The sequence below is a fragment of the Humulus lupulus genome, chromosome 6 (assembly GCF_963169125.1).
Source record: "Humulus lupulus chromosome 6, drHumLupu1.1, whole genome shotgun sequence".
Taxonomy (NCBI): Eukaryota; Viridiplantae; Streptophyta; class Magnoliopsida; order Rosales; family Cannabaceae; genus Humulus; species Humulus lupulus.
Genome location: NC_084798.1, coordinates 51,688,450 through 51,760,538, shown reverse-complemented (window position 1 = coordinate 51,760,538; position 72,089 = coordinate 51,688,450). Strand labels below are relative to the sequence as shown.

The 72,089-nt window shown below is 36.0% G+C and overlaps 4 protein-coding genes and 2 non-coding genes across 6 annotated transcripts; 2 read left to right on the top strand and 4 right to left on the bottom strand.

Moving 5' to 3' along the window:
- Positions 1–16,548: 16,548 nt before the first annotated feature.
- On the bottom strand, positions 16,549–17,154 carry LOC133785084 (uncharacterized). The gene has a single exon (XM_062224344.1). The coding sequence runs from the start codon at positions 17,152–17,154 to the stop codon at positions 16,549–16,551; it is 606 nt and encodes a 201-aa protein (XP_062080328.1).
- Positions 17,155–34,505: 17,351 nt separating this feature from the next.
- On the bottom strand, positions 34,506–40,629 carry LOC133785083 (uncharacterized). Its single transcript, XM_062224343.1, has 2 exons — positions 40,208–40,629; positions 34,506–34,581 (listed from the first exon to the last, which is right to left on the bottom strand). Exons 1-2 carry the CDS (start codon positions 40,627–40,629, stop codon positions 34,506–34,508), a joined length of 498 nt encoding a protein of 165 aa, XP_062080327.1.
- A 6,825-nt stretch (positions 40,630–47,454) lies between these two features.
- On the bottom strand, positions 47,455–47,832 carry LOC133785082 (uncharacterized). The gene has a single exon (XM_062224342.1). It carries the CDS (start codon positions 47,830–47,832, stop codon positions 47,455–47,457), a length of 378 nt encoding a protein of 125 aa, XP_062080326.1.
- Positions 47,833–50,097: 2,265 nt separating this feature from the next.
- Positions 50,098–51,927, bottom strand: LOC133785081 (uncharacterized). The gene is made up of 2 exons (XM_062224340.1): positions 50,913–51,927; positions 50,098–50,828 (listed from the first exon to the last, which is right to left on the bottom strand). The coding sequence occupies exons 1-2, from the start codon at positions 51,925–51,927 to the stop codon at positions 50,098–50,100; spliced, it is 1,746 nt and encodes a 581-aa protein (XP_062080324.1).
- Positions 51,928–52,213: 286 nt separating this feature from the next.
- LOC133787233 (small nucleolar RNA R71) lies at positions 52,214–52,320 on the top strand. Its single transcript, XR_009872265.1, has one exon. It is a non-coding gene; the product is annotated as a small nucleolar RNA R71 (small nucleolar RNA).
- A 4,685-nt stretch (positions 52,321–57,005) lies between these two features.
- LOC133787644 (small nucleolar RNA R71) lies at positions 57,006–57,112 on the top strand. The gene has a single exon (XR_009872651.1). It is a non-coding gene; the product is annotated as a small nucleolar RNA R71 (small nucleolar RNA).
- Positions 57,113–72,089: the final 14,977 nt, after the last annotated feature.

Genomic DNA, 72,089 nt, shown 5'->3' with positions numbered 1-72,089 from the left:
ATAAGCCGCGTACATAGTCCTGAAATTTTTCCCATATAGCATAGTCTTAGGCCATCAGGAGTTTCGAACGTTACTTGCTTACGTCTGCTATCGATGGTTGCGCCATGCCTTGCTAGCCCGTCCATGCCTAATATCATGTCGAAGTCTTTGATCTCTATTTCTATCAGGTCTCCTTCTAGTTCTACATCCTCAATTTTGATCGGTACGCCTCGTACTGTTCGTGATGATAGAACTACTTCACCCAAAGGAAACTATGTCACAAACCTAGTTTACAAGGTTTGTCTAATTTCTCTATCATTCCTAACGAGATATAATAGTATGTTGTTCTCGAATCAAACGATACTAGAACATATACTATCGAGGATAGGAATCTGACCTGTAATTGCTTTGTTACTAGCGTCAGCTTCTCCTTGGGTTAAGGCAAATACCCTGGTAGGAACCATCGTATTGTCCATTTTCTCTTCTTGCTTGAGCTAGGGACACTGCCTCCTTCGGTGATCTTCCTGACCACAGTTGAAGCATCCCTTGATGTTTGCATGACATTCCCCGAGATGTTTCTTTGGGCACTTAGAGCATTGTGGGTATTCTACATAACCCGACTTATTACTTCCATTGTCCATCCATACCCTTTTATCGCCATTGGCCTGCTTATCATCTGGATGCCTTCTCTTTTGACCATTACTATTGTTGTTGCTAGACTGATGGCTGTTGTGGTTGTTGTTCCGACCATTCCGAGGTTGACTCTGTTGTTTAGGCTGAGGTTTACTAGCTTCCTCTTTACTAACATTCGCCTGAAGTCTTTTCTACTTCTATAATTGTTTCTAAAGCATCAGCGTAAGTAGTGGTTCTAGGGTTTGCTAGCTTAACCCCTAACTCAATCTTTGGTCGAAGTCCTCTAATGAACTTGGTCACCCTCAGAAAGTTAGTTGGAACCAACTCTGGTGCAAACCTGGCTAATCTGTCGAACTGTCAAGCATACTTTGCTACCGTCAAGTTGCCCTACTTCAGACTAGAGAACTCCTCGACCCTTGTGGCGATGACTGCCGAGTTGTAGTACTTTTTATGGAACAACTCCACAAATCTAGTCCATGTCATGGTGGCAACGTCGTGAGTCTGCTGAACTAAGTCCCACCATATTCTAGTATCTTCTTAAGTAGAGAGGAAACGCAGGATATGCGGTCCGCGTTGCTGAGATTCATATGCGCTAGGATTGGCTCTACATTTCTGAGCCATTCTTTTGCCTTGAAGGGGTCTGTTGTCCCTTCAAAGTTTGGAGCGCGTTCCTTACGAAATCGCTCATAGATTGGATCCATGTGCTGAGCTGGGTATGGTGCATGGTTCATCATTGGCCATCCCCCATAAGGACTCACTTGATGGGGTACTTGAGCCATTTGTTGAGGCTGTGGTTGCGGCGGAGGCGGAGGCTAGTCTGTTGTCATTGTTGTTGTAGTAATTCCTCTACTTGTTGTCGTAGTCTTGCAATTTCCGCAGTGTTTTCAACCGGTGGCGACGACGACGGCGGCGCACTTCGGTTGGAAGTAGCACGTACTCCCCTTCTGTAAACTGGAGGGGCTTCATTGCTCTTAGGAGCAGCGTTGGAGGCATTGACATTCGTGCGTGTAGACCTTCTGAGCAACGCCTTCAGTAAAAGCTCTAACAGTCGAGAACATGTTAGAACTTACCCTAATAGGCTCTAAGGCAAAACTTAATCTAAGCAAACATAACTCGAACCTATTAATTTATGACTTCTCATGAAAAAAATATATGTGAGCCTTCTTTATAATTATGGTGTGTTTCCAAACTTAAAAAAAAAAAAGCCATCTTTATTATTTTCTAAGTGTGTTTCTAATTATCCTATATGACTTAATTCTCAGGCTCAAAACTCATCGTTGTTCCAAAGTTAACCATACTGAGGGAGGGCTGGGATCAGTAATATCGTTCCCACTACTATGGCCCCTTATCTCTCAATATAGAACCCGGTCCATTGATTTGTATCCACCCTCACCGAACTTGGTCATTATTTATTAAATTTATTATTTATTATGATTAAAAAAAATCAAACTCATACATGTCATTCAAAAATAACAATGATATTTATTTGGAAAAAAAATTTCACTAAATACAATCATAAATGCAAAATAAAATAATAAACAAATAAATAACAATAAACTAACATAAAAAATATCAAGCTATTAAAATAAGCGTAAACATAATAAACATGATAACTATAACATAAACACTTACACTGGCGATTAGATTCAGAGCTTGTGCATGTGTATCAAGGAGAACTTCATGGATATGAACCGTTTGCTCTGATACCAACTGTAATGACTCAACTATTTCTAAGATCTTGGACCATTAAAACTACTAGACATAACTACTACTTTGAAGAAACATTCATAAGAAATAATCATATCTTTATTAAATCTCAAAATATTGTATCAAATACATAACAATAGATAAATAACTTCATCCTCGATCGACACGCAGTCCACACATACCATCCATCCTCAACACACAAGCCAAGCAACCAAGAATCCTTCTGCCTTCCATATTCATTTTCCTGCATCACACTAAAAATAAAGGAATAAGCCTAATGCCCAGTAAGAAAAAACTACTAACACCATAAACATACACATAAAATCATATCATAAACATATGCTATAAGCATACCATAAACATATGTCATATACTACTACAATGGCCATTATACTACTTGGGGCTTGTAAACTAAACAAGTCATATGCCCAATAGATTGGTGGGGCTTGCTAGTCAAGCAAGTCATATGCCCATAAATTATTGGGGCTTGCTAGCTAGACAAGTCATATGCCCAAGGTCTAATATCACACTATACATAATATTAACATATCATAACACAACATAAGATAACATAACATATAACATAAGCATAACATATCATATCATATCATATAAGCATACAAAATTCTATCCTATTTTCCTTACCAAAGCCGGGATATGAGAACAAATGCGGGACGTAGAACACTCCTAAAACCAACAATAGTGTAGTGAGTATTTCTAAAGGAAAGAGATGAAAAGAATAGAACTAAACCATCAAGAGAAAACTTACCGAAAACACACCTTAAGTTCAAAGAACTTAAAAACCTAACCACAAAACTATAACAAAAGTTAGAACTTGAATGAAAACTAAAGAAACTAAGGAATCAAAAGAATTAAACTTAAGAATAAGGGTACCTTTGTTGATCTTAAGGATTGGCCTAACTCCAATACCGAAATACTCTAATCCTTACTTCCCAAGTGTTTGATAAAGCCTAAGAATGATAAAGCTTTTTATTTCCCAACCCAAGTGTATCACTCTTATGTTCTCACTAGCACCTTGGAGTATGATCACAGCTGAAGAGTAAGTGAAAGGGCTGGGTACTAGGTCCTATTTATAGAGTTTGAGGAGTGAAATTATCCTATTAAAAAAATACTTAAATCCTCAAATAAACATGATTATGACAAGTGTCATGCTCTTAGTGGTTCTGGAAGGTTCTAGAGTTTCTAGATCTTTCTTTTATTTTAAAAAAAAAATACTAAATTTCATTCTAACTACAATCCAAATTTAAATTTAAATAAAATAGAATCCTAACTTCTAACTTTCTAAATCTCGTAACTCTAAACTCACCTGTAGTAAAATCAACATGACTGGAGCTGTAGGACTCCGATTTAGACCATCTTTATACCGTTAGAAAGCTAATTCAATTATCTACAACTTTTAGAGATATTATTTTTCGAAATTAATAACATAACTAGGTCAAAAATAGGTCGGAAGTTACAGTACCATAAAGTTATGAAAAATCTATTTAATTATCTAAATAACAATCTAATCCACAAATAAACAAGATTGTGACAAATGTCATGCTCCTAATGGTCTGGGAAGATTCTAGAGCTTTCTTGAACTTTCTTTTATTTAAACTATAATTAAATCCTTAAATAAACATGCACACCACAAGTGTCATGATCTTATTAATTCTATCTAAACCTTAAGTTATAATAATATCATATTAATAACCAACAATATTAATCAAATCTTATGTTATTATTAATATTCTTAAACTATATGTTAAACTTATAAAATCCATAACTGTCGCTAGGAGTTTCCAACTAAGTCCCGGTTTGAACCAAAATCCACGAAATCTAACATACTACAAACTAATACTAGATATTGCTACTACTACTACTACTACTACTACTACTACTACTACTACTACTACTACTACTACTACTACTACTACTACTACTACTACTATCTAACTAGCTAAGTAAAATTCTGAGACTCTTCGAAAATGCAAAAAAGTTGTTTAAGTAATTTTGAGATTATTTAGATAACTAAAAGTAAAAACTGGTGACTATTTTCTTGAGAAATTTTCACATGGTTTGTTCACATAATTCATATTTGTAAAATATATAAAAGAAGGCAACCAAGTGAATGTTACTTTCAAAGAAATGTGTTTTACTTTAGCAAGTAAATAAATCAAATAAACTAACATTGATGTTTGTTTATCTTGATCTATTGAGAGTTTATCATGTGGCTTAAAGGACCCATGATGAACTTTGGGAACTATAAGTCTATATTTATCTTAGACATAATACAAATAAAGAGATTTCTATTTAAAAACAAAATTTTCACTCTATGTGCGAAATGTGGGGGTGATTCTCCAAAGTTTAATCAATTTAGTTTGTTGATAATAATTTATTAATTTGGTCATCCTATCAAATTGGTCATTTGGAGTTCCACATTCCAAATAGATATCTAAAGTTGTTGTTTGTAAAATATTTGATCCCATAAAGAATAATTTTAGAAACAATGAGGTTTCTACAATTAATATTCAATAAAAATGTTTATCTTGAATATAGAAGTATAAAATAGTGGGTATGTTGACTATGGTCAAACACACTATATTAATGGTGTAACTATTTTAATCAAACTATTGGAAGCTGAAATTGCAATGTGCTCGCAACCACTGATTATCATTGGTTGCGGCCTAGGGGACAGAGGCAATTGGTCGCGGCCACTGATACTCCTGGTCGCGTCCTGGGGTGTTGACAACCTATTCCAATTTAATTTTTTCTCCAATTTGAACGCTTTTAACATCCCAAGTAACTTCCAAATCTTCATTTTGATTCCATAAACTTCAAATTAAACATTGCTAACAACCATGGGGGTTGGTGGAATTTGAAATTCAAAGGGTGTCTCAAAACTCTATAAATAGGAGCCTATTGCTCACTTATAAGACACATAATTGTTTTCCACAAAGCACTTGGCTAGAAATTACACCATAGAGACTTGATAATTCTAGAGACTTCTTTCCTTTTGAGATCCCTTAGTGCTTAGAGAATAGAGAAAATAATCTTTTGGACAAAGGTTTTGAACCTTGTTCAATTTAGTGATCCCCACTACTCTACATTTTGGTTGTGTGAGAGTTTGTGTTCATTCTTTTGTTCTTATTTACTTGTATTATTATTGTTTTGAGTTTTTGACCTTCCTCTTCTACATCTTTCTATTTACTTGTATTTTGAGCTATTGAGTTGTAATGTTACTTGTTGACCGCGTTTTTGGCCAACGACGTGTGAACGTCAAAAATGATAAAACCTCCAAGAGAAAATAAATGACACAGATGGTTTTATAGTGGTTCAGCCCTAATGTGATGGTAATAACCTAATCCACTTATAGTTGTGATTATAGACTGCACTCAAGATCAAATGAACCTGAGTCAACTGAGTTTCTTTAGTGCAGATTCCAAGAATACAAGAATTCTCTCAAATACAAGTACTCTCTCTCTCTAGAAAATTCAGATCAAAAGTTCAAAAATCCAAAAGTCCTCTTTATGATGCCATAAGCTTTGTATTTATAGGCTTAGGATCGTACAGATGATATCCCCCATCATCGGGATATTTTATTATTCACATTTTATTTAAATTACAACAATATTCAAAATGTAACAGTACACTATATTCGTGGGATAAATGAGAGATTCTCGTGTATGCCAAGACCGATTCTTGTTGAAGCCGTTTATGGGAATCTTGACGTAGTCCTGCTCCATCCAGTTGATCCATATCTCATTCAAGCTGGTCGACCACACCTTCACTGGGCAAACACACTCTTGACTGGGCAGTCGTGCACTTGACTAGGCAGACATGCACTTAGCTGGGCAGACATGCACTTGACTGGGTAGACATGCACTTGACTGGTCGGACATGGTCATGACCGATCGCCCAAGGTCATGCCTGGTCGGACAAGGCCATACCTGGGCAGACAAGGTCATTCCTGGGCAGACAAGGTCATGCCTGGGCAGACAAACACGTGACTGGTCGGACAAGGTCATACCTGGTCGGCAATGACACTTCTCTGGCCAGTCGAAATTCTTCATCGGTCTACTGGGTTACTCCTAAGCCAGGTCACCCAACCATTCCTTGCCATTTGTCATTTCCATTGCCACGTCATCATTTTCAAATTTTGGGGATAACATTACTATTATCAAATACCTTGTCTATTGTATTGTTGCTTAGAGTTGTATTTTGTTTTTCTATTTTTCCATTAAATATAATATATTCGCTAACACATATTATTTTTAAAAACTCCAATCTCCGTCTATTTTTGCCCATTATCTATAAACATGGATACAAGTGTCCATTTGTTGTACATCCACGTCATAATTTTTTTTTTTTAAATTAAAAAATGGGTAAAGAATATTTAAATCAATTAAAAGTAAAAATAAATAATTATTTTAAGTTAAAACCTATTTAATTTATTTTTAATATTTAATTTTATTTTTAATTAAGTTAATCACAAAATACATATTCTTCTTGTTTATCTTCTTCAAATCTTCATGTTTTTCAATAAACCTAGATTTAACTCAATAAACAAAAGAAATCCAACACAAATTAATTTTATTTAAATCCAAATCACACAAACAAATCCAGGTTTATCTCACAAAAAATACAATACAATTTCACAACAAAACACAAATAAATCTATTTAATGAATAACACAAGAGAACACATATATTTTAGAATCAAAAATTAGATTTTGAAACATCATTCCCATACCCATGAACACAACTCCCTGGAGTTCAATTTTGAATCAACACCATGTTTTGAAAACATCATTCCAAACCTAAGACCACAAACTCAAGCGTCAACAACATAGCAGATCTTCTCCGACACTTGACCGCCCCTATTCCTCACCCAACGGTGGCCACCACAACACCATCCACCTTGTGAAGAAGAAGATGAGAAGAAAGAAGAGGGAGATTGTTTTATTTCTATTATTATTTTAAATAAAATAGAATATGTTTGATTTATTTTTTTTAAAAAAATAAAATGATTTTATCCTATATTTTATTAATTAATGTACATTTTTTAATTATTTTTTATTTTAAAATCAATTAAAATATTCCTTTTATTGATGACCTAGATCACAAATTATGACATAGATGAAGAACATATGGCCACGTGCGTCTATACTGGCAAATAATGAGCAAATTCAGATGGTGGTTAGAATTTGTTAACAAAATGTGGATTTCAGGTAACTCCCACCAAAAAAAAAAAAAATTAGGGTCAAGTGCCTTAAAAATAAAATAGTACAAAGTTTTGTTGCCAATTTCTCTTTTTTATTACTGTATTTTAATTACAAATCCCATTAATTGAGATAATTTAAAACTATTCTTTATTTAAATTGTAGTGCAATGTATTAATTTGAAGTCATCAATGAATTTAGATTTGGACCAATGATGAGGGAGATGGTGGAGTGAAAGTTTGACTACACTCCATTGCCACTAGGTTCGAAGACAATCCTAAGGAGGTGAAATGTACGAAGAAGATTGTTTGGATCACGAGGGTTTAAGCTAAAAATTGTCGATTTAGGACCATCGAAAGGTATGCACACATTTGTGCCTTTCATTTAAACTTTAATGGTGTGAAATTTGTGTGAGTTTTTGACAGTGTGAACATATTTTATATTGCATGTTATTTTTTAATTTGTTTTTCCTTGATAAATTTTGTTGTTTTTTTTTTTTTTTGTATGTTGTGATGATTTTTTTATTATTGTTTAAAATGATTTTATAAATTTTTATTTATGAGTCATCTGACCAATTGCCTCCCAGACTATGATTTGTACTAGTGAGAGAGAAAGGTGGATTTGTACGTTATTATATTTCAAAGTGTAGAAGCATTGGTAGAACCTATTTAGGTTTAAAGGAAATATTAGAATTGTATTACTAAGTAACTCAAGTTAGTTACTAATCTTACTCAGGTTGTTATTTAACTGTAGGAGTTGTTTACAGCTCATTCCAGCTATATAAGCTGACTTTACTGATGTATTCATTTAACATAATAATAATAATACAAAAGCATCTTTTCAAATATGGTATATGAGCAATTTTAAGTTTTTGAATCCTTAAAATATAAAAATCTCAAGTAATTTTTGATTGGTAGGTTATTTTAAAAAATAAATCCAAAATAAGTTTTAAAAAATGAGTATGATTTTACACATAAAAATTGAAAATGATATTTTGTAATTTCCTATTATTTTCTTACATTTCAGAAGGGTCCACATCATTTTTATAACCAATCAAAATTTTGAAAAATGAAAATATTATTTTCAAAATAAATATTTTTAAATCAATTTAACTATCCAAATACATTATTTTTGAACACTGAACCAATCAAGCAATCTTCCAAGAATCGTCTTCTTCCTTTATTTTTCTTCATGGCTCAACCACGCACAAGGAGCACAACTCCAATACACTCTGTTCTCCCAATCCACCTCTGATCATCGATGCAACATTACAGCCACCACCAGTCGGAACTGATGAAACTCGCCCACGTCCAACAGCAACAGAAACTCATCCACCACCGTCTTCCGCCAGCCATGGCAATATTTCGGCATTGACTCAACCTTCAACAATGTTTTCTACAGATCGACCTACCCAAGATGATAACAATCCTTATTTATTACGCACTACAGATCACCCAGGGCTTGTTCTTGCTTCTCCTCCACTCACATACAAAATTTTTGAATAGTGGAGGTGTGGCTTCAAGATTTCGATTGGAGCAAAGAACAAACTTGTTTTCTTGACTGGTTCTCTCCCTCCACCAGCACCAACAAATCCTCTCTTTCACTCTTGGCACCGCTGTAATCAGACGGTAATGTCTTGGGTCGTACATTCAGTTTCTCCTGATATCACAAGTAGCATTATGTTTGTTGAAACTACTTTTGCTATGTGGTCTAAACTCAATAATCGATTTGATTAAGGGAATGGTCCAAAGAATTTTGAACTCAGAGAAACCCTCATTGCTCTTCATCAAGGAGATGACTCAATCACCTATTACTTTGCAAACCTCAAATCCATATGGGATGAAATCAACGAACTCAGGCCACGCACTCCTTGCACTTGTGCCGTTGCACTCAACAATCTTGATTTTCATAATCAAGAACATGTTCTTCAATTTCTTACAGGCCTCAATGACTCTTTTCATTCAGTTCGTGCACAAATCTTGCTTATTGACCCTTTTCCATCTCTGTCCAAAGTATTTTCCATGATCATACAAGAGGAGCGCCAACGAAAACTTGGTTCCCCCCATAACCCCACTCTTATTGCAACATCAACTTCAACAAACTATTTCCCATCCAGAAACAAGAAGCTGTGACCCACCTGTTCTCACTGCCAAAAACTAGGTCATTTGAAGGACAAATGCTTCTTCTTACACGGCTTTCCACCGGGGTATGGTATTCGTCACACCAACAATGACACTCACAACAACAAAGATTGGAGAGAACCAATTGATTCTTTAAAATCCCCTCCTCCTCAATCGTTGCAAGTCTCTGGCTTCTAAAATGACACTAGAATTTCTAATCAAGCAACACTCAATCAACAACTGATTTCTCTTCTAAGTCAGCAACTTCAACAAGCAGCTCCCTCCATGGACTCTTCACACCCAACTGCTTCTAATTTCTCTGGCAACAAAGCCCCACTATTATCCAGTCTTTGGATTCTTGATAGTGGCGCAACTCATCACATATGCTTTGATAAAAATTGCTTTCAATCTTTTGATGAGAAACCTTTTGCTAAACATGTTTTGCTCCCTAATGGCACCACTGTCACAGTTGAGAATATAGGCACTGTCCAAATTAACACATATATCACCTTATACAATGTCTTATTTGTTTGTCAATTCAAGTTTAATTTGCTTTTAGTTTCATCTCTTATAACACGCACTTCAATCACCGTAACATTCCAATCTGATTACTGCACAATACAAGAGCAGAATTTAAAGATTGGGACTGCTAAGAAGTTTGGGAATTTACTATATTCATTAAGACAATGTTCATTTTCCAGGTTCATCAAACTTTGTTTCTTCTAATTCTGTAATTGAGCAGACTTTGTTCATCAAACTTGTGCCATATTTGTCATTTAGCTAAACAAAAGAAACTCCCTTATATATCACATCATAATTTCTCTACTCATGTTTTTGATTTACTTCATCTAGACATTTGGGGATCATTTTACCAACTAAGCATTGAGGGATACAAATTTTTTCTCACTATTGTTGATGATTGCACGAGATTTACTTGGATTTTTTTTACTCAAATCCAAATCTAATGTTAATTCTGTTATTCCTAATTTTTTTACTTTTATCAATACTAAATATTGAAATAATATCAAAGCAATTCATTTTGATAATGCCAAGGAATTGAATCTCACTTCTTTTTATGCTACTAAAGGAATTATACACTATCAATCTTGTTGTAACTGATATATTATTTTAAATAATATAATGTTAGATTAAATAATGTGACATAATGTGATTTATCACACCTTGTAACATATTATTGAGAATCACAAAATTGGACCCATGTATGTGCCCAAATGTGACATATTTTGGAGTTACAAACTTGTAACTCCCAAATATTACTTAATGATGTCTAGATTTGATATTATACATTTTGATTTGAATTTCTTAAAGTCATATGTGAAATATGGCTGTTAGAGATGTGATTTTAACTCTCATAATGTGAATGGAAGTTACAAAATCAAGTGGGAATGAATTTGGAACGTTTTGGCAAATTTGGAAAATTGATTGCTGAAAAAACGACTTGGGCCGCTGCCTATGTTTTTCAGGCCGCGACCCAAGAGGCAAAAATAGGCAAAAAATACACCGTGGGCCGTGGCTTGTGTTTTTCAGGTCATGGCCTGAGCGGCTGACAGCATTTTCCAACTTCGGTTTTATCCAATTTTGAACGTTTCCAACAGCCAAGTAACTCCCAAATCTCTATTTTAATTTCATAAACATCCAATTAATCATTGGTAACAGCCATGGGGTTGGTGGAATTTGAAATTCAAAGGGTGTCTCAAAACTCTACAAATAGGAGCCTAATGCTCACTTGTAAGAAACATCATTTTCCATCCACAAAAGCACTTGGCTGGAAAATACACCATAGAGGCTTGATAATTCCAGAGAGTTATTTCCTATAGAGATCTCTTAGTGCTTAGACAATAGGGGGAAATAAACTTTTGGACAAAGGTTTTGAACCTTGTTTAAGTTGGTGATCCCTACTACTCTACACTTTGGTTGTGTGAGAGTTTGTTTTTTTTTCATTGATCTTTTCTTCTATTATTTACTTGTATTATTATTGTTTTGAGTTTGTAATCTTCTTCTTCTACCTCTTTATATTTACTTGTATTTTGAGCAATTGAGTTGTAATGTTTATTTAATCAATTACCTTGTATATTATATTTTTTTGCATAGAGTTATATTTTGGTTTTTCCATGTTTCCATTGAGTATAAATATATATTCTCTAACAATCAAAAGCTTAGGTTCCTTTTCAATAGAAGGAGAAACCATAGAGATCTTGTGAGGATCCAACCTTGAAAAGATGGTAAGACAAGGTAATGTTCTTCTTTTGTTTTCTTAGAAGATCTAATAGTTTTCATATAGTGATAGAAATGAGAAGAAGAAAAATTTATAAATAAGGTTCATTGTTTTCTAATCTTCTTTGTTTTTTAGTGGTTAGATTAGAAGATAATATAATATCTTGAGTTTTTGTTATATGTGCTTAATGTGTAAACAATCTAGTAGACTATTGGGTAATATGCTAGCATGTTATAGAATTGTCTTATTATGAGATAATGATAAATTATTAAGATGACAATTTTATGAGTTTTATATGACATGCCTATATATTGATTTTGTGAATCAATATAATATATCAATATGTGGATATGTGAATTGTTGTATAATATTTGTGATATATTTACAATATTATTATGAGATTAACAATGCATGCTAATATGATGGATATATGTTGACAAATTGTGTGAAATTTCTTTGAGACATAATTATGTTAATATATAAATGTATATTGATTTATACATGAGAATTATCATGATTATTATGATATGTCATATAATATGATTATTAAGGTGATAATAGTGTAAATATGTTTATCATATATTATTGAAATGTGATGAGTTACCATTTATTTGGTAAATAAAGAGAATTATTTGAGAAATTGAATTTCTCATTTAAGTGTTGACCATCTCATTTTATGAGATAAGAAAAAATGAACCTAAGGGGGTTACATCTTTTAATGGTTGTATCTTGCCATTGCAAGAAAAATGATTCAATGTGGATTCAAAAATTGTGGGATGACATATTGACTCAATAGACTTATAGTCTAGAGTGTGGTCAAATGAAATATATTTGAGAATTATTTAGTGACAATAATTCTTAAATATTCAATGAGGAGACATTTCAAAATTGGAGAAACAATTTTGAATCTTTACACCTGATAATTTTGCAAAATAGACAAAGGAGATTTAAGAGAGAATCAAAATGGAGGCTAGGTTTTCATTATGTCAAAAGAGATGAAAATAAGAGTACAAGAGCAACAAAATATATAGCCAAAATAATGAGAGGCTAAAAGACTAAACTACCCTTACATAATAATAAAACTTATATTATTAACATCCCCCTCAAACTCACAATGCATTTGCGGGAAGCATCGAGAGTTTGCTAACTAAGAAACGAAAACGAGAAATAGTATGAGCCTTTGTAAACAAGTCGGCAATTTGCATAGCGGAAGTGACAAATGGTAAAGTGATGGTCCCATTCTGATAGTGGTGACGAGTAAGATGACAATCTATCTCAATATGTTTCGTGCGCTCATGAAAAACGGAGTTGCGAGTAATCTGAATAGCACTAACATTGTCACAATGCATCAGAGTGGGATCTGAGAGAATAACACCCATATCAGCAAGTAACCAACGCAACCAAACAATTTCAGCGGTAGTGGAGGCCATGGCACGATATTCTGCTTCTGTAGACGATCGAGAGACAACAGTCTGTTTTTTACTCTTCCAAGAAATAAGAGAATCTCCAAAAAATATACAAAAACCAGTGGTAGATTTGCGATCAGTACAATCACCACCCCAATCTGCATCTGAGTAGGCACGTAACTCTAAAGTAGACGTAGATGGAAAAAGCAGACTCTGAAATTGAGTTCCCCGAAGATATCGAAGAATACGAATCACAGCTGCCCAATGAACGGTAGTGGGAGATGGAACAAACTGACTGACAATGTGAACTGCATAAGCGATGTCTGGCCTGGTGATAGTAAGGTACACTAAGCTACCAATCAGAGTGCGATATAGAGAGGGATCTGACAAGGCAACACCATCAGATGAAGAATACTTGGCATTGAGCTCAAGAGGGGTATCAACAGTGCGAGCATCAGAGAGACGAGCCTGATCGAGAATATCAGCAATGTACTTAGATTGAGAAAGAAGATAGCCACGAGGAGAGTAAGCTACTTCTATCCCTAAAAAGTACCGTAGGGAACCCAAATCTTTCATCTCAAATTCACGAGTCAAGTGCGTTTTCAACTCCGTTATCCCATTCGCATCATCACCGGTGATAATCATATCATCAACATATAAAGAGAGTAAAGTACGACCAGAAGAAGTACACCTAACAAAGAGAGCTGAATCATGTGCACTGGGGTGGAAGCCGAGAGAACTAATCACGATGGAAAATTTTTCAAACCAGGCTCGGGGAGCTTGTTTAAGCCCATAAAGAGCCTTCTTCAAGCTGCAAACTTCTCCTGAATTATGAGGAACACCTGGAGGAGGAACCATGTAAACTTCTTCTTCAAGAGTCCCGTTCAAGAAGGCGTTTTTAATGTCCATTTGAGAAATGAACCACTGTCGAGCAGACGCAACAGCAATGAGAGTACGAATAGTGGTATGTTTGGAAACTGGAGCGAAAGTTTCCTCATAATCCATCCCATACTCTTGAGCAAAGCCTTTAGCAACCAAACGAGCTTTGTACCGCTCTACTGACCCATCAGACTTAGTCTTGATCTTGTAAACCCAACGGGAACCAATAGCACGCTTCCCCACAGGAAGAGGAACAATATCCCAAGTACCTGTCTTGTACAACGCAGAGAGTTCTTTAGCCATTGCCTGCTGCCAAAGAGGGTCAAGAATAACCTCTTTATAGGAAGAGGGCTCAGAGAGTTGGCGAATAGAAGTCAAAAAAGAAGAGAAAGAATCAGAATAAGTGGAGTAGACAAAATCAGGTAACTGTGTGGACTTACGAATTCTTTGAGGGTAGCGAAGAGGAGGAGCATGATCCACAATCTTAGAAGCATCTTGGGCAGTATTAGGGACAGAAGGGACTTTGACAGGCTGAGAACCGACATCTGCAGAGTTAAGAGTATCAACAGTACAAGAATCAAATGGATCAATACGAGTGAAATCAGATTTGTGTAGATTGGGGGTGTCCGATGGAATAGAGTATAAAGGTATATGCTCAAGAAACACAACATGATGAGAAACATAGAGTTTTTGACTAACAGGATCATAACATCAATATCCTTTTTGACCTTCACCATAACCAAGAAATACACAACGAGCGGAACGAGAAGTAAGCTTACTACGTTCAACACAAGGATGGAGAACAAAACATGTGGAACCAAAGACTCTCAATGAAGAATAATCAGGAGCGTGACCATAAAGTTTTTCAAATGGAGACAGACCTGAAGTGACAGATGACGGAATTCTATTGCTTGAATGAACTGCAGTCAGAATGGCTTCCCCCCAGAACTCACTAGGAACATAAGCAGACAATAAGAGAGAACGAGCAGTTTCAACAATGTGTCTGTGTTTTCTTTCGGCAACCCCATTTTTCTCTGGTGTATCGGTACAAGAGGTTTGATGTAAGGTACCATCTAAAGCAAGCAATTCAGAGAAACGATTGGAGGTATATTCACCACCTAGATCACATCGAAAACATTTGATAACAGCATTATGTTGAGTTTTAACAAAAGCACGAAACATATGATAAATCACGAGGAAATCAGAACGATGTTTCATAAGATAGACCCAACAAAAACGAGTATAATCATGAATAAAAGAGACATAGTAACGTGATCTACCTTTTGTTAGAACGGGTGATGGCCCCCACACATCAGAGTGAATTAAATCAAAAGGTGCAAGAGAAACAGAAACACTCTTATAAAAAGGTAAAGCAGAAAATTTTGCCAATTTGCAACCACAACAATCTGAAATATCATGGGTTTGTAACTTTCCTAATGCTCCTGTGGAAGCTAAGTACTTTAAACGTGAACCAGATACATGTCCAAGTCGAGAATGCCATAAATAAAAACTAGACGAAGACGAACTTACACGAAATAAAGACAAATCGACACTAGAAGCTGTAACATCAGGAACTCTCAGCTCATCTAAAATGTAAAGCCCCCCCTGCCTACGGCCTGTCCCAATCAGCTTTTTGGAATGAGGATCCTACACATAACAACAAGAATTAGAGAAAATAACTGAGAAACCAGAGTCACATAATTGACCAACAGAGACAAGATTCAAAGTAAGATTTGGAATATGATATACATCAGAGAATGACATTTTTGGAGTGCAAATCGAGCCAATCCCTGCTAATGGCATGGGAGTGCCATCAGCAGCCATGACAGGTACAGAGGGTGCTGATTTAATGGATAAGAAGGAATTGGAATTAGGTGACATATGATGTGAAGCTCCAGAATCAAGGACCCATATAGAGGAAGATATACCTAGTGTACTACTAGAAGGCAAACCTATGTGTGAGGAGGCTGACATGGCGTGTGGCTGCGAGGCAATGAACTTCTGAAACTGCTCTGTGAGTGTAGCAATAGAGGTACTAGGAGTGCTTCCAGAATCTGCAGGTGGAACAATAGCTGCCATGTTCGAAGACATAGAGTGAAGAGGTCGATGAGGTTGGTTGCTAGATTTCCAGTGAGGAGACTGATTCGGTGATTGCGCCCTGTTCAACAATTTGGGACATTGAGCCTTCCAGTGTCCATTTTGCTTGCAAAAACTACATTCGTCGTAGCCAACCTTAGCTTGAGTCTTGTGTTGATTGTTGGAGGCTGACCGATGAGGAACTGCAAAGACAGAGGGATTCGGAGAAGGAAGAATCCCCTTTTCCGCCCCCCCCCCCCCTTTATCAACACGAAACTTCAAGCGAATCTCTTATGCTAACAACTCATTAACCACTGAATCAACCGACGGAAGAGGACTGCGATGCAGGATTGTGCCACGAAGACCTTCAAACTCATCTCGAAGAGCCATAAAAAATTGAACTAGACGTTGTGCGTCTCGCCGAGCAATGTAAGGGGCAAATGCCCGTAATTCCGTTGATTCGGTCAAAGCAAGTTGATCCCACAGATTAGACATAGCAGAATAAAATTCCTGAACGTTCATGCTATTCTGTTGAAGGGCCCGAATGTCAATCTCCAACTGATACTGCTTTGCGAAATTAGACTGTGTATACAGCCTTTCCAAGTGCTCCCAAACTTCCTTCGCCGTCTCATATTTCGCCAATTGGATACCGATTGATTGTTGAACCGAGTTGTTGATCCAAGTGATGATTTTCGAATTGTTGGCATCCCAAAGATCCAACTGTTCTACAAAGCTCTCATCCTTATCGTTCTTTGGTTTCGTGGAAGTTCTAGAAACATAACTCCACATATGTTTCCCTTTCAGAAATTTTTTCATAACATAATGCCAATACGAATAATTCTGCCCATTCAATTGCACATTGATGGACTGAAGCAAATCATCTTTTGCGCCAGCCATGTCGATCACTGAGATTATAATCCTAGCGCAACCAAATCGAGGGTACTCAAGAACATTGCTCTGATACCATGATAATTTTGCAAAATAGACAAAGGAGATTTGAGAGAGAATCAAAATGGAGGCTAGGTTTTCATTATGTCAAAAGAGATGAAAATAAGAGTACAAGAGCAAAAAAATATATAGCCAAAATAATGAGAGGCTAAAAGACTAAACTACCCTTACATAATAATAAAACTTATATTATTAACAACACCAATGATGAATTAAAGAGAACATTATTCATTTTGGTAAAAGATGGTGATATGTTTAAAGTAATCTCAATGAGGAGATAATTTTAAACACAAGAAATCAAAGTGTTTAAATAAATCAATGAGGGTTTATTTTCTTTGATTTAAAGTGTTTTAAAATTGACATCTTCATTTTGATTTTGATGAGAAAAACAATGGATGTCAAATTGGTGTTTTCAAAAGAATCTCAAAGAGACTCTTAAGAAATACATAAAAGTTGATTAAGTGATTTTGAGATTATTTAGACAACTAAGATTGAAAATTTGTGATTATTTGTTTGAGAAATTCTCACATTACATTTGTGTTCACATTTTTATTTTGTGAAATACATAAAAGAAAGAAACTAAGTGAAAGTTGCTTTGAAAGAAATGTGCATTACTTTAGAAAGCAAATAAATCAAGATACAACATTGAGATTTTTATCTTGATCTATTGAGAGTTTATCGTGTGTCTTAGATGACTCATGATGAACTTTGAGAATTATAAGTCTAGATTTATCTTGGAGGATAAGAGACTTAATAGAAATGAAGAGATTTCTATTTTAAAAAAAATGATATTTTATTATCACTATGGGTGAAATGTGAGGGTGATGCTCCAAAGTTAAACAATTTATTTTGTTGATAATAATTGATTAATTTGGTCATCCTGTCAAATAGGTGATTTGGAATTCCACATTCTAAATCATATTGGCTATATGTGTATAGAATGAACAAATCTAGACATGCTTAGTGTCTAAAATTATTATTTTGTAATATTTTGATTCAAGAAGGAATCAATTTAAAACATAAAGGAGAATTCTAGAAACAAATAGGTTTCTAGAATTAATATTCAAATGTTTATCTTGGATATTAAATTATAAATAGTGAGGTGTTGACTATGGTCAAAATCACTATTTTAAAGAGATAACTATTTTAATCAAACTATGGCTAGCAACAAAGTTTGAATAAAATAATGAGAGTGTCTAAGTATGCATACATGAGAAAAGAAATGATTCAATGTAGAGTCCAAGAACTTTACTTAGCTAGTTAGATAGTAGTATTAATAGTAATAGCTAGTAGTAGTTGTTGTATGTTTATGACTGTGGATTTTGGTTCAAGCCAGGACTTAGTTGGACACTCGTAGTAACACTTGTAGATTTTATAAGTTTAACCTATAGTTTAAGAATATTAATTATAACATAAAGTTTGATTAATATTGCTGGTTATTAATATGGCAATTATTATAACCTAAGGTTTAGATAGAGCCAATAAGAATATGACACTTGTCATGAGCATGTTTATTCCTAAGGTTTAGATAGAGCCAATAGGATTATGACATTTGTCATATGCATGATTATTAAGGAATTATTATTTTAATGATAAAATAAGGAAAATATAAGACTTAGTCTTCACCAAAATCTGTTAGGAGCATGACATTTATCACAATTTTATTTATTTGTGGATTAGGTTGTAAATAAATTTTTCGTAACTTTAGGGTACTGTAACTTCCGACCTATTTTTGACCTAGTTATGTTATGAATTTCTAAGAATAATATTTCTAGAAAGTTGTAGATAATTGAATTATCTTTCTAACGGTATAAAGAGAGTTTAAATCGGAGTCCTACAGCTCCAGATATCTTGATTTTACTGCAGATAAGTTTAGAGTTACGAGATTTAGGGAGTTAGAAGTTAGGATTCTATTTGTTTTTATTATTTTTGTTTTAAAAATCAAGCTTTGACTCATTAAACCTCTCTCTGAACAATTTGACCATGTCCTAAGCCTTTGGCTGAAGAATATTAAAATATTTTCAATTAAATTCATTATTTTTATTCAAAGCCAAAAAGAAGATTTTTATTCCTAGAACTCTATAAATAGGACCTAGCACCAAGCCTTTTCATTCATTCTTCAAGCATTGATCAGAGCCTTTCACGTGCTAGTGAGACTATAGAGTGATAAACACTTGGGTTGTGGTTATAAGGTTAATCATTATAAGCTTAATAAATACTTGGGAAGTAAGGTTATAGTGTATTTCGGTTTCGAGGTATAGTTCGGTCATAGAAGCATTCAAGGTATTCCTAATTCTAGTTCCTTTCTGTATTGATTCTTATAGTTTTTCTCTACTCAAGTCCTAACTCAGTCTTTTCTATTCTTGGTTAGGCATCTAAGTTCTTGAACTTGAGGTTCTTGTTGGTAAGTATCTTTTCAATGGTGTAGTTCATTCTTTTCATCTTTTTTCCTTAGTATACTCACCTCTCTATTATGGTTTTTAGGAGTGTTCCAAAGTCCCGATCTTGTTCTCACATCCCGATTTTTGGTAAGGGAAATAAGGTAGATTTGTATGCTTTTATGTTGTTGATATATGTTTATGTTGTAAGTATGATATGTTTTTAGTTGTTGGATTGTTTAGATAACAAATAAATAACTTGTTTAGATAACAAGTCCCAGTAGTAGATTCCTTAGGGATATGATTGTTTAGATAACAAACCCCATGAATTTATGTGACATGTTTAGATAACTAGCCCCGTAAATTTATGGGCATATGATTGCTTAGCTAGCAAGTCCCAAGAAGTATGATGGCCATTGTAATAGATGTTGTATTTATATAGTCATATTATTTTAGTTTACAGTTTATAGTTTATGTGTATGTATATGTTTCATGTTTGTAGTAGATTTTCCTTGCTGGGCATTAGACTCATTCTTTTATGTTTTATATGTACAGGAAAATAGTTTTGGCGGCGAGAAGGTTCTTGGCAGCTTGGGGATGTGTATTGAGGCAAGATGGAATCGGTGGACTGCGCGTACGATTTGAGGATGAAGTTTTTTTTTTAGTCTTTTAGTTATGATTTCTATGTATTATTTTTCCGCACTTAATTTTGTAACCAATTTATTTAAGTTATGTTTTGTTTTATTTTCAAAACAATGGGATCCCATATCCTAAATGAATTTTTATGTATTTAACCTTTACTTTACAGTTTTTAAATAAAGTTCTGGTTATTTCATATGTACGTTTTCTTAAGATTAGTATAGTAGTTATTAATGGTCAAAAGTCTAGAATAGTTGGGTCGTTACATTCAAATGGAATCATTTCTACATCTCAAGAGATGAGACTTAGACTCCCTAAAGAGATTCACGGTTGATGGTAACCTATCTTAATACTAGTAACCAAACTAGTATTACGTTCAATAGGTAATAACAAGTCAATCAAGTGAATAGTAGTAGTACTCAAAATTTTGTCCAATCTGAGATATGAGTACTAGAGTGTTACCAAAATGAGGGTTAAAACTGAAATGTTTTTTTAATAGAACTCAGTCTTGAAAAGACAAAATACTATAAAATTTCTATCTATATAGACCTAGGGGTGGTGCCGCCCCTCATGAGAATTGGGAGTCATTCTCGAGAAAAGTCTATGAATGGAATGTGCACATGTAGAGTCCTAGAAATTACTTAGCTAATTAGATAGTAGTAGTAGTAGTAGTTGTAGTAATATCTAGTATTAGTTATTGTATGTTCATTACTGTGGATTTTGGTTCAAGCCGGGACTTAGTTGGAAACTCATAGCAATAGTAATGAATTTTATAAGTTTAACCTATAGTTTAAGAATATTAATTATAACATAAGGTTTGATTAATATTACTGGTCCTAGGTGTGTTATTTATTATACTATAAGGTTTAGATAGAATTAATAAGATCATGACACTTGTCGTGTGCATGTTTATTTAAGGATTTAATTATAGTTTAAATAAAAGAAAGTTCAAGAAAGCTCTAGAATCTTCCAAGACCATTAGGAGCATGACATTTGTCACAATCTTGTTTATTTGTGGATTAGATTGTAATTTAGATAATTAAATAGATTTTTCGTAACTTTTAGGGTATTGTAACTTCCGACTTATTTTTGACCCAGTTATGTTATGAAGTTTGAAAAATAGTATTTCTAGAAAGTTGTAGATAATTGAATTAGCTTTCCAACGGTATAAAGATGGTCTAAATCAGATTCCTACAGCTCCAGTCATGTTGATTTTACTACAGGTGCGTTTAGAGTTACGAGATTTAGGAAGTTAGAAGTTAGGATTCTATTTTATTTAAATTTAAATTTGGATTATAGTTAGAATAAAATTAAGTATTTTTTTTTAATAGAAGAAAGATCTAGAAACTATAGAACCTTCCACAACCACTAAGAGCATGACACTTGTCATAATCATGTTTATTTAAGGATTTAAGTATTTTTTTTAATATGATAATTTCACTCCTCAAACTATATAAATAGGACCTAGTACCCAGCCCTTCCTCTTACTCTTCAAGCTGTGTTCAGAACCTCCAAGGTGCTAGTGAGACCATAAAGTGATAAACACTTGGGTTGGGATAAAAGCTTTGCCATTCTTAAGTTTTATAAAATACTTGGAAAGTGAGGTTTAGTGTATTTCGGTATTGGAGTTAGACCAATCCATAAGGTCAACTAAGGTACTCTTATTCTTTAAGTTCAATCATTTAAACTCTTTAGTTTTCTTTAGTCCTTTTATTCAGATCCTAACTTTTGATATTGGCTTTTGATTAGGCTCTTGAAACTTAAAATCTTTCTTGGTAAGTTTCATCTTGAAGGTTTAGTTTCCATATTTATTCTTTACTCTTTAGAAATACTCACCATTCTATTGTTGGTTTTAGGAGTGTTCCAAGTCCCGCATTTGTTCTCAATTATCCCAGTTTTGGTAAGGAAAATAGGATATATCGTGTATGTTTGTATGATATGTTATGCTTATATGTTATGTTTATGTTATGATAAGTTTACGTTATGATATGTTTATGCTATAATATGTATATATATGATATGCTTTGTTGTCCTTGGGCATATGAATTGTTTAGATAACAAGCCCCAAGATTATGTTTTTAGTCGCTTGGGCATATGACTTGCTTAGATAGCAAGCCCCAAGATTAGTTTATCATTTTCATTGTTTAGAGTTATGGTTTATCCTACCTCAGATATTAGACAGGGGACCTAGATGGGTTATCATATACTACCATGTGATCTAACCTACCTCAGATATTAGACAGAGGACCTAGATGATTTATCGCATGTCATGTTAATGAGTTAATGACCATTAATATTATAGTCCTATATGGTATATGTTTTTATTGCCATATGTTTTATAGTGTATGCTTATGATATATGGTATATGTTTTTATAGCCATATGTTTTATAGTGTATGCTTATGATATATGATATATGTTTTATAGTCATATGTTGTATAGTTTATGTTTATGATGTAGTTTTATGCTTATGATATATGATGTATGTTTTTAGAAGGTTTTCCTTGCTGGGCATTAGGCTCATTCCTTTATTTTTAGTGTGATGCAGGAAAATTAATTTGGAAGGCGGAAGGATTCTTGGTAGCTTGGCTTGTGTGTTGAGGATGGATGGAATGTGTGGACTGCATGTCGATCTAGGATGAAGTTATTTATTTCTAGTCTTTTAGATCATGTTTTTCCGCATTTAGTTTTTTTAAAACAATTGAATTAAAGTTTATGTTTTTTTTAAACAATGGGTACCCATGCCATATTTTCTATTATTATGTATTTGATACAATATTTTGAGATTTAATAAAGTTAGTTATATTATTTCTCATGTATCTTTCCCAAAATAGTAGCTATGTATAGTAGATTTAATGGTCCAAGGTCTTAGAAATAGTTGGGTCATTACAGTTGGTATCAAAGCAACAGTTCATTTACATGAAGTTCTCCTTAATACACACGCTCCAGCTCTGAATCTAACCACCAATGTAAGTGTTTATGTTATAGTTGTTATGATTATGTGTATTAGCCCTTATGTTTTCAGTTAAGAATATTTGTAAATTAGTTTATTTTTTTTATTTATTTTATTTATTATCTTTGCATTTATTATTGCTTTTAGTGAAATTTTTTTTCCAAATAAATATCATTGTTATTTTTGAATGACATGTATGAGTTTGATTTTTTTTCAATCATAATATATAATAAATAATGACCAAGTTCGGTGAGGGTGAATACAAATTAATGAACCAGGTTCTATATTGAGAGTTAGGGGGCCATAGTAGTAGGAATGATTTTACTGATCCCAACCCTACCTTAATATGGTTAACTTTGGAACAACGACGAGTTTCAAGCCTGAGAATTAAGTCATATAGGATGATTAGAAACAGACTTAGTAAATTATAAAGATGTCTTATTTTTCTATGTTTAGAAACAGACCCTAATCATAAAGAAGGCCTACATAATTTTTTCATAAGAAATCATAATTAATAGGTCCGAGTTATATTTGCTTAGATTAAGTTTTTTCATTAGAGCCTATTAGGGTAAGTTCTAATATGTTTCCTCGACTATTAGAACTTTGCTGAAGATGTCGCTCAGAAGATTTGCTCGCAACAACACCAATGCCTCAAGCGTTGCTCCTGAAACTTATGAAGCCCCTCCAGTTCGCAGAAGGGGAAGGCGTGCAACCAATGCTGCTACTAAAGAAAGAGCGTCGCCACCGCCGGTTGACAACACTGCAGAAATTGCAAGACTACGACAGCAAGTGGATGAATTACTACAGCAACAACAACAACAGACTCAGCCTCCACCTCAGCTGCAACCATAGCCTCAGCAGGTGGCTCAAGTACCCCATCAAGTAGGTCCTTATGAGGCATGGTCAATGGCGAACTATGTGCCATACCCAGCTCAGCACATGGAGCCAATCTACGAGTGGTTTTGTAAGCAACACGCTCCAAACTTTGAAGGGACAATAGACCCCTTTGAGGCAGAAGAATGGCTCAAAAATGTAGAGTCAATCCTAGCGCATATGAATCTCGGCAACGCGGACCGCATATCCTGTGTTTCGTCTCTGCTCAAGCAGGATGCTAGAATATGGTGGGACTTAGTTCAGTAGACTAACGATGTTGCCACCATGACATGAACAAGATTTGTGGAGCTGTTCCACAACAAGTATTACAACTCAGCAGTCATCGCTACTAGGGTCGAGGAGTTCGCTAGTTTGAAGCAGGGCAACTTAACGGTAGCAGAGTATGCACGACAGTTTGTCTGATTAACTAAGTTTGCATATGAGTTGGTTCCAACTGACTTTATGAGGGTGTCCAAGTTCGTTAGAGGACTTAGACCAAAGATTGAATTAGGGGTTAAGCTAGCAAACCCGGGAAATACTACCTATGCTGATGTTCTAGAAATGACAATAGAAGTAGAAAGGCTTCAGGCGAATGTTAGTAAGGAGAAGGCTAGTAAGCCTGAGCCTAAACAGCATGGTCAACCTCAGAATGGTCGGAACAACCACAACAACAACCGTCAGCATAGCAATAGTTATAGTAATGGTCAGGAAGGTCACCAAAAGAAGGAATGTCAACAGCTCAAGCCAGGGGAGAAATGGGACAGCAAGATGGTTCCTGCCAAAGTCCTTGCCTTAACCTAGGGAGAAGCCCCTACTAGTAATAAAGTGGTCACAGGTCAGATTCCTATCCTCGATAGTATATGTTCTTGTATTGTTTGATTCAGGAACAACATACTAGTATATCTCGTTAGGAATGATAGAGAAATTAGACGAACCTTGTAGAACTAGGTTTGTGACATAGTTGCCTTTAGGTGAAGTAGTTCTATCATCACAAAAAGTACGAGGCGTGCCGATCAAAATTGAGGACATAGAATTAGAAGGAGACCTGATAGAAATAAAGATCAAAGACTTCGACGTGATATTAGGCATGGACGGGCTAGCAAGGCATGGTGCAACCATCGATAGCAGACTTAAGCAAGTGATGTTTGAGACTCCTAACGGTCAGAAAATATGTTATATGGGAAAAGTTTTAGGACTACATACACTGCTTATTTCATCTCTCAAAGCTCAGAGGATGATAGAAAAAGGATGTCACGCATTCTTATCCATCGTTACAGATATGGTAAAGGAAACACCACTAAAGGTTGAAGACGTCCGCATTATAAAGGAATTCCCGGATGTATTTCCTGACGACTACTAGGTCACTGCTGACTCAGGAAATTGACTTCACAATCGAATTAGTATCGGGCACCGAGCCTACCTCCAAGGCACCATACCGGATGGCTCCTACCGAACTCAAGGAGTTAAAGATGTATTTAGAATAACTCTTAGACTTGGGTTTCATTAGAACGAGCCATTCACTATGGGGAGCACCGAATCTATTTGTGAAGAAGAAGGATGGAAGCATGCAAATGTGTATAGATTATTGCGAGCTGAATAGGGTGACAATTAAGAATAAGTACCCGCTACCCTGGATTGACGAATTTTTTGATCAACTATGAGGAGCGACCGTATTTTCAAAGATTGATCTACGGTCCGGGTATCATCAGCTCAAGGTACGGGAAGAGGATATTCCCAAGATGGCTTTTAGAACTCGTTATGGACATTATGAGTTTCTAGTTATGACTGTTGGTCTTACCAACGCTCCAGCCGCATTTGTGGATTTAATGAATAGGGTCTTTAAGGACTACTTGGATAAATTCGTCATAGTATTCATTGGCGATATCTTCGTGTACTCAAAGGATAAAGTCGAGCATGAGAAACATTTAAGGTTGATCTTGCTGCAACTAAAGGAGCATCAGCTTTACGCCAAGTTCAAGAAGTGCGAATTTTGGCTTTCACAAGTAGCATTTCTCGGCCACATAGTATCCAAGGACGGGATTGCAGTAGACCCATCTAAGGTAGAGGCTGTAAAGGATTGGCCAAGACCAAAGAATGCATCTAAGGTAAGAAGTTTTCTGGGACTAGCAGGTTATTATTGGAGGTTCGTAGAAGGCTTTTCTAAGATAGCCACTCCGTTTACCAACCTAACCCGGAAACAGCAAAGGTTCAACTGAACTGATAAGTGTGAAGAGAGTTTCCAGTTGCTTAAGGATATGCTCAACACCAGTACTTTATGACACCCGATGATAAGTTTGTAGTCTATTGCGATGCGTAGAAGCAAGGATTGGGTTGTGTGCTGATGCAGAATGATAAGGTGATAGCCTACGCCTCAAGGCAAACGTAGTTGCTGATGCGCTAAGTAGGAAGAATTATGGAAGTCTAGCATCATTAGCTGGAATAGAAAAGTCGCCACAACTGATCATTGCAAGAATAGAAGTAGTCATTGGTAACTTGACTAACTTGTCCATCCAATCATGCCTATTAGAAGATATATGGATTGGGCAAGGACATGATGACACATTAGTAACACATATGGATGCAGTTAGAGAAAGGAAGGCCACAAATTTCCCAATATCTAGTTAGGGGTTATTAAGATATAAGGATCGGGTATGCGTGCCAAATGATCAAGGGATTAAGGTGAAGGTTTTAGAAGAAGCGCACAATACCCCACACTCCGTTCACCCAGGGTCAACCAAGATGACTCACGACCTTAAAGCGTTATATTTGTGGTCAGGAATGAAGAAAGATGTAGCGGAGTATGTGTCTAAATGCTTAGTATGCTAGCAAGTAAAAGCAAAACATCAGCGGCCTGCAGGCTTATTGCAACCACTTAGCATTCCAAAATGGAAATGGGATGATATAGCCATAGATTTCGCGATGGGTTTGCCACGAACAAGTAAGCAGCATGATTCGGCTTGGATAGTAATAGATAGATTAACCAAGTTAGTTCATTTCCTGTCTGTTAAGACTTCGTACACAACAGATCAATACTCAAACGTTTAAGTCCAAGAAATAGTATGACTGCATAGAATCTCTAAGACAATAGTATTCGATAGAGGATCGGTGTTTACATTGGGATCTTGGAGAATGTATTTGCCGCTGATAGAATTCTCCTACAACAATAGTTACCAGTCAACAATCAGGATGGCACCCTATAAGCTACTTTATGGAAGAAGGGTCAATCTTCGTTGCATTAGGACAAGGTAGGAGAAAGGTAACTACTTGGACCTGAAGCTGTTAGAGGAGCTCAGGATGTAGTAGCGCTGATTAGAAAGTGTATGCTCGTTGCTCAAAGCTGTTAGAAAAGTTATGCGGATGCTAAGCGACGTGATGTGGAATTCAAAGTCGGAGATCAAGTCTTCTTAAGAATATCTCCTATGAAAGGATGTAAAGCAGTTTGGAAAAAAAAAGGTAAGCTTAGTCCCCGGTTTATAGGTCCTTTTGAGATATTGGACAAAGTGGGAGTAGTTGCATATAGATTAGCCCTACCGCCAGCTCTAGCAGATATCCATAATGTGTTCCACATCTCGATGCTGCGTAGATATGTGTCAGACCCATCTCACGTCCTCAAGTACGATATGATAGCACTCCAGAAATACTTGAGTTACGAGGAACGACCGGTTAACATCCTAGATAGAGGAATGAAGGAATTACGGTCTAAGAGTTTTCTGATAGTCAAGGTCCTATGGAGTAATAGTTCTGAACAAGTGACAACGTGGGAGTTGGAGGAGGATATGTTAGCCCGGTATCTGGAATTGTTTGATAAGTAAATTTCGGGGACGAAATTCTTTGTAGCAGGGGAGAATTGTAGAGTTCCAGAATTTACTTAGCTAGTTAGTTAGTAGTATTAGTAGTTGTAGAAATATCTAGTATTAGTTATTGTATGTTCATTACTGTGGATTTTGGTTCAAGTCGAGACTTAGTTGGAAACTCATAGCAATAGTTATAAATTTTATAAGTTTAACCTATAGTTTAAGAATATTAATTATAACATAAGGTTTGATTAATATTGCTGGTCCTAGGTGTGCTATTTATTATACTATAAGGTTTAGATAAAATTAATAAGATCATGACACTTGTCGTGTGCATGTTTATTTAAGGATTTAATTATAGTTTAAATAAAAGAAAGTTCAAGAAAGCTCTAGAATCTTCCAAGACCATTAGGAGCATGGCATTTGTCACAATCTTGTTTATTTGTGGATTAGGTTGTAATTTAGATAATTAAATAGATTTTCCGTAACTTTTAGGGTATTGTAACTTCCGACCTATTTTTGACCTAGTTATGTTATGAATTTCGAAAAATAGTATTTCTAGAAAGTTGTAGATAATTGAATTAGCTTTCTAACGGTATAAAGATGGTCTAAGTCGATGTTCTATAGCTCCAGGTATGTTGATTTTACTATAGGTGAGTTTAGAGTTACGAGATTTAGGAAGTTAGAAGTTAGGATTCTATTTTATTTAAATTTAAATTTGGATTATAGTTAGAATAAAATTAAGTATTTTTTTTAATAGAAGAAAGATCTAGAAACTCTAGAACCATCCAGAATCACTAAGAGCATGACACTTGTCATAATCATGTTTATTTAAGGATTTAAGTATTTTTTTAATAGGATAATTTCACTCCTCAAACTCTATAAATAGGACCTAGTACCCAGCCCTTCCTCTCACTCTTCAAGCTGTGTTCAGAACCTCCAAGGTGCTAGTGAGACCATAAAGTGATAAACACTTGGGTTGGGATAAAAGCTTTGCCATTCTTAAGCTTTATAAAATACTTGGAAAGTGAGGTTTAGTGTATTTTGGTATTGGAGTTAGACCAATCCATAAGGTCAATTAAGGTACTCTTATTCTTTAAGTTCAATCCTTTAAACTCTTTAGTTTTCTTTAGTCCTTTTATTCAGATCCTAACTTTTGATATTGGTTTTTGATTAGGCTCTTGAAACTTAAAGATCTTTCTTGGTAAGTTTCATCTTGAAGGTTTAGTTTCCATATTTATTCTTTACTCTTTAGAAAAGCTCACCATTCTATTGTTGGTTTTAGGAGTGTTCCAAGTCCCACATTTATTCTCAATTATCTTAGTTTTGGTAAGGAAAATAGGATAGATCTTGTATGTTTGTATGATATGTTATGCTTATATGTTATGATAAGTTTATGCTATAATATGTATATGTATGATATGTTTTGTAGTCCTTGGGCATATGACTTGTTTAGATAACAAGCCACAAGATTATGTTTTTAGTCGCTTGGGCATATGACTTGCTTAGATAGCAAGCCCCAAGATTAGTTTATCATTTTCATGGTTTAGAGTTATGGTTTACCGTACCTCAGATATTAGACAGGGGACCTAGATGGGTTATCATATACTACCATGTGATCTAACCTACCTCAGATATTTGACAGGGGACCTAGATGGTTTATCGCATGTCATATTAATGAGTTAATGACCATTAATATTATAGTCCTATATGGTATATGTTTTTATAGCCATATGTTTTATAGTGTATGCTTATGATATATGGTATATGTTTTTATAGCCATATGTTTTATAGTGTATGCTTATGATATATGATATATGTTTTTATAGTTTATGTTTATGATGTAGTTTTATGCTTATGATATATGATGTATGTTTTTAGTAGGTTTTCCTTGCTGGGCATTAGGCTCATTCCTTTATTTTGTAGTGTGATGCAGGAAAATGAATCTGGAAGGCGGAAGGATTCTTGGTAGCTTGGCTTGTGTGTTGAGGATGGATGGAATGTGTGGACTGCGTGTCGATCAAGGATGAAGTTATTTATTTCTAGTCTTTTAGGTCATGTTTTTCCGCATTTAGTTTTTTAAAACAATTGAATTAAAGTTTATGTTTTTCTTTTAAACAATGGGTACCCATGCCATATTTTCTATTATTATGTATTTGATACAATATTTCGAGATTTAATAAAGTTAGTTATATTATTTCTTATGTATCTTTCCCAAAATAGTAGCTATGTATAGTAGATCTAATGGTCCAAGGTCTTAGAAATAGCATCCAAAATTTCAACAAACTTTGTGATAATTACACTAAGGTAAAATTTAAGTCGAAAGACATTTTACTTTATGCACCAATGCGAAAGTTTCTATAGAAAGTCATTATTTGATCAAGTGGGATAATATTATATTTTAATATAATGTTTTGATTGATTAAGTAAGTGTTAGAAAAAGTGATTATTTAATCTAAGTGGGGGAATGTTATATTATTTTAAATAATATAATGTTAGATTAAATAATGTGACATAATGTGATTTGTCAAACCTTGTAACATATTATTGAGAGTCACAAAATTGGACACATGTATGTTCCCAAATGTGACATATTTTGGAGTTACAAACTTGTAACTCCCAAATATTACCCAATAATGTGTAGATTTGATATTACACATTTTGATTTGAATTTATTGAAGCTACATGTGAAATATGACTGTTAAAGATGTGATTTTAACTCCCATAATGTGTATGGAAGTTACAAAATCAAGTGGGAATGAATTTGGAACGTTTTGGAAAATTTAGAAAATTGGTTGCTGAAAAAACGACTTGGGCCGCTGTCTATGTTTTTCAGGCCGCGGCCCAAGAGGTAAAAATAGGCAAAAAACATACCTTGGGCCACGGCTTGTGTTTTTCAGGCCGCGGCCTGAGCGGCTGACAGCATTTTCCAACTTCGGTTTTATCCAATTTTGAACGTTTCCAACAGCCAAGTAACTCCCAAATCTCTATTTTAATTCCATAAACATCCAATTAATCATTGGTAACAGCCATGGGGGTTGGTGGAATTTGAAATTCAAAGGGTGTCTCAAAACTCTATAAATAGGAGCCTAATGCTCACTTGTAAGAAACACCATTTTCCATCCAAAAAGCATTTGGCTGGAAAATACACCATAGAGGCTTGATGATTCCAGAGAGCTATTTCCTAGAGAGATCCCTTAGTGCTTAGAGGATAGGGGGAAATAAGCATTTGGACAAACGTTTTGAACCTTGTTCAAGTTGATAATCTCCACTACTCTACACTTTATTTGTGTGAGAGTTTGTTTTTTTTATCATTGATCTTTTCTTCTATTATTTACTTGTATTATTATTGTTTTGAGTTTGTAATCTTCTTCTTCTACCTCTTTATATTTACTTGTATTTTGAGCAATTAATTTGTAATGTTTATTTAATCAATTACCTTGTCTATTGTATTTTTTGCATAGAGTTGTATTTTGGTTTTTTCATGTTTCCATTGAGTATAAATATATATTCTCTAATAGTAACGACCCAAAATTGCTAATAAGGCTTAGGGCTTTGATTAGTGTGTCGGGAGGGCATAATTGGTTTATGTAACAACCCAACTATCTATGAGACTTAGGTCATTAAACCTACTATACATAACTACAACTTTGAAGAAACATACATAAGAAAATTCATAACTTTATTGAAAACTTTAAAAAAATAATATTTGTAATACATAAATTAGCTTATTGTTTTAAAATAAAACATAACTTTAAATAAAATTGTTTACAAAGCTAAATGCGGAAAAATACATAAAAACGTACTTTAAAGAGACTAAACAAAAAAACGTTGTCCTTGAATCGATACGCAGCCCATCCACTCCTTTCACCTCCATACACACACCATTCTTCCAAGAATCCTTCAGCCTTTGCATCTATTTTCCTGCATCACACTGAAAGAAAAGGAGTGAGCCTAATGCCCAGCAAGGAAAAACTACTAACAACATAAATCATATACATAAAATTATATCATAAATAGATACTATAAACATATCATAACATATACTATAAACATATGACTATAAAAACGTATACCATATAGGACTATACTAATAATGGCCATTAGATCACATGTAGTGTATGATAACCCATCTAGGTCCCCTGTCTAATATTTGAGGTGGGGTGAATCGTAACATAACATATTAAAACATAAACTTATCATAACATATTATACATAAACATAACATATCATACAAACATACATACAAGATCTATCATATTTTCCTTACCAAAACTGGGATATGAGAACAAATGCAAGACGTGGAACACTCCTAAACCAATAATAAGAATAATGAGTATTTCTAAAGGAAGGAGATGAAAAGAATAGAACTAAACTACCAAGAGAAAACTTACTGAAAAGACACCTTAAGTTCAAAGAACTTGAAAACCTAACCACAAAACCATAACAAAAGTTAGAACCTGAATGAAAACTAAAGAAACTAAGGAATCAAACAGAATTGAACTTAAGAATAAGGGTACCTTTGCTGACCTTAAGGATTGGCCTAACTCCAATATCGAAACACTCTAATCCTCACTTCCCAAGTGTTTGATAAAGCTTAAGAATGGTAAAGCTTTTTCGCAACCCAAGTGTTTATCACTCTTATGGTCTCACTAGCACCTTGGAGTCTGATCACAGTTGAAGAGGAAGTGAAAGGGCTCGGTACTAGGTCCTATTTATAGAGGTAAGGAGTGCAACTAACCCCATTTTGATTTGAATAAAATAATGATTTTAATTGAAGATAATTGAATATTCGTCAATCAGAGGCTGAATACTTGGTCAAAACTATCAGAGGTAGGTTTAAGGAGTCAAAGTTGGTTTTTAAAAATTAAAAAAATAATTAAAAAAATGATTGATATAGGCGATATATCGCCCCTATGTGGCGATATATCGGCTGCCCTCTAGTCCCGACTCTCCGTTCGTACGATCGTGCAACGTCAACGTGTTTTCCATATTCATCATCAGGCGATTTATCGGCTCTAATGCTGTGATATATCGGCATACATGATTATTTTAAACACGTAATTGCACTTTTCAGCATAATTCAGGTTGGATAACTACTTTGACTGGGTCAAACTACGACACTAACAGTTTCTGGTGAAGACTAAGTCTTATATTCCCTTATTTTATCATTAAAATAATAATTCCTTAATAATCATGCTTATGACAAGTGTCATATTCTTATTGGCTCTATCTAAACCTTAGGTTATAATAAATATCATATTTATAACCAGGAATATTAATCAAACCTTATGTTATAATTAATATTCTTAAACTATAGGTTAAACTTATAAAATACATAACTATCCCTAGGAGTTTCCAACTAAGTCCCGGTTTGAACCAAAATCCACGAAATTTAAAATACTACAACTACTACTAGCTAGCTAACTAAGTAAACATTCTGGGACTCTACAATTCTCCCCCTACTACAAAGAATTTTGTCCCCGAAATTTACTTACCAAACAATTCCGGATACCGAGTGTTGTGATAAATTTAATATTTGATTTTAAATACGCAAGTGCACGCAATTACACAAGTAATATAATGATAAGTAAATCATCTCCACAGGGATTGCAAATTAGAAAAAATAAGCAAAATAATTACTAAACAATTTTAAGAAATTAAAAATCAAGTGGGTTATTTATAGGCTAAACAAAATATTAAAAAAAATTGAAATACTGAAATTAAAAACTGAACTGAACAAGAAAATTGAGAGAAATATATGGATTGCAAAATGGACTTGAATTATTGAATTTCCCTATATTATTCATCCTGAACAAATTGCGGACAGATTGCTGAGCAATATTCTAGCAAAACTCCCAGGTTAACAAGAATTCATTTAAACACTCATAAAACTTTCCCAAATTTTATGACATTAATTTTTCTACCTAATTAAACATATTCCTATGCAAAATTACATTTAAGGATGCAAATCAAAGTTTAATTCTCAAAAGTTACACAAGGCAAATAACATATCCCTATGCTACTTACTAACATAACCTAACCTATATTATGACTTGTGTCATCCAAGTTCTTCCCATTACATTTAATATTTCCAGCATTAAACATAATTAAATAACTTGCCATTGCTGGCCAAACAACAACAAGCAATTAATATAAGCACACTTGAATGAACAAAGGAGATTTTACTAAAATAAAGTGCAAGAAATTAATAGACTATAACATAGGGTTCATCAACAATTCAAGCCACCTAAAAATTAGTTTATGGCTGAGTTCATAAACATTAATTCACAATCAAAACAGCCCATAATATTCAGATTTAGAATCCAACTCAGAAATTAATAAAATAAAGTTTAGGAAAAGAAGAAAGAACAAATCCAAAATGATGCTTGAGATTTCTTTGTTTGTCCTCCTTCTTTCTTGTTGATATTCTGAGTTTTTCTCCTTTCTTTTTTTGGTTTTCTTTTCCAAAAATGGTTGTTGCCTCCTTCCTTACGGCTGAAACCCTATTTTGTGTATATTATGTTTTTCTCCTCTTTTTCCCAAAAGTACCATTTTGCCCATTTTTCTCCACAAAACATGAAGTCCTCCTTCTTCCTTTGTCCTTTTCTCCAATATGCTGACTAATTCTTTCTGCCCTTTCCACCTCAGCCAAAATGTCAGCTTACCCATTGACAGCCACATGTTCCATGTGGTCAAAATCTGCTTGATCAAAATGCTTCAATTTTGCTGCAACAAACCTGATAATTTAGCCATCAACAACATAATTTCATCAAAATAGTTTCACATGTTAGGTCATTCCTTTGTGCAAATATTTATCTATGAAATTATTATCTTTAACCCACTAGCTATTAAAAACTAAAAAAATAATAATTAAACTCAGCTAAGATAATAAAAACACCAAAGTTAGCTACAAAAGCTAAAAATAAACTAACATCACCCATGATTTTTTCACAATTATAAGTTCAAAAGCACATGAAATAACTCTTTATTCAAGAGTTATCACACCCCCAAACTTACGACATTACTCATACTCGAGTGATGACTCTAAAAACAAAACACAACTAACACAAGACACAAAAGGCACAAACTAAACAACAACAAAAGACAAGGAAACAAAAAGACAAGACACCACAACAATGGACAAACTAAAAAGGGGAAGGCTCTCAAGAAATTTTATTTTGAAAAAGAGAAGCTGAATTTCAATCTTTCACAAGCTTTAAACCAAATTCTTCAAGCATGAATGCTGCTGCCAAAAATATGAATCAAGTGTTTCACCCTTTAGTGCATGCATAGCTTTTACTAAACAATTTCAATCACCAAAAATCAAGCTAGACCTTGGTCCTCAAGCTTAAATAATGTCTCCATAAGTTACTTAGCGATTCCCTCTCCACTAATGTAGACAAACACCACACCAAAGATCAATATGACTTTATCAAGCTTGGAATGATAGGCTAGGGTGAAGGAAGGATAAGAGAGATAAATTTTGGTTCAAATCACCCTAAAACACCTCAATTTTTCTAGGACCTAAATACATAAATGCATACATTAATTTCCCCCAAAGACAACCCCACAACACAATATCAATCTTGCCATTAGCCTTTATTACTAACATACAAAGAAAAAACTACAACAACTTTTCCTTTATTTGAAAAGTACACTCCCAAACTTATTTACAAACATACATACTTTTTTTTTTTGCTTTCTTTTTCTTTTCTGATTTTTTTCTTTTTCTCTTTTTTTAGATGATTTGATGCAAGGGAGTGTACTCTTGATTTTTTTTTTTTGAATTTTCTATATTTATATATATATATATAAAGATTAACAACTAGATGGCAAGAGAACAAGAAAATTGAGAACACACTCTCCCCCCCCAAACTTAAAATCAACATTTTCCCTAATGTTGAAAAAAAGCAAAAGAAGAGAAGGAAAACGCTCACCCAATTTTCTCTCATCCACTCAACTCAAAAAACCCCCCAAAATGCATAACAAATAAATCCTATAAAGAACAAGGTGCTAAAAGGGTGTGGTGAAAAGAGATGATTATATATATGTAAAGGTAGGCTAATGATTGGCTAAGAAAGAAAAGTGACACTTAAGCTCAATGGGGTGACTAAGGATAAAAAATGCATACAAGGTAGGCTTCAAAGGGTTAAGCGGTCCAAGGATGGCCTAAATCATGCCATCGATGTGGTGTTGTCTAGGATTTCGCTTCAAGGAAAATCACTAAGTAATTCTAAAAACTTAGGCTCTCACAAGAAACTAGCTCTTTCTCGGGTGTCAAAAATGCTTAATCAAGCTATGCACATACTAAAAAGAGAAACATTTTCATCAATCAATGGCTAGCAACATTCACATCCAAAGAATTTAGTTGAAAACTCAAGAAAGAAAGACATTCACCTGCAACTTAGATTGATTATAGAAGTCATCATTGAGCCCCCTAGTTACACACTAACAAAAGCAAAGAATATCCTCAAAAGAACGACACACAACAAGACAATGAAAAACTAAAAACAGAACAAAGATAACTATACTAACAAAGTATCTTCCTAGAAACAAAAGGCAAATGACTCAAATTTCGTTGCTCACTACACAAAAATCACCAAAGAAACATAACTAAGTACAACACAGAGCGCCTAATACACAAAACATAAAATTCATTATCAACACTTGAGACCAAAGTATAACACAACACAAAAAATTGCTAATGAGTAAGAACTACACCTAAAACAGAGAATACAAAGAAACAAACATAATCAAAATCAAATTGGGGACTAGAGTTCAGAAATGCTCATTCAACGAATATGCAGGCTTTGCTCATGGGAAGCGCAACTGGGTCACTCGGTGCTTGGGTAAGGCGCAGCTAGTTGCAGATGGAGATTTCTTGATGATGCGCATGGAGTTCCTGGGATTCTTGCTGGCCTTTTAGATTTTTGTATAGTGGGTGTTGTCTTAGTTACGGGCTTGGTGATGGGGCAGTGCTTGCTTTGGATTTGGTTTTGGTTGGTGGTGGGGTAGGGGCTGGTTTAAATTTCTTTCGCTGGGCTCGTGTTTTAGTGGTCATTTTGGGCAAAAAGGCAGCAACTAAATCACAAGGCTACCACACAACAAAAGGAGCACCCAAACAAGCCAATATCCTGCTTATCAGTAAAGAGAGTGGTACAGAGCAACACAGCAGCATAGCAGTACAATAAACACTATCAACCAATAATCCAATAGCTGACCCCCAAAAGAAAACACTAGCAGAGAAGTCCAATGCCCAGCAATATTCACAAGAGTATAACAGAACAAAGAATTAGTACCCTAAATTATGGCTCGTGAGGAGCTTGGTGCCTAGGTGCCGAGAGTGTGGGTGCAGTCGGATGCCTAAGCTGCCTGGGTGCACCTGGAGAAGGCTTGCGAAGGGTAAGAGGGCACAGAGCTGACTCACTGGTCAGGGAGGCGCACAAATAGAGCCGCGCTTGGTTCTGGGGTGTTGGGTTCACTTGGAACCACCTAGGCTCGGACTGGGAGTGCATAGGGACTCGGATGCGCCTGAGTTGCCGAGTGTTTTGGTGGGGGCTTTGGCTTAGAGATGCCTAGGATGCCGAGTTTTAGAGTCCAAGAACTTTACTTAGCTAGTTAGATAGTAGTAATAGCTAGTAGTAGTTGCAGTATGTTTATTATTGTGGATTTTGGTTTAAGCCGGGACTCAGTTGGACACTCGTAGCAACAATTGTAGATTTTATAAGTTTAACCTATAGTTTAAGAATATTGATTATAACCTAAGGTTTGATTAATATGAATGATTATGAAGATGATAATTATTATACTATAAGGTTTAGATAGACCCAATAAGATATTCACACTTATCATGTGTATGTTTAATGAGAAATTAAGTATTTTTGAGGAATAAGTTTATTAAGAGTAATATTTGAAAATCCTAGAGTCTGCCAGCAGTTTTGAAATTGTTAAAGGACTTAGTCAAGGCTATTTAATCAATTCAAATTAGGCTGAAAAAGTGTAATTACATGTATAATATTTCAACGTATGCCGATATATCACAGCTCTAGGGGGCGATATATCGCCACACGGGGATACGAAAAACACGTAACTTTGCACGAAAACTTTGACGAGCCTCGGGAATATCAGTCCAGGTGATATATCACCTAGCATGGGTGATATATCGGCTGCAGTGCATAATTTTTTAATAATTTTGAAACTGAGCTCATTTTAATCCTTAACCTCTTGATAAGTCTAGAATCTTTTTGACTGAGTCTTCAGCCTCTGCTGAACGATTATTCAAATGTTTTTCAATTAAAAAGCCATTATTTTATTCAAGCTAAATGAAGATCTTTTCATTCTTGAACTCTATAAATAGGACCTAGTACCTAGCCATTTCTTCATTCTTCAAGCTGAGTTCAGAGCCTACAAGCTGCTAGGATTACTTTAGAGTGTTAAACACTCGGGTTGGGGTTATAAGCTTTATCATTATAAGCTTATCAAACACTTGGGAAGTAAGGTTCATAGTTTGTATTTCGGTTTCAAGGTGTAGTTCAGTCATAGCAATTTCAAAGGCATCTAAAGTTCTTTGAACTTGAGGTTCTTGTTGGCAAGTATCTTCCCGATGGTTTAGTTCATTCTTTTCATCTCTTTTCTTTTAGAATACTCACCTCTCTATTAATGGTTTTTAGGAGTGTTCCAAAATCCCGACCTTGTTCTCATCATCCCAGTATTTTGGTAAGGAAAATAGGATAGCTCTTATGTGATATGTGCTATGTTTATATAAAAGTGTTATAGTATGATTTTATGTGTTATGATATATGCATGTTTTGGGGCTTATAGTTGTTATATAGCAAACCCTAACATTTTTATGTTTTGGGCTTATAATTGTTATATAGCAAACCCCAACACTTTTATGTTTTTGGGGCTTATAGTTGCTTAACTAGCAAACCTCATTGTAGTTTGAGGCTTATAGTTGCTTAGTTAGCATACCCCAATAGTTACCATGAACATGGGTTAGATTTATGATATATGTGTTATAGTATATGATATATATTCATAGTTTATGTGTATGATTATGTTTCATGTTTGGAGTAGATTTTCCTTGCTGGGCATTAGGCTCATTCCTTTATGTTTTATATGTGCAGGAAAATAGTTATGGCAGCGGGAAGGTTCTTGGCAGCTTGGGAATGTGTATTGAGGGAGAATGGAATCGGTGGACTGCGCGAACGATTCAAGGATGAAGTTGTTTAAGTCTTTCAATCATATTTTCTATGTATTTTTCCGCATCTGAGTTGTAAAAATTTTAAGATTTAAGTTATGTTCTATTTTATTTTTAAACGATGGGATCCCATATCCTACTTATGAATTTTTATGTATTTTAAACCTTTACTTTACAGTTTTTAAATATAGTTATGATTATTTCATATGTATGTTTTATTAAGATTAGTGTCTGTGTATAGTAGTTTATTAATGGTCCAAAGTCTAGAATAAGTTGGGTCGTTACACGAGTGTTGAGATCGTGGATCGAGAGGCTGGGCGCCTGAATGTGGCGAGATGGCGCTTGGGTTCGGCGTGCTTCTCAGCTTGGTGGTAAAGGTCAGTGTACTGGGCAGAGAGGTATGGGAAGTGGAGAATATGATAATGGGGTATTAGGGTATTTTGGTATATACGGATATATATATTTTATAAATATATAATAAAAATTTTACTTAAATATATATAGATTTCGTATAGTTTATAGTATATACGATTTTTTTTTTAAATACATATTTCTTAATATGCATATATTTATATAGTTAAATATTAACATATATATATATATGTAATAAAATATATATAAATAATATTAAATATAGTAATTTTTTTTGTATATATATAGTATTATATATATGCCTTTGAATGAAACCACAACCCATGATTTTTTCTCTGCCCAGATTGCTAACATTTTGCCCAAGATTCGCTTCAGCAACCCAAATTTGACGTAACTCTCCATTTTTTTTCGGAAATATTTGCGGCCATTTTGCTGAAGCAAAAATCTTGCAAAACCATCAGACTCCAAAATCGCTTCCAAAACACCCTGTTTCTTGCTTTCTTAACACCTGAAACACCAAAATACACATAAAACCACTCCAAAACATCACAATAAAATGGAATTAAAATTACAAAAAGTAAAAATAAAAATAATTAAAAACACTCATATGTATATATATATTTTTTCTTTTCTTTATGTTTTTCTCTTTTTCTTTTATAGACACTAATATTTTACACTTGCTTCTTTTTGGGTTGTCTTTAAATTAGTGCCTGAATCACTTGACAACCCAAAACAACCACAGCCTTAAGGATCCTCCAAAGTGATGGAGGTCTTCTCGTGGTCGACCTCACCTCCCCCAATAATGCTTCAGCCGGTGCCCATTCACTATAAACTCCCTTCTGGATTGATCTTCTTGAACTTCAACTGCTCCAAAGGGGTAAACTTGCACCACTGTGAATGGGCCAGACCAGCGGGACTTTAACTTGCCAGGAAATAACTTGAAGTGCGAGTTGAAGAGCAATACTTTCTGCCCCTTCTCAAAGACCAGAGCTTGAATTTTTTGATCACGCCACCTCTTAGTTTTCTCCTTGTACAACTTAGCATTTTCATAGGAGAACAACCTCATCTCTTCCAACTCATTTAACTGTAAATTTCGAGCTTCTCCAGCAGCTTGGAGATCCATATTCAATTTCTTAGTGGCCCAATATGCCTTATGCTCCAACTCAATAGGCAAATGGAAAGCTTTCCCAAAAACCAAACGATACGGTGACATGCCCAAAGGGGTTTTGAAAGTCGTTCGATAGGCCCAAAAAGCATCATCCAATCGCTGAGACCAATCCTTTCTACTGGGATTCACCACTTTGTTTAGGATTCCTTTAATCTCCCTATTGGATATTTATGCTTGACCATTGGTTTGGGGGTGGTAGGCGGTGGCAATCTTGTGCTTCACACTATATTTTGCTAACAAAGCTGCCAAAATCTTGTTCACAAAGTGGGTGCCTTCATCACTTATAAGCGCCCTTGGAGTGCCAAAGCGGGTGAACACATGCTTATGTAGGAACTTCATGACCACCTTGGAATCATTAGTAGGACTTGCCACTGCTTCAACCCACTTAGAGACATAGTCAACAGCCACCAAGATATACAAATTTCCAAATGATGGTGGAAATGGCCCCATGAAGTCGATTCCTCAATCGAACAATTCCACTTCAAGGATGCTATTCAAAGGCATTTCACTCCTTGCTGAAATATTTCCAACACGCTGGCAGCGGTCACATCTCTTAGCAAATTCATTAGCATCCTTGAAGATAGAAGGCCAATAGTACCCCGATTGAAAAACCTTAGCGGCTGTCCTTTGCCCACCAAAATGTCCACCATAAGGAGCTGAATGAAAATGCTCTAATATGCTAGAAACTTCATCCTCAGGCACACAACGCCTCATGATTCGATCTGAACATTGTTTGTACAAATAGGGCTCATCCCAATAATAGAATCTCACATCATGAAAGAACTTATTGAGTTGCTACCTATTCAAATCAGGTGGCTGCAAACCACTCACCAAATAGTTGACAAAATCAGCGTACCATGGAGTAGTGGTTTGGTTCACAACCAAAAATTGCTCATCGGGAAATGTCTCTTTAATAGGCCCTTCATTTTGCTTTTCACTTCCAGCTTCATGTTTAGATAAATGGTCAGCTACTTGGTTCTCCGTTCCTTTTCTATCCTGAATTTCCAAGTCAAATTCTTGAAGAAGCAACACCCATCGAATAAGTCGTGGCTTAGCATCCTTCTTGGCAATTAGATACTTGATCGTTGAATGGTCTGTATAAACCACCACTTTAGTCCCCACAAGATAAGCTCTAAACTTGTCAAAAGCAAACACCACCGCCAAAAGCTCTTTCTCGGTGGTATTATATTTCATTTGGGCATCGGCTAATGTCTTGCTTGCATAGTAAATGGAATGAAAAACCTTCTCTTTTCGCTGCCCAAGTACAACACCCACAGCAAAATCACTAGCATCGCACATCAATTCAAAGGGGAGAGACCAATCCGGAGCTACAATGATGGTTGAGGTGATAAGATCCCTTTTTAAAGTCACAAATGCTTCTTGACATTCCTTTGTGAACTCAAATGCTCGATTTTGCTCAAGTAAGGAACAAAGGGGCTTAGAAATCTTTGAAAAATCTTTTATAAACCTCATATAGAAGCCCCCATGCCCCAAAAAGCTTCTAATCCCCTTGACTGTTGTAGGTGGTGGTAATTTTTGAATGACTTCCAGCTTTGCTCTATCCACTTCTATGCCCTTGTTAGAAATTCTATGACCCAACACAATGCCTTCTTGAACCATGAAATGGCATTTTTCCCAATTGAGTACCAAGTTTGTTTCTTCACATCTAGCCAAGACTTGCTCCAAGTTAGCCAAACAAGTGTCAAAAGACTCCCCAAATACTGACAAATCATCCATGAAGACTTCAAGAGACTTCTCCACCATATCTGAAAATATTTCCATCATACAACGTTGGAAAGTGGCAGGGGTATTGCACAGCCCAAAAGGCATCCTTCTAAAGGCAAAGGTGCCATAAAGACAAGTAAAGCTAGTATTCTCTTGGTCTTATGGCGCGATGGAAATCTGATTATAGCCTGAATACTCATCAAGGAAACAATAAAACTCCTTTCCCGCCAACCGATCAAGCATTTGGTCAATGAATGGCAGCAGGAAGTGGTCTTTACGAGTAGCCTTATTCAACTTCCGATAGTCCATACAAACATGCCACCCCGTCACTTGTCTTGTGGGAATCAACTCATTATTTTCATTAGCCACCACTGTGACTCCACCTTTTTTATGAACACACTGAATTGGGCTGACCCAAGAACTATCTGAAATTGGGTAAACAATTCCATAATCAAGCCACTTGATTATCTCTTTTCTAACCACTTCCTTCATGATAGGATTAAGCCTTCGCTGTTGCTCAACAGAATTATTACAGCAATCCTCCAACATAATTTTATGCATACAAAATGAGGGACTTATCCCCTTGATATCTGTCATAGTCCAACCAATGGCCCTTGTGTATTTCTTCAAAACAACAAGCAACAAACTCTCTTTTTCAGCTCCTAACATGGCTGAAATAATCACGGACAAGGTCTCATTATCTCTCAAATAAGCATACTTCAAGTGGCTAGGCAAAGGCTTCAACTCTAATTTTGGTGGCTCTTGAATAGAAGGCTTAGGAGGCTTAAAATTCCCTTCCGACAACTTCAATGACTCAAAAGGCCTCCTAAATCTAGCAAAGGGTTGCTTTGACTCCGCCCATGTAACTTGGCTTTCTTCCTCTTCACTTAAGTTTTCAAGCTCTTCAAGTGACCTCACCCCCACTCCATCTTTACAAGCTTCCTTATGGAATTTTTCAGGGACAGTAGACTCAATTACACTTAGCCTAGAGCATTCCTCAACCTCATCCGGAAACTTCATAGCATTGAACACGTTGAAAGTCACTTGTTAGTCATTCACCATCATAGTAAGCTCCCCTTTTTGTACATCAATAAAGGTCCTCCCGGTAGCTAGAAATGGCCTACCCAAGATAATAGGAACATCTCTATCCGCTTCATAATCAAGGATGATGAAATCAGCCAGAAAAATGAATTTATCAACTTGCACAAGTACATCTTCAATTTTTCCTTCTGGGTGTGCCATAGAACGATCCGCTAATTGCAAAGTGACTGTGGTTATTTGTTGCGATATTTTATTATGATATTTAATGTGCAAGTGTACACAATCGCATGCAAGTAATATAATAGTAAGTATATTAATATCGTCTCCTCAGGGATTGTTTAAGCAAAATGTTGTAAAGATCAAAACCAAACAATTTGGAATAAAAATAAGCAATAGCGTTTGATTGAACTAAAATTAAAAACAAAATATAAATAAGTAAACTAAACAACCAAAACCAAGCTAAAATAGTAAGCAATTGATTAATCAAGCGATGATGGGAAGTTAGAGCTACCAAATCCCTCTAATATGCAATTCTGGGCACAGATGCGGGTAACAATGCAGTCGCAATTCTGGGTAATGTTGACTAGGTCTTCTACTTGTCTCAATTCTTTTTCCTAAGAAATTAAGGTTCAATTCTTACATTAATTAACATATTCCTATGCCCAACCAATGTTAAGAATATCAATTTGAGCACAAACCTATAAAATCATGCAAGGTGATTATATATTCCTCTATAAACACAATTTCTAAAACATAAAAGTTAAGAACATGCATCAATCAATTTTTATATCCATTAATATTAATCTTTCCAGCATCAATACCAATTTAATTACCTACTCAAGTTGGCCCAACATAGAGCAAGTATAAATAATAATACTCATTGATTGAACAAAACCTCAAAACAACTTTAACATTAAAATTACCCACACACCCAAAATTACATATTAGAGTTCATTAGCATCTCTAACTACAAAAGTTTAGTTCATACAAAAATTCAAGAGAACAATTATAATAATTTCAGCCATGGGTTTCATGAGAATCAATTAAAGGAATTCAAATACAGAGATTAAGAGTATAGAAAAATAAAATTCAAACGCTAAGAGTCAAATGAAATTGTCTCTTCTTCTCCTTCTTCCTTGCACTTTCTTTCCTCCTCCTTGAAGCTCAAAATCTGGTCTCCCAAATGGTGGTGGATGCTGGTTTCTTTCTTCAAAATGGTAGTGGCTGATGAAAAGGGGAAAGAGAAAAATATATGTAATATCTCCTTTGCCTCCTTAGGGTTTCCTTCCCAATTCAGAAAAATCCTTGCTCCTCACGTGCACCCCTTGTTATGGGACCCAAAGGTGATGTAGATTAATGAATTCCAGTTGTCTTCCTCAAAAAACGCCACTTCAGCAGTCACTTAAGTGAGCAGCCACGTCATCCATGCAAAGCTCCAGGAAATGCGGTTAAAATAAATGCGGTCGCATTTTTGAGTTTTCCTGCTCAACAAAAGAAACTAAAAACCAAAGTGAGCCTTTTCAAAACTTCTATTCACAAGATAATTTTTCACCTATTAATGAGACATTTCTAATCCTTTCATAAATATCAAACACTAAACTTATCAAAACTAACACAAACACAAATAAAGTGAAATTAAACACAAAATAAACAAAAAGAAAAAATATCACTCTAATCTCATTGAATTATAAGCCTAAAAGTGACTAAGATAACTCTATGTTGTAGAGTTATCACACCCCCAAACTTAAACCATTGCTCGTCCTCGAGTGATGTCTCAACAAAACAAAAACAAAGTAAATAAAAAAATACAACACAAAAGGCACTCACAAAGACAACAAAGCAAAACTTACAACCACAAATTGAAAAGGAATCATTTCTTGAAGTATAATGCCTAAATTATGGGGTAATGATCTCATAAATTTAATTAAAATGAGCTGATTTTTACCTCTTGAGCATGCATGAACCAACCTTTTTCAAACATTAATAAGACAACCAAGTCATGTTCCAAGTGTTTGACCCAACGCGTGTGCACAAAGCTCTTCTCAATCCTCTTCGATTCCCTAAATCACACTAAAAGTTGGTCTTCAAGCCTACTCCTTGTCTCATATGTTGACTTGCTAACTCCTCTCCACTAATGTAGAATAGCTTAGCATTCTAGATCGATAGGTCTTTTCAAGGTTGTAATGAGGCTAGGTTAAGGGTATGGAAATTTGGGAATTTCTAGGCTCAAAAACCTCCAAACTTAGTTTGCTTTAGAACCTTGTAGTACAAATGATCTACCCTCTTCTCTTTCTTTTTCATACAAGTTCACCCCACTCTCCCTTTCATTTATTTCAATGTACATATATATATAAATATTTTTTTTACACTATATATATGTCCAATACAATGAATATTTACTTTTTTTTTTTTAGATTTTTCTCTCTTTTTTTTTTTTCATTTTTTCTTTTCTTTACTCAAATAACTAGGACATATATATATATATATATTTTACCACAAAAAATAATGAAACAACTAAATAAAACAAACACCTTTTCTTTTTCTTTTTTTTCCTTTTGTTTTGTTTTGTTTTTCTTTTTTGTTTCTTTGATATGAAATATATAAATACATCCCTTTTATCCCACTCCCAAACTTAGACTTAACTTATAAGAAAAACTAAGTTTAGAGATAGATAGGGAACAAAATATGAGAAGTATAACATGAGAAGGGATATGGCTAAATGCATAAAGGTGAATCAACAAAGAATAGGCCAAGAAGCTCAAAGTGGGCAACAATGGATAATAATTTCAAGGGTAGGCTAGAAAAGCTCAATCGATCCAACAAAATGTGCCTATGTCATTTCTAGTTTGCTAAGCCTCCTAGGATTTTGCCTCAAGGAAAAATTAACAAGACAATTCTAAGATCTTAGACTCTCACAACCAATTAGCATTATTTAGAGTTTCTAAGAATCATGATAAAGCCAAGCACACATGTTAAGATCACACACTTTTCACATTCCAAGGTTTGCCAAATTGATGCCTAAATCAAACCAATCCAAACATGCTTAAGATCTGCTCTAAGATGCAATTTCCTTTTTTTTTTTTTCTTCATCAATGATCCCCCAAAATTTAGGCACTACTACAATACTAAAATTCCTTTTACAAAACACAACACATATATACAAAACAAAAAATAAACACCAACTCCCCCAAACATAGAGATCACAGTGTCCTCACTGTGACAAAGCAAAAGACAACACAACTAAAAAAATATATGACAACGAAGGACCGACTCAAAACAACAAGACAACTACAAATGAGCAACAACAAAAAAAAGCTTTAATTTCTTTATTTTAGTTTTCTTAAGTTGCTTTGATTTTGATTTATATTTTTGCTTGGTCCTGTGGGTAGTGTTTCTGTGTTTCAGGTGTAAGTGCAGCAAAGGAAAAATGGGAAGCAGTGGAATTGAAGTTTGGGGGGTGCTAGACTGATTTGGAAAAAAAATTGGTTTAGCAGTAGGCAATCTTTCTGCAACCTCCCAATTGAGGTCCAATAATTGCGGTCGCATTTGTGGGGGCAACTGGGCATTTATAGAGCTAACATGGAAATACAAAATGTTGGACAATGTTTAAAGGGGCTTCCAAATTGAAATATGTGGGTTGGGTTCAGAGAGTTAAATATATATATAAATAAATCAAAAAAACAATAAAAGTTTCTTTTCCTTAAATGAAAAAAACCTAAATTTACTTTCCCTTTCATCTTGTTCTTGCTCGATACCCAGCCCTCCCACAGCCGTGCCTCCCTCACCCAGCCCCCCCACGGTCGTGCCTCACCACCCCTCAACCATTCCCAGTCGCGAACCCCCAGCTCCCATCACAACCCCGTCATCTCCCATCTCCGCCTCCCAGCCCCACGAACCCACGCCCAAGACCCGAACCCACGACATACCAGTTGCACCACACACAACCGTGACCCCAGTTCTCCAGCTTGACTAGTCCTCGGCCCCGCAGCCTAGCAGTCTCACTCTAGCGCCCCACGTCTCTCATGCTGCCCAGTCTATAGCATCCCAAACACCCCAGGTTCCAATGCTCCTAACACCGTCGCAACCCAATTTGATACAATTACTTCAAGGATCCTCCAACGAGATTGGGCTCTTATTTCGCTCAACCTCACCTCCCCAATAATGTTTTAGTCTTTGACCATTAACCTTGAACTCTCTTCCAGACCCTTCTTCACACAAGTCAACTGCCCCATGCGGATAAGCCTTAACCACCAAGAACGGACCCGACCATCTTGATTTGAGATTGCCTGGAAAGAGCTTCAATCGCGAGTTGAAAAGCAAAACTCGCTGACCCTCTTCAAACACTTTTTGTTGGATATGCTTGTCATGCCACATTTTTGTTTTCTCCTTGTAAAGCTTGGCATTTTCATAGGAAAACAAGCACATTTCTTCTAGTTCATTCAGCTGGAACATTCTCTTTTCCCCTGCAAGTTTCAAATCCATGTTAAGTGCTTGAAGGGCTCAATATCCACGGTGCTCCAGCTCTACCGGCAAGTGGCAAGCTTTACCAAACACCAAACGGTAAGGTGACATCCCCAATGGTGTTTTGAAGGCAGTTCTATAGGCCCATAATGCATCCTCTAATCTCTTGGACCAATCCTTGCGGTTCGGGTTCACCACTTTCTCAAGAATTCCCTTGATCTCTCTATTTGACAACTTTGCTTGCCCATATGTTTGAGGGTGATAACCAGTAGCTATTTTGTGCCTAACATCATACTTAGCTAACAATCTCGCTAGCATCTTATTCACAAATGAGTACCTTCATCACTTATGATTGCCCTTGGAGTGCCAAAACGAGTGAATACATGCTTGTGCAAGAATCTCATGACCACTTTAGAGTCATTGGTGGGATAGGCAGCTGCTTCCACCCATTTTGAAACATAGTCCACAACTACTAAGATGTACACATTGCCATAAGATGGGGGAAATGGGCCCATAAAATCTATTCCCCACACATCAAAGAGTTCAACATCAAGGATATTAGTCAAGGGCATCTCATTCCTTCTAGAAATATTTCCCACCCTCTGGCATCTATCACATTTCGTCACAAAAGCATGAGCATCCTTAAACAATGAAGGCCAAAAGAAACCACATTGAAGTACCTTGGATGCGGTACGATTTCCACCAAAGTGCCCACCATAGGGTGAAGAGTGGCAATGGCGTAAAATGTCCTCCATTTCTTGCTCGGGAACACACCTTCTAATCATTTGATTGGCACATTGCTTGAACAAATAGGGCTCCTCCCAAAAATGATGCCTCACATCATGCAAAAACTTCTTCTTTTGTTGGCTTGTCAACTCCGGAGGCATTATTCCACTAGCCAAGTAATTAGCGAGATCTGCAAACCAAGGAACAACATGAGATTGGCTGACCTCAAACAATTGCTCATCAGGAAATGTCTCTTTGATGGGCACTAGAACATTGGATCCTTTTTCACCGTCCACTCTTGACAAATGATCCGCCACTTGATTCTCAACTCCTTTTCTATCTTGAATTTCCACATCAAACTCTTGAAGCAGCAGCACCCATCTAATTAAACGAGGCTTGGCATCCTTTTTCTCAATCAAGTACTTTATAGCGGAGTGATCTGTGTATACTATCACCTTGGTGCCCACCAAATAAGCCCAAAACTTGTCAAAGGCAAAGACAATAGCCAAGAGTTCTTTTTCTGTCACTGTATAATTAAGTTGAGCACCTATCAAAGTACGACTAGCATACTAAATGGAGTGAAATATCGTGTTTCTTCGCTACCCCATAACAGCTCCCACTGCATAGTCACTAGCATCACACATTAACTCAAAAGGCAAATCCCAATCCGACGCTACAATAATTGGTGCTGAAATCAATCTCTCTTTCAACTCTTCAAAGGCTTTCAAACATGATTTATCAAAGTAGAATGGTGCATCTTTCTTCAATAAATTGCAAAGAGGCTAAGAAACCTTTGATAAATCTTTTATGAATCGCCTATAGAACCCAGCATGCCCAATAAAGCTTCTAATATGCTTCACTGAAGTAGGAGGAGGGAGCTTCTCAATAACTTCAATTCCTTGCCTTGATATCTTGTGGCCCAAAACAATACCTTCCTTAACCATAAAATGGAATTTTTCCCAATTAAGAACAAGGTTTGTTTCTTCACATCTTTGCAAAACCTTGGCCAAGTTGCTCAAGCAATCATCATATGAATCACCGAAAAATAGAGAAGTCATCCATGAATACCTCTAGAAACTGCTCCACCATGTCAGTGAAAATAGCCATCATACATCTCTGAAATGTAGCAGGAGCATTACATAAACCAAAAGGCATCCTTCGAAATGAAAAAGTACCATAGGGACAAGTGAAAGTGCTCTTGTGCTGATCCTCTGGAGCAACTGCAATCTGATTGTAACCAGAGTATCCATCTAGAAAACAATAGTACTCTCTCCCTGCAAGTCTATCTAACATCTGATCAATGAAGAGAAAAGGGAAGTGATCCTTTCGAGTGGCCTTGTTCCGTTTTCTGTAGTCCATGCAAATTCTCCACCCTATCACAGTTCTGGTAGGTATCAACACATCGTCTTCGTTCTCCACCACTGTAATCCCACCTTTATTTGGCACACACTGGACAGGACTAACCCATGAGCTATCAGAGATGGGATAAATGATACCAGCATCAAGCCACTTGATAATCTCCTTTTTCACCACTTCTTTCATGATGGGATTTATCCTTCTTTACCCCTCAATAGACCCTTTTTCATTGTTTTCTAACAGAATCGTATGCATGCATAGAGAAGGACTAATACCCTTTATGTCTGCTATCGTCCACCCAATGGCCTTCTTGAACTTCCTCAATACATAAAGCAACTTTACTTCTTGTTCCATACTTAACTCGGCTGAAACAATCACAAGTAAGGTAAAAGACTTACCTAAATAGGCATATCTCAAGTGTGAGGGTAAAGCTTTTAATTCCAACTCTGGAGGTTCTTCCATTGATGGTTTAGGGGCTGTGATAGACTTCGATGAGAGCTCCAAAGATTCAAAATGCTTTCTTGTATGCAATCCCTGTGAACTAGCTTCTAGCCAAGCCAAGTATTCATCCTCATCCTCTGCATGTGAATCAAACATCAAGAGTCTCTCTAGAGGATCATCAAAATTGCTTTCTAACTCCTTTGAGACCAAAGAATCTACCACGGAAACAACAGAACACTCTTTGACTTTATCTGGAAATCTCATATCCTTGAAAACATTGAAAGTCACCTGCTCATCTTGAACCCTCATAGTAAGTTCACCCTTTTGCACATCAATCAAAGTTCTACCAGTAGCGAGAAAAGGCCTCCCTAGAATGATTGGTATCTTCCTGTCTGCCTCATAATCCAACACAATGAAATCAGCTGGAAAAATGAACTTATCAACTTTTACCAAGACATCCTCAATCTTCCCATTTGGATAAGCAAGAGATCTATCTGCAAGCTATAGAGTCACTGTGGTAGGTCGGACTTCACCAATCCCCAATTGTCTATACACAGACATAGGCATCAAATTTATACTGGCACCCAAGTAAAATAATGCCATGCCACAATAAGAATTACCAATGGTGCATGGAATGGTGAAACTCCCAGGATCTTTCATCTTTGGGGGCAGCTTGTTTTGCAAGAATGAGCTACTTTCCTTGGCAAGGGCCACTGTCTCAAATTCCCCCAATCTTCTCTTCTTTGTAAGGATGTCCTTCATGAACTTCACATAGTTAGGCATTTTCTCTAGGGCTTCAACAAGGGGAATGTTAATATGTAGCTGCCTCAAAATATCAAGGAATTTTTTAAATTGACCATCTTGCTTTTGTTTTTGAAACCTTTGTGGAAAAGGTAGCTGTTGAGGAAGCTTTTGAATTTCGGGGGACTTTTGCGGTGTTCCAGATGCGGCCGCATCCTGGGCAGAGGCAGATTTCAGCACATCATATCTTTCTTCATCTTTGCTTGCTTTCCTGTTATTTTGGATTGAAGAGGGCTCATCCTCATGCCCCGAATTTTTCTTAGAATGCTCTAACTCCTTGCCACTTCTCAAAGTAACGGCCTTGCATTGTTCCTTGTCAACACCTCTTGGGTTCTCAGTATCACTCGGTAGAGCACCTTGAGGTCTATTTATAAGCTCATTGGCAAGTTTCCCAACTTGATTCTCCAAATTCCTCATAGATGTTGCTTCACTTTGAATGAGTGCATCTATCTTCATCATGTAATCTTTTAACATGCCTTCCAAAGAAGTAGATTGCACTATGTGTTGGGATTTTTGTTGTGGAGCTTGTGGTGGATACCCCGGTGGATACAAAGGTCTAGGATGCATAGAGGAGCTGCTCGGACCAGCCCCTTGATTACTCCATGAAAAGTTGGGATGTTGCCTCCATGATGGGTTGTAGGAATTAGAATAAGGACCGTTCCTATTTTGATTCCCCATGAAACACACAGCTGTTGGATTGGAAGGACAGTTGTCAAAAGTATGACCCTCACCACAATACACACAAGAAATGTTCTCCATTTTCCCAAATTGTGTCCCCATAGGCTGCCCCATTGATTAATTCATCCCCATATTCATTATCTTGAGCATATTAGAAATAGAGGATACTTGAGCTGCCAAAGAAGTGATGGCATCCACATCATGAATACTAGCCACCTTTCTACCTGTAGACAATCTAGAAGTGGGCCACTGATAGTTGTTGTTGGATATTCTCTCAAGGATTTCATATGCCTCATTATAGGACTTAGTAAGAAGAGCCCCGTTCGTTGAAGCATCAACTACCATCCTAGTATGAGCATTGAGACCGTTATAGAAGGTCTCCATTTGGATGCAATGAGGAATGCCATGGTGAGGGCATTTGCGCAGGAACTCCTTAAACCGCTCCCATGCCTCATATAAGGATTCTTCATCAAGTTTTTGAAATGAAGTAATCTCATTGCGGAGCTTGGCATTTTTAGTGGGAGGAAAATACTTCATCAAAAACCACTCAGCCAACTCTTGCCAAGTACTCACAGAATCAGATGGTAAAGAGTTAAACCAAACTCTAGCTCTGTCTCGCAAGGAGTATGGGAACAACTTTATTCTCAATGCATCCTCTGTCACTCTGGGCAGCTTGAATGAATCACTCACTTCAATGAACAATCAAAGATGAAGGTGAGGATCCTCTGTTGGCATCCCACTAAACTGGCCCACAGTTTGAAGCATCTGGAACATGACTGGCTTCAATTCAAACTGTGCTGCCTGAATTTATGGTCTAACGATGCCCGGATTGAGCTCATTGAAGAGGGGGAGAGCATATTGCCTGATAGCACGATCTCTGTCATTAGCCACAATAACTGCATTTTGCCCATTGTTGGCAGCTACTCCCCCTTGAGCTACTCGATCTTGAGCAGCTCCTGCTACATTTACTGGTGGATCATGAGCAACTCCTAATAGAATTGCTACCCTTTGAGTGGCTCCCTGTGGAGCCCCTTGCTCAGCATCCATCACTACTACTTCCCTTTTAGCTTTTTGTATCTTTCGCCTTCTTCTAAAGGTACGCTCAATTTCTAGTTCAATGGGAAGTAGTTCAGGGTCTTGATTCTTGTTCATACACTGTATAAACCTGAAATTGCACGAGAATCACCCAAGTTAGCACAAAAGAATTTAAACCAAATTGCTAGATACTTAATTTCACAATAAATGACTTTAAACAATCCCCGGCAATGGCACCAAAAACTTGTTGCGATATTTTCTTATGATATTTAATGTGAAAGTGTACACAATGGCATGCAAGTAATATAATAGTAAGTATATTAATATCGTCTCTTCAGGGATTGTTTAAGCAAAATGTTGTAAAGATCAAAACCAAACAATTTGGAATAAAAATAAGCAATAACGTTTGATTGAACTAAAATTAAGAACAAAATATAAATAAGTAAACTAAACAACCAAAACCAAGCTAAAACAGTAAGCAATTGATTAATGAAGTGATGATGGGAAGTTAGAGCTACCAAATCCCTCTAATATGCAATTCTAGGCACAGATGCGGGTAACAATGCGGTCGCAATTCTGGGTAATGTTGACTAGGTCTTCTACTTGTCTTAATTCTTTTTCCTAAGAAATTAAGGTTCAACTCTTACATTAATTAACATATTCCTATGCCTAACCAATGTTAAGAATGTCAATTTGAGCACAAACCTATAAAATCATGCAAGGTGATTATATATTCCTATATAAACACAATTTCTAAAACATAAAAGTTAAGAACATGCATCAATCAATTTTTATATCCATTAATATTATCTTTCCAGCATCAATACCAATTTAATTACCTACTCAAGTTGGCCAAACATAGAGCAAGTATTGTTAGAGAATATATACTATTGCTCAATGGAATTATGGAAAAACCAAATACAACTCTTTGCAAAAATACAATGGACAAGATAATATTGATTAAATAAATATTACAACTCAATTGCTCAAAATACAAGTAAATAGAAAGATGTAGAAGAAGAAGATTACAAACTCAATGCTATAATAATACAAGTAAATAAGAAGAACAAAAGAATGAAAACACAATCAAACTCTCACACTCAACCAAAGTGTAGAGTAGTGGGGATCACCAACTTGAACAAGGTTCAAGACCTTTGTCCAAAAGCTTATTTCCCCCTATTCTCTAAGCACTAAGGGATCTCTCAAGGAAATAGCTCTCTGGAATTATCAAGCCTCAAGGTGTATTTTTCAGCCAAGTGCTTTGTGGATGAAAAATGGTGTTGTCTTACAAGTGAGCATTAGGCTCCTATTTATAGAGTTTGAGATACCCCTTTGAATTTCAAATTCCACCAACCCTCATGGTTGTTACCAATGTTTAATTGGATTCTTATGGAATTAAAATGGAGATTTGGGAGTTATTTGGGATGTTAGAACCGTTCAATTTGGAGAAAACTAAAAATTCACATAGGCTGTCAGCCTCACTGGCCGCGGCCACTAGCTTCTGTCCCCCAGGCCGCGGCCACAGGCCATTTTCAGCACAAAAAATTCATTTTTCCAAAACGTTTTAAAATGTCCCAAATCCTTTCCCACATGATTTTGTAACCTCCAAACACCTATTGGGAGTTAAAAACATGTCTCCAACAATCATATATCATCATGACTTTATGAAATCCAATCTCAAATGTGTAACATATAATATACACATTATTGGGTAATATTTGGGAGTTACAAATTTGTAACTGATTTTGTAACTCCAAAATATGTCACATTTGGGCACACACATTAGTCTAATTTTGTGACTCTCAATAATATGTTACAAGGTGTGGCAAATCACATTTTGTCACATTATTTAATCTAATATTATATTATATGAAATAATATAACATTCCCCCACTAGATTAAATAATCACTTTTTTTAACACTTATTTAATCAATCAAACATTATATTAAAATATAATAAGTATAAACAATAATACCCATTGATTGAACAAAAGCTCAAAACAACTTTAACATTAAAATTACCCACACACCCCAAATTACATATTAGGGTTCATTAGCATCTCTAACTACAAAAGTTTAGTTCATACTAAAATTCAAGAACACAATTATAATAATTTCAGCCATGGGTTTCATGAGAATCAATTAAAGGAATTCAAATACAAAGATTAAGAGTAGAGAAAATAAAATCCAAACACTAATAGTCAAACGAAATTGTCTCTTCTTCTCCTTCTTCCTTGCACTTTCTTTCCTCCTCCTTGAAGCTCAAAATCTGGTCTCCCAAATGGTGGTGGCTGCTGGTTTCTTTCTTCAAAATGGTAGTGGCTGATGAAAAGGGGAAAGAGAAAAATATATGTAATATCCCCTTTGCCTCCTTAGGGTTTCCTTCCCAATTCAGAAAAATCCTTGTTCCTCACGTGCACCCCTTGTTATGGGACCCAAAGGTGATGTAGATTAATGAATTCCAGTTGTCTTCCTCAAAAAATGCCACTTCAGCAGTCACTTAAGTGAGCAGCCACGTCATCCACGTAAAGCTCCAGGAAATGCGGTCGCATTTCTGAGTTTTCCTGCTCAACAAAAGAAACTAAAAACCAAAGTGAGCCTTTTCAAGTCTTCTATTCACAAGATAATTTTTCACCTATTAATGAGCCATTTCTAATCCTTTCATAAATACCAAACACTAAACTTATCAAAACTAACACAAACACAAATAAAGTGAAATTAAACACAAAATAAACAAAAAGAACAAATATCACTCTAATCTCATTGAATTATAAGCCTAAAAGTGACTAAGATAACTCTATGTTGTAGAGTTATCATTGGTCTTGCTTCTCCAATCCTCAACTTCTTGAAAATTGACATGGGCATCAAATTGATACTAGCCCCCAAGTCACAAAGTGCTCTACCAACATCTCTACCACCAACAGAACAAGGAATTGTGAAGCTGCCTGGATCCTTCAATTAAGGAGGAATTTTACTCTTCAATATAGCACTACAACCTTCAGTCAACGCCACTATTTCAAATTCACCAAGCCTCCTCTTTTTAGTTAAAATATCCTTCAAAAACTTCCACCAACGGTATATTGATGTAAAGTTGTTTCAAAACATCTAAAAATCTCCGGAATTGACCATCTTGTTGCTGCTTTTGAAAGCGATGAGGAAATGGTGGAGGTGGCTTGCTTATAGGCTTTCCTGTAGCATTTTGCGGAGGAATTGCTGTAGTAATTGCTTCAGGATCAGCATTTAAAATTTTTGATTTCACATCTTTGTCTCCTTTGTCCACACTACTTTGGATTAAAGTGGGCTCGCTGTTTCTAAAACAATTATCCTCAGTCAATTCCAGATTTTTTTCCAGTCCTCAAGGTAACCGCCTTGCAATGCTCCTTGCCATCTTTCCTTGGATTTTCTGTATCACTAGGCAAGGTGTCTTGTGGTCTATTCCTTAGCTCATTAGCAAGCTGCCCCAATTGAGTTTCTAGATTCCTCAAGGATGTTGCTTTACTTTGAATCACATCATCATTCTTGGCCATATATTCTTTCATTAAACTCTCCAAAGAGCTTTATTGAGACACTTGAGGAGGAGGTGGTTGAGCTCTTTGTTGTTGTTGAGAAAACCTCGGTGGATATGTAGGCTTGTTTTGCATTGGTGCTTCACTTGAACTAGCTCCTTGACCCCCCCCCCCCCCCCCCCCCATGAGAAGTTTGGATGCTGCCTCCACCCCGGATTTTAAGAGTTCAAATATGGGTTATTTCGGTTGGCATTTTGATTCCCCACATAACAAACTAAAGCGGGATTCGAAGGACAACTCTCAAATGCGTGCCCATCTCCACAATAAACACAAGATACATTGGCAACTTGCCCCATAGTAGGTGATTGTACCATTCCCCCCAAACTCATGTTCTTGAGAAGGTTAGTCATTGAAGAAACTTGAGCGGTCAAAGCTGTCAATGAATCCACTTCAAGTATACCAGCCACTTTTCAACTTTTTGAGGCTCTAACATTGGACCATTGGTAATTTTCGCTAGCTATCCTCTCCAAAATCTCATAGGCTTCATTGTAGGACTTAGAGAGAATAGCCCCATTAGCTGAAGCATCTAACACCATACGAGTGGAAGAATTGAGCCCATTGTAGAAAGTTTCGATTTGCATACAATGCGGGATCCCATGGTGTGGACACTTCCTCAATAACTCCTTGAATCTCTCCCAAGATTCACAAAAAGATTCATCTTCCAACTGCTGAAATGACATAATTTCATTGCGAAACTTGGCATTTTTGGTAGAAGGGAAGTACTTCATTAAGAAATTTTCAGCCAACTCATTCCATGTAGTCACCGAGTCGGGAGGAAGGGTGTTGAGCCAAGCTCTAGCTCGATCCCTCAAAGAGAAAGGGAACAATTTCAACCTTAGGGCCTCGTCACTCACTCCTTGTAGCTTGAAAGAATCACTCACTTCCAAAAATGAACGAAGATGAAGATGAGGGTCCTCGGTAGGCAGCCCACTAAATTGACCCACTGTTTGCAACATTTAGAACATAACGGGCTTTAACTCAAATTGGGGTGCTTGAATTTCAGGCCTAACAATGCCCGGATTGAGCTCAATAAACATGGGGGCAGTATACTCCCTTATAGCTCTCTCTCTATCATCAGCCATAGCAATTGTGTTAGTGACATTATTAGTACCCTCAACTCCTTTAACCTCTTCAGCCATATTAAGGCGATTTTGAGCCCGTTGTTCCTTTAGTCTTCTTCTAATTGTTCTTTCAATCTCAAGGTCAATAGGAGCTAGTTCAATGTCTTCTTGCTCGTTCAATAGTAAATCACCTGAGAAAACACAAGAGCAAGCAAACAAAGTCAGCTCAACAAAGAAACATAAATAAATTGCAAGTAATTGATATTACAAAAATTTCTAATTCCAATCCCCGGCAACGGCGCCAAAAACTTGTTGTGATAAATTTAATATTTGATTTTAAATACGCAAGTGCATGCAATCACACAAGTAATATAATGATAAGTAAATTGTCTCCACAGGGATTGCAAATTAGAAAAAAATAAGCAAAACAATTTTAAGAAATTAAAAATCAAGTGGGTTGTTTATAGGCTAAACAAAATATTAAAAAAAATGGAAATACTGAAATTAAAAACTGAACTGAACAAGAAAATTAAGAGAAATATATGGATTGCAAAATGGACTTGAATTATTGAATTTCCCTATATTATTCATCCTGAACAAATTGCGGACAGATTGCTGCACGAATATTCTAGCAAAACTCCTAGGTTAACAAGAATTCATTTAAACACCCATAAAACTTTCCCAAATTTTATGACATTAATTCTTCTACCTAATTAAACATATTCCTATGCAAAATTAGATTTAAGGATGCAAATCAAAGTTTAATTCTTAAAAGTTACACAAGGCAAATAACATATCCATATGCTACTTACTAACATAACCTAACCTAGATTATGACTTGTGTCATCCAAGTTCTTCCCATTACATTTAATATTTCCAGCATTAAACATAATTAAATAACTTGCCATTGCTGGCCAAACAACAACAAGAAATTAATATAAGCATACTTGAATGAACAGGAGATTTTACTAAAATACGTGCAAGAAATTGATAGACTATAACATAGGGTTCATCAACAATTCAAGCCACCTAAAAATTAGTTCATGGCTGAGTTCATAAACATTAATTCACAATCAAAACAGCCCATAATATTTAGATTTAGAATCCAACTTAGAAATTAATAGAATAAAGTTTAGGAAAAGAAGAAAGAACAAATCCAAAATGATGCTTGAGCTTTCTTTGTTTGTCCCCCTTCTTCCTTGTTGATATTCTGAGTTTTTCTCCCTTTTTATGGTTTTCTTTTCCCAAAATGGCTGTTGCCTCCTTCCTTGTGGCTGAAACCCTCTTTTGTGTATATTATGTTTTTCTCCTCTTTTTCCCCAAAGTACCATATTGCCCATTTTTCTCCAAAAAACATGAAGTCCTCCTTCTTCCTTTGTCCTTTTCTCCAATATGCTGACTAATTCTTTCTACCCTTGCCACCTCAGCCAAAATGTCAGCTTACCCATTGACTGCCACGTGTTCCATGTGGTCAAAATCTGCCTGATCAAAATGCTTCAATTTTGCTGCAGCAAACCTGATAATCCAGCCATCAACAACATAATTTCATCAAAATAGTTTCATATGTTAGCTCATTCCTTTGTGCAAATATTTATCCTTGAAATTATTATCTTTAACCCACTAGCTATTAAAAACTAAAAAATAAATTAAACTTAATTAAGATAATAAAAACACCAAAGTTAGCTACAAAAGCTAAAAATAAACTAACATCACCCATGATTTTTTCACAATTATAAGTTCAAAAGCACAAGAAATAACTCTTTATTCAAGAGTTATCACCGACATTTCATGTCCTCCTCCAACTCCCACATTGCCTCCCGTTCAGAACTATTTCTCCATAGGACTTTGACTATCGGAATACTCTTAGACCGTAATTCTTTCATCCCTCTATCTAGGATGCTAATCGGTTGTTCCTCGTAACTCAAGTCTTTTTGGAGTGCTATCGTATTATACTTGAGGACGTGAGATGGGTCTGACACATATCTATGCAGCATTGAGATGTGGAACACATTGTGACTATTTGCTAAAGTTGGCGGTAGGGCTAATCTATATGCAACTGCTCCCACTTTGTCCAATATCTCAAAAGGACCTATAAACCTGGGACTAAGCTTGCCTTTCTTCCCGAACCGCTTCACACCTTTTATAGGAGATATCCTTAGGAAGATTTGATCTCCGACTTTGAATTCCACATCACATCGCTTGGCATCCGCATAGCTTTTCTGACGACTCTAAGCAGCGAGCATACGCTTTCTAATCAGCACTACTGCATCTTAAGCTTCTCTAACAGCTTCGGGTCCAAGTAGTTGCCTTTCTCCTACCTCCTCCCAATGTAGCGGTGATCGACACCTCCTTCCATAAAGTAGCTCGTAAGGTGCCATCCCGATCGTTGACTGGTAACTATTGTTGTAGGAGAACTTTATCAGCGGTAAGTACTTACTCCATGATCCTCCGAAATCAAGTACACTAGCGCGCAACATATCTTCTAAAATTTGTATGGTACGCTCCAACTGACCGTCTGTCTGAGGAGGAAATGTTGTACTAAGACTTATCTTGGTACCCATAGCTTGCTGCAAGCTTCTCCAAAATCTCGATGTAAACATCGATCCTCTATCGGACACTATTGTCTTGGGGATTCCATGCAGTCTTACTATCTCTTGAACATAAATATCTGCGTATTGTTGAGCCGTGTATGAAGTCTTGACTGGTAGAAAATGAGCTGACTTGGTTAATCTATCAATTACTACCCAAGCCGAGTCATGTTGCTTATTCGTTCGAGGCAAACACATCACGAAATCCATTGCTATGTCGTCCCATTTCCATTCTAGAATGCTAAGCGATTGCAATAAGCCTGCAAGCCGCTGATGTTCTACTTTCACTTGTTGGCATACCAAACATTTAGACACATACTCCGGTATATCTTTCTTCATTCCTGGCCAACAATACATTTCCTTGATGTTGTGATTCATCTTGGTCGACCCTGGGTGAACTGAGTATGGGGTATTGTGCGCTTCTTCTAAAATCTTCACCTTAATCCCTTGATCGTTTGGCACGCATACCCGATCCTTATATCTTAATAACCCCTGACTTGATATTGAGAAATCTATGGCCTTCCCTTCTCTAACTGTATCCATATGTGTTACTAACGTGTCATCATGCACTTGCCCAATCTGTATATCTTCTAACAGACTTGACTGAATGGACAAGTTAGCCAGTTCACCAATGACTACTTCTATTCCAACATTGATCAGCTTTTGCTGTAGCGGCTTTTCTATTCCAACTAACGCTGCTAGACTTCCATAATTATTTCTAATTAGCGCATCAGCAACTACATTTGCCTTCCCCGAGTGGTATGAAATTTTGCAGTCATAATTTTTCACTAGCTCTAACCACCTGCGCTGCCTCATGTTGAGCTCCTTCTGAGTGAAGAAATACTTTAGACTTTTATGGTCTGTATAAATCTCACACCGTTCTCCATAAAGATAGTGGCGCCAGATTTTTAATGCAAAGACTACCGCTGCCAACTCCATATCGTGTGCTGGATAGCGTTGCTCGTACTCCTTCAATTATCTTGAGGCGTAGGCTATCACCTTGTCATTCTGCATCAGCACACAACCCAACCCTTACTTCGACGCATCACAGTTGACTACAAACTTATCATTGGGTGTCGGTACACAAAGTAATGGTGCTGAGCATAGCTTATCCTTTAGCAACTGGAAACTCTCTTCACACTTATCATTCCTGTTGAACCTCTGTTGATTCCGAGTCAGGTTGATGAGCAGAGTGGCTATCTTAGAAAAACCCTCTACAAACCTTCGATAATAACCTGCTAGTCCTAGAAAACTTCTTACTTTAGATGCATTCTTTGGTCTTGGCCAATCCTTCACCGCCTCTACTTTAGATGGATCTACAGCAATCCCGTCCTTGGATACTATGTGGTCGAGAAATGCTACTTGTGAAAGCCAAAATTCGCACTTCTTGAACTTGGCGTATAGTTGATGCTCCTTTAGTCACAACAAGATTAACCTTAAATGTTTCCCGTGCTCGATTTCGCCCTTCGAGTACACCAAGATATCGTAAATGAAGACTACAACAAATTTATCCAAGTAGTCCTTAAGGACACTATTCATTAAATCCATAAATGCGGCTGGAGCATTGGTAAGACTGAAAGACATGACTAGAAACTCGCAATGCCCATAATGAGTTCTAAAATCTGTCTTAGGAACATCCGCTTCCCGTACCTTGAGCTGATGATACCCAGACCGTAAGTCAATCTTTAAGAACATGGTCGCTCCTCGGAGTTGATCAAACAAGTCGTCAATCTGGGGTAGTGGGTACTTGTTCTTAATCATCACCTTATTTAGCTCGCAGTAATCTATGCACATTCGCATACTCCCATCCTTCTTCTTCACAAATAGAATCGATGTTCCCCATGGCGAATGGCTCGGTCTAATGAAACCCAAGTCTAATAGTTCTTGTAGTTGCATCTTTAACTCCTTGAGTTCAGTAGGTGCCATCTGATATGGTGCCTTGGAGATAGGCTCGATGCCCGGTACTAGCTTGATTGTGAAGTCAATTTCTCGAGTCGGCGGCAATCCTGGCAAGTCATCAGGAAATACCTCCAGAAATTCCCTTACAATATGTACATCTCCGACCTTTAGCGGTGTTTCCTTTACAACATCTGTAACGCTAGCTAAGAATGCTTGACATCCTTTTTCTATCACCTTATGTGCTTTAAGTGACAAAATAAGCGATTTGCATAGACCTGAAACCTATCCCATAAAACATAGCCTCTGGCCGTCAAGAGTCTCGAACATCACTTTCTTACGTTTGCAGTCGATGGTTGCGCCATGCCTTGCTAGCCAGTCCATTCCCAGTATCACGTCGAAGTCTTTAATCTCTAGTTCTATCAAGTCTCCTTCTAGTTCTGCGTCCTCTATCTTGATTGGTACGCCTCGTACTACCCGTGATGATAGGACTACTTCACCTGAAGGTAATTCTGTTACAAACCTAGTTCTAAATTTTTCACAAGGTTTGTCTAATTTCTCTATCATTCCTAACGAGATATACGAATGAGTGGCTCCTGAATCAAATAATACATAACATATATTATGGAGGATAGAAACCTGACCTGTAACTAATTTATTGCTAGCGTCAGCTTCTCCTTGGGTGAGAGCAAAAACCCTGGCAGGAACCATCTTATCATCCTTTTTCCCCTCTGACTTGAGCTGGGGAAAGTCTTTCTTCCGGTGCCCTTCCTGACCACAGTTGTAGCATCCTTTGGTGTTTGCGCGGCACTCACCAGGATGTTTCTTTTCACACTTAGCATATTGCAGGTACTCTACATAACCCTGCCTATTTCCTCCATTGTTTGTCTGTGCCTTTTTATCGTTGTCAGACTGCTTATTTTCAGGATGCCTTCTTTTCTAACCGTTATTGTTGTTGGACTGCTAGTTGTTGTTGTTGTTCCGACCATTCTGGGGTTGATTTTACTGCTTAGGTTCAGACTTACTGGCCTCCTCTTTACTAACATTTGCCTGAAGCCTTTCCACATTTATTGTCGTTTCTATAACATCGGCATAAGTAGTATTCCCCGGGTCTGCTAGCTTAACCCCTAGCTCAATATTTGGTCCAAGTCCTTTAACAAACTTGGTTACCCTTAGAAAATCAGTTGGAACCATCTCAGATGCAAACTTAGCTAATCGGTCGAACTACCGAGCATATTCTGCTACCGTCAAATTGCCTTGCTTTAGACTAGCGAATTCCTCGACCCTTGAAGCAATGACAGCTGAATTGTAGTACTTTTTGTGGAATAGCTCCATAAATCTGGTCTAAGTCATGGTGGCGACATCGTGAGTCTGCTATACTAGGTCCCACCATATTCTTGCATCCTTCTTGAGCAGAGACGAAACGCAGGATATGCGATCTGCGTTGCCGAGATTCATATGTGATAGGATTGGATCCAAATTTCTGAGCCACTCTTCTGCCTCGAAGGGGTCGGTTGTCCCTTCAAAGTTTGGAGTGTGTTACTTACGAAACCGCTCATAGATAGGCTCCATATGTTGAGTTGGGTATGGCGCATAGTTTGTCATTGGCCATCCCCCATATGGACCAACTTGATGGGGTGTTGGGGCCATTTGCTGAGGCTATGGTTGCAGCGGAGGCTAAGGCTGAGGCTGAGGCTGAGGCTGAGGCTGCTGTCGTTGTTGCTACAGTAATTCCTCAACTTGTCGTCGTAGTCTGGCAACTTCCGCAGTGTTGTCAACCGACGGAGGTGGCGGCGGTGGTGCATTCCGGTTGGCATTTGCATGCCTTCCCCTTCTGCAAACTGGAGGGGCTTCATTGCTCTCAGTAGCGGTGTTGGGGACATTGCCATTGGTGCGAGCAGATCTTCTGAACGACATCTTCAACAGAGTTCTAACAGTTAAGAAAAACATGTTAGAACTTACCTTAATAGGCTCTAAGGCAAAAACTTAATCTAAACAAACATAACTCAGACCTATTAATTATGACTTCTTATGAAAATAATTATATAAGCCTTCTTTACAATTAGGGTGTGTTTCTAAACTTTGAAAAATAAGTCATCTTTATTATTATCTAAGTATGTTTCTAATTATCCTATATGACTTAATTCCTAGGCTCGAAACTCATCGTTGTTCCAAAGTTAACCATATTGAGGGAGGGCTGGGATCAGTAAAATCGTTCCCACTACTATGGCCCCCTATCTCTCAATATAGAAAACCCGGTTCATTGATTTGTATCCACCCTCACTGAACTTAGTCATTATTTATTATGATTGCAAAAATAAAATCAAACTCATACATGTCATCAAAATAACAATGATATTAATTTGGAAAAACTGTTTTCACTAAGTACAATCATAAAGGCAAAACAATAAATAAAATAAATAAATAATTAAACTAATCTATTCTAAAAATCGGGATCTTCTACATCAGATCCTTCATCTAACATATCATCATCTATCTCTTTATAATCATCATTTTCGGGAACCTCAAAATTCCTCTTGGAAGATTTGTAAAAATTCTATTCTTTTGTTCTTGTGTGAATTAGAATTCCATCTTAGATGTAAACCTTATTATGAGAAAATAATATCTCATAGCCAGTGATACTTCATCCTCAACATCTATTGTCTCCCATATTTCTTCCAAAGCAGCAATTACAACAGGAAAATCTCTAAAAAGCCTAATTACTAAAATATATTGCTCTGTAGCTCTCATCATTATTTGCTTAGTTGTTTGGAGATGAACTATTTGATTATGGAATAAAAGAAATCTCTGAGTGATTCTCTCCAATATTCCTATGGTATTTCTTGGTTCTCTAATCCTTTTTAATTCTTTAATGGCTTGGATATCATTATATGATAAAGCTCCATCCATATCTTAACTGAAAACATAAGACTAAAACGTTAGCTATAACACATAAACATAATAACTAAAACATAAATACTTACATTGGTGGTTAGATTCGGATCTTGAGCGGGTGTATGAAGGACAATTTCATGTAAATAAACCATTGCTCTGATACCAACTGTAACGACCCAACTATTTATGAGACTTAGGTCATTAAACCTACTAGACATAACTACAACTTTGAAGAAACATACATAAGAAAATTCATAACTTTATTGAAAACTTAAAAAAAAAATTGTAATACATAAATGAGCTCATTGTTTTAAAATAAAACATAACTTTAAATAAAATTGTTTATAAAGCTAAATGCGAAAAAAAATACATAAAAACGTAATTTAAAGAGACTAAACAAAAAAAGTTGTCCTCGAATCGACACGCAGCCCATCCACTCCTTTCACCTCCATACACACACCAAGCTTCCAAGAATCCTTCCACCTTTGCATCTATTTTCCTACATCACACTAAAAGATAATGAGTGAGCTTAATGCCCATCAATGAAAAACTACTAACAACATAAATCATATACATAAAATTATATCATAAATAGATACCATAAATATATCATAACATATACAATAAACATATGACTATAAAAACGTATACCATATAGGACTATACTAATAATGGCCATTATGACATGTGATAAACCATCTACGTCCCCGGTCTAATATTTGAGGTAGGTTAGATCACATGTAGTGTATGATAACCCATCTAGGTCCCCTGTCTAATATTTAAGGTAGGGTGAATCATAACATAACATATTAAAACACAAAATTATCGTAACATATTATACATAAACATAACATATAAGCATAACACATCATACAAACATACAAGATCTATCCTATTCTCCTTACCAAAACTGGGATATGAGAACAAATTCGGGACATGGAACACTCCTAAACCAATAATAAGAATAATGAGTATTTCTAAAGGAAAGAGATGAAAAGAATAGAACTAAACTACCAAGAGAAAACTTACCGAAAAGACACCTTAAGTTCAAAGAACTTAAAAACCTAACCACAAAACCATAACAAAAGTTAGAACTTGAATGAAAACTAAAGAAACTAAGGAATCAAACAAAATTGAACTTAAGAATAAGGGTACCTTTGTTGACCTTATAGATTGGCCTAACTCCAATACTGAAACACTTTAATCCTCACTTCCCCAATGTTTGATAAATCTTAAGAATGGTAAAGCTTTTTCCCAACCCAAGTGTTTATCACTCTTATGGTCTCACTAACACCTTGGAGTCTGATCACAGTTGAAGAGTAAGTGAAAGGGTTGGGTACTAGGTCCTATTTATAGAGGTAAGGAGTGCAAGTAACCCCATTTTGATTTGAATAAAATAATGATTGTAATCGAAAATAATTGACTATTTGTCAATCAGAGGCTGAAGACTCGATCAAAACTATCAGAGGTAGGTCTAAGGAGTCAAAGTTGATTTTTAATAATTAAAAACAAAAATAAAAAAAATGATTGATATAGGTGATATATTGCCCATATGTGGCGATATATCGGCTATCCTCTAGTCCTGACTCTCTGTTCGTACGATCGTGCAACGTCAACATGTTTTCCGTATTCATCGTCAGGCGATATATCGGCTCTAATGCTGCGATATATCGACATACGTGATTATTTTAAACACGCAATTGCACTTTTTCAGCATAATTAAGGTTGGATAACTACTTTGACTGAGTCAAACTATGACCCTAACAGTTTCTGGTGAAAACTAAGTCTTATATTCCCTTATTTTATCATTAAAATAATAATTCCTTAATAATCATGCTTATGACAAGTGTCATATTCTTATTGGCTCTATCTAAACCTTAGGTTATAATAAATATCATATTTATAACCAGGAATATTAATCAAACCTTATGTTATAATTAATATTCTTAAACTATAGGTTAAACTTATAAAATCCATAACTATTGCTAGGAGTTTCCAACTAAGTCCCGGTTTGAACCAAAATCCACAAAATTTAAAATACTACAACTACTACTCGCTAGCTAACTAAGTAAACATTCTGGAACTCTACAATTTATATGTATGTTTAATTAGTTAAATGCATGAATATGTGGCATGCATGATTAATATGATTATATGAGTATGATATATGCATGTTTATGAGTATTACATATGCATGTGGGCCCTTTATAGCTTATAAGGGCATATTTGTAATTTTTCCCATTAAGGGCATAAACGTGATTAAATGTGATAAATGGTTGAGACCACATTATTATGTGGATATATTTTCTATATATGGTTCGAGACGGTCCTAGTGAGTGGATAAGTGAAATAGTCACAATGGGGTTAAATACCCGGCTCGGGGGAGAGCTTGGGGGTATTTTGGGAATTTAGAGAATATTTTGGGATATGTTGAGTAATGAATAAGTATTTGGTCATTAATTAGACATGACAGGGTTATTTGATTAATGGTAGGAACATTTGAGGTATTAGCGGGAACCAGGGGAAAATAACAGTTTTACCCTTTAGAACCCTTAGAGGATTAATAGGTCTAAAGGGGAAAATAAAAATTGGTTGGGTTAGGATATACTCAGAAGATTAAGGGAAAAGAACCAGAAACTTATAGAATTTCCCTCTCTCTCACCTTCTACATGTTTCTCTCTCACTCTATCTAAACTTGGGTGAGCTTGGAGAATTGAAGGGGACCAAGCTGGGAATTGAGTTGAGAATTTGGAGGAAAACCAAGCTGGGATTAGTTAGAGTATTGTTGAGGATCTAAGCTGCAATTGAGGTATGAAATTATTACTAAGCAAGCTGAATTTTTCTGCTGAAACTATGTTGAAAACTTGACATTGCATGAGTCTTAGTTTGCTAGCTAATTTTGGTGTAATTTAAGTATTTGATAAGAGTAAGAATTGGTTATGAGTTGGGTATGGTGTTTAGATCAAAGGGCTGGGAATTATGGGCATAAATTCTGGTTTGGTAGCTGTTGTGGGTATAAATTGAGGTTAGGATTGAGGAGAAGTGTTAAGGAAATGGAGGATTTTCTGGGTTTAGGGGTTCGGATCGTGGCTCGGGACGATTTCTACTACCTGGTTTAGTGGAAATCGAGGTCCCAGGGACTAGCTATTATTTTCTAAGTATTTATTTGGAGTTAGAATTGCTATTTACCAATTGATATTGTGACTAGGTTTACCACAAAGGCTCAAGACTGAGGATCATGCTTGGGACCGTTCTGTATCCTCCATTCGGAATCTGAGGTAAGAAAATTGCACCCCTGTGTGGTTATGAATGGGATTGAGATTCCCAATTATTGATTTCTTATACTACATGTTCGTAAAATTGATGTGATATACAATAATGACCTGCCTAAGGGAGCCATGGCTGACAGTAAACGTACTGAGCATAGCCCGGCCTAAGTGAGCCGGGGTCAGCAAGATCAACAGGGTGCTCGGCCTAAGTGTGCCAACCTTGATTATTTGGGAACTTGAGATTATGTGCTTATTATTGATTAGTTGAATATTTGTACTCTGTTTTATGTTTGAATGAGATAAGCTTGATTGAATATTATTGTTGCTGCATGTGTTTGCTGTTTTTGGTTTTCTTACTGGGCCTTGGCTCACGGGTGCTATGTGGTGCAGGTAAAGGCAAAGGGAAACTGGACCAACCATGAGTTGGGGAGCTCTGGGGGTGGAGTGTACATAGTTAGCTGCTCGACCGCCATGACCGAGGGATTGTACAAGGACAGAGGCCTAAATCTTGTATTTTTCCATTAGAATGGTTGTTGTTTGTATTAAAACTCTTTAGAATTGTAACTATCACTTGTACCCTGTTTTTGGGATCCCATGTCTTAAACATCCATTTGAATGAAAATTAACTATATATGTTCAAAATCTTTTAACCCTAATCTGATGGTTGACCTTAGGATCACGTTTTTATTCAAACAACTTGATTAGCAAGTCTTGCACTATTTCAACTACACAGTGTAACAGTCTTGGTTGTCCAGGGCGTTACACTTGTGTTGACACTCCACAACAGAATTCTCTTGTGGAACGAAAACACCAGCATATTTTAAATGTTGCACGAGCACTTTCTTTCCAATCAGCTCTTCCTTTAGTTTATTGGAGTTTCTTAGTCAAAACAGTGGTATATCTTATCAACTGCATCCCTTCAAAATTTCTGAAAAATAACACTTCATTTCAGCTTTTACATAATAAAATGCCTAATTATGACCACTAAAAATCCTATGGTTGTCTAGCATATGCATCAACCTTAGTTGGTCAATGACACAAATTCACACCACGCTCAAGAGCTTGTGTGTTCATTGGTTATCCAGAAGGCATGAAGGCATATACCTTACTTGACCTCCAATCAAATGAAATTTTTCATTCTCATGATGTTCAATTCCACGAAAATATTTTTCCTTTACAATCTAACACCCAGTCCATATTACTTGATAATATTTTTCCCTCATCTATATTATCTAAAAAAAATTCTCTTGTAGGAAAGAAAACCATGCGATCTGAGTTTCCTTAGCAACGAACAGAGGCAATCATTCTTTATTTTCTTATCATAATACAGGGAAAAATGATACTAATGTTACTGATTCTCCACAGGTTCAGCAACACCAAACAATACATCCAATTACTACCAAAAAATGTCGTACTATTATCCCACCTGCACACCTATCTGATTATATATGCAAGGACAAAACTGCTTCATCCTCAACAGCCCACCCCATTGCCAATTATCATTCCTATTCTAAATGCACCCATCTTTCTGAGCTACCATTTTAACTTCCACCATTTTTTCTTAACCAACTAGCTATTCTAAAGCCTCACAAATTCCTGAATGGAAGCAAGCCATGCACCAAGAACTCATGGCTCTAGAATAAAATAAAACATGGGATGTTGCTTCACTACCCAATGGTGCTCATACAGTAGGTAATATGTGGATATACAAGGTAAACTATAATCCTAATGGTACTATTAATAGGTATAAAGCTCGCTTAGTAGCCAAAGGTCACACTCAAATATCCGAAGTTGATTATCAATATACTTATGCACCTGTTGCTAAGTTTAATACATTTAAAGTAATGCTTGCTCTTGCAGCTTACAATAATTGGGTTGTGCATCAGACAGACATCAACAACGCCTTCCTCCATGAGCATCTTGGTGAAATCATCTACATGAAACTTTCACAAGGATATTCCACTAAGGGGGAGCTACCAAATAACACAGTATGCAAACTCAACAAGAGTCTTTATGCTCTGAAACAAGCTTCAAGACAATGGTACGCGAAACTCAGCCACACACTTCTTAAAAAAAGCTTCAAACAATCATCCTCTGACCACACACTCTTTACAAGAAATAACTCAAGTGTTTTCTTAGCCCTTCTTGTGTATGTGGATGATATAGTTATAACTAGTAACAATGAACAAACTGTTATTCTAATTAAATCTGAGCTAGATAATAAATTTAAATTAAAAGATTTGGGTCGTATTCATTTTTTCTTAGGCCTTGAGATTGGTCGTAACAAACAAGGAATTTTTTATCACTGTTGTGATAAATTTAATATTTGATTTTAAATATGCAAGTGTACGTAATCACACAAGTAATATAATGATAAGTAGATCGTCTCCACAGAGATTGCAAGTTAGAAAAAATATGCAAAACAATTACTAAACAACTTAAAAGTACTAAAAATCAAATGGGTTGTTTTTAGACTAAACAAAATATTAAAAGAGATGGAAATACTGAAATTAAACTAACTAAACAAGAAAATTAAAAGAAATATATGGATTGTAAAATGAACTTGAATTATTGATTTCCCCTATATTAATCATCTTGAACAGAATGAGAACAGAAAGCGGTAGCAATATTCTAGCGAAACTCCCAGGTTAACAAGAATTCATTAAACACTCATAAAACTTTCCCAAATTTTATGACATTGATTATTTTACCTAATTAAACATATTCCTATGAAAAATCAGATTTAAGAATGCAAATTCAAAGTTTAATTCTCAAAAGTTACACAAGGCAAATAACACATCCCTATGTTACTTACTAACATAGTCTAACCTAGATTATGACTTGTGTCATCCAAGTTTTTCCCATTACATTTAATCTTTCCAGCATTAAACATAACTAAATATCTTGCCATTTCTGGCCAAACAACAACAATAAATTAATATAAGCACACTTGAATGAACAAGAGAGATTTTACTAAAATAATGTGCAAGAAATAACTAGACTATAACATAGGGTTCATCAACAATTCAAGCCACCTAAAAATTTGTTCATGGCTGAGTTAATAAAAATTAATCCACAATCAAAATAGCCCATAATATTTAGATTTAGAAATCAACTCAGAAAATATAAAAATAAAGTTTGGAAATAGAAGAAGGAACAAATCCAATTGATGCTTGAGCTTCTCCTTTCTCGTCGTACTTCCTTCTAGCTGATTTCTAGTCTTTCTTTATTCTTCTTGCTGGTTTTTTCTTTCTAAAAATGGCTGCCTCCATCTCTATTTCGGATGATACCTCTTTAAGTGTATTCTAGGTTTCCTCCTTTAGCCCCAAAAGTACAATATTGCCCTTCCTTCTAAAAAACGTGAGTTCCTCTTTTCTTTTGTCATTTTCTCCCAATTTTTGACTCATGCTTTCTGTACTTGCCACCTCTGCCACTATTCCAACTCACCCATTGAATTTCCACGTATTCTAGGTGCCCAAAAACTGCCTGATCAAAATGATTCAGCAAAACCTGATAATTCAGCCATCAAAAATTCAATTTAGATGGTTTCACATGTTAGTTCATTCTTTGTAAAAATATTTATTCATGAAACTATTATCTTCAACCTATTGGCTATTAAAAACTACAAAAATAACTAGACTTAATTAAGATCATAAAAATAGCAAAGTTAGCTACAAAAGTTAAAAATAAACTAACATCACCCAAGATTTTTTCACAATTATAAGCTCAAAAGCACATGGGATAACTCTTTATCCAAGAGTTATCAATCACAAAGACCTTTCACTCTTCAATTGTTGTCTGATACAGGGTACTTAGGTACAAAAGGTTGTCTCCACTCCTATGGAACCAAATCTCAAACTCAGTATGGATTCGGGTGATCCTGTCCATGACCCCACTACTTATAAAAGCCTCATTGCAAAAATGATAGCCCTCACCATCACTCAGCCTGACATTAGCTATGCAGTC

What these genes read in the sequence shown, in the direction of transcription:
- LOC133785084 (XM_062224344.1), bottom strand. Translation starts at nt 17,154, where the DNA reads ATGGCTGGCGCAAAAGATGATTTGCTTCAGTCCATCAATGTGCAATTG.
- LOC133785083 (XM_062224343.1), bottom strand. Translation starts at nt 40,629, where the DNA reads ATGTCACCGTATCGTTTGGTTTTTGGGAAAGCTTTCCATTTGCCTATT. An exon ending in CTGAAGCATTATTGGGGGAG is followed by an intron (nt 34,582 to 40,207) that starts GTGAGGTCGACC and finishes CTAAATTATCAG; the next exon opens with GTTTGTTGCAGCAAAATTGA.
- LOC133785082 (XM_062224342.1), bottom strand. Translation starts at nt 47,832, where the DNA reads ATGGATTTGAAACTTGCAGGGGAAAAGAGAATGTTCCAGCTGAATGAA.
- LOC133785081 (XM_062224340.1), bottom strand. Translation starts at nt 51,927, where the DNA reads ATGGGGCAGCCTATGGGGACACAATTTGGGAAAATGGAGAACATTTCT. An exon ending in ATTATTTTACTTGGGTGCCA is followed by an intron (nt 50,829 to 50,912) that starts GTATAAATTTGA and finishes TATAGCTTGCAG; the next exon opens with ATAGATCTCTTGCTTATCCA.